The sequence below is a fragment of the Hermetia illucens genome, chromosome 1 (genome assembly GCF_905115235.1).
Source record: "Hermetia illucens chromosome 1, iHerIll2.2.curated.20191125, whole genome shotgun sequence".
NCBI lineage: Eukaryota > Metazoa > Arthropoda > Insecta > Diptera > Stratiomyidae > Hermetia > Hermetia illucens.
The window spans coordinates 2,460,609-2,532,697 of NC_051849.1; the positions used below are offsets into that span (position 1 = coordinate 2,460,609).

Here is a 72,089-nt window from a genome sequence, read left to right on the forward strand (position 1 = left end):
TATCTCCCCAACGAACAGTAAAAAGGAAAAAAGAGAAACAGAAACCGGCGCAACCTAGGAACGACGGAAGATTATCTGCGGATACGGAAAAGGCCACTAACAGCACCGAAGACACTTGGACTAAGGTAGGACCTAAGAAGAAGCTTCAAAAAAGAGCCAGGCCGGACGCGCTGATAATAACAAAAACCAGCGAGTTGACGTACGCGGAAATCTTACGCAAGGTTAAAGCAGATGCCTCCTTGACGGATCTGAGTGCAAATGTCACGCGGATAAGACGAACATAGAAAGGCGACCTGTTGTTCGAGCTTAAAACTGGTGACGACGGAGGCGAAAACCTACGGAAGAAAAATGAAGCATCATTAGGTGAGGCTGCGGCCGTCAAAATGAGCAAGGATTCGATGGTGATCGAATGCAAGGATTTGGATGAAGTCACCACAAAATCTGAGATCTGCGAGGCCTTGCAAACCCAATTGGGATTACAATCAGTAAGCGAGTCCAATGTGCTACGACTTAGAAAAGCGTACGGCGACAGGCAGATAGCGTCGATAAGTCTTCCTATTGAAGCAGCGAAAAAGGCGATTGTAATGGGCAAAGTAGGTATTGGATGGGTGGTCTGTCGGTTACGGGAACAGAGTCCAGGGCATAAATGCTATAAGTGCTGGCAGGTTGGTCATATAGTGAAAGCTTGCACTAGCTCGCAAGGCAGATCAAATCTGTGCCGCAAATGTGGAGAACAAGGCCATTTGGCAAAGGACTGCAACGGAAGGCCCAAGTGCGTATTCTGCGTGGAAGCAAAAAGTAGTGACATCGCCAACATTGCAGGAAGCAGTAAATGCCCAGTATTCGGAAAGGCGTTCATAAATAAGTACAAATGAAGTCTATGCAACTAAATCTGAACCACTGTCGAGCGGCCCAAGACCTGCTCTCCCAGAGTGTGTTTGAAAATAATGTCGACGTAGGTATTGTATGCGAACAATATGAAAATCTTCGTAGCGGAGTATGGGTGGCTGACAAAAACAACAAAGCCGCGATATGGAGTTGCGGAAGTCGTACTATAGAAGATGTAAAAAAACATCCAGAGAACGGATTTACACGTGCCAAAATAGGAGGTATATACATCTATAGTTGTTACGCAGCCCCGAGCCTCACGCTGGAGGAATTCACCTTGTTGCTTGAGAAACTATCCTTTGATGCCAGGCGCTATAATTCCAAAATAATTGCCGGTGATTTCAACTCATGGGCAGAAGAATGGGGAAGCAGAAAAACAAATGCAAGGGGGCAAATACTGCTAGAGACACTCTCGCGTCTAAATGTCGTACTTGCGAACTTTGGGGGAGGCAACACATACCGAAGGGGAGACTTACAATCGGTAGTAGACCTCAATTTGGTCAGTGACACCCTTATCAAAGGCTTGCAGTGGCATGTTAGCGAAGAGTACACACACAGCGATCATCAGGCTATTGTCTTCCAAACCTCGCGTAGGAATTATATGAAGCCACCAAAAAGAATAACGATGAGCTGGGTAACTAACAAATTTGATGAAGAAATGTTCAAGGAGGTACTTCTAGATGACACATTATTATCGGGAAGCGCACAAGAAAAAGCTTTACAGGTCGCGGAAAAATTGCAGCGGACATGCGATGCCTCTATGCCACGGCGTAGCGCTTTCCGAAAACGAAATCCCAATTTCTGGTGGAATTCAGAAACTGAGGAATGTCGGAAAAACTGCCTCAGAGCTAGGAGATGCTCCCAGCGCAGGAGAAATCAACCTGAATTCGTTGAGCTACACATGCAATACAAGAACGCGAGGAAAAAATTGCAAGTAGCTATCACGAAGAGCAAATCCGAACATTTCATGCGAATGTGTACCGAAGCTGATTCTGATCCATGGGGTGGCGCCTACAGGTCTGTAATGTCATCACTGAAAGGCAAGCGCTCCCCACCGATTACCTGTCCAAAATTACTACAAAACATATTGGACACTCTCTTCCCAGAGGATGTGAACTACACAAATCAGCCTAAAGTTCTTATAAACCCCGACGAAATTCCTGAAGTGGTAGAAGAGGAAATTTTTGATGCAGCAAGGAAGTTCGCTAAAAATAAGACCCCAGGGCCAGATGAAATCACGAGTATCGCCCTGAAAGTGGCAGCCGGGTCAGCACCAGGTATGTTCGTCAAAGTTTTTACGGCATGCTTTAGAGAAGGAGATTTTCCCGAGAAATGGAAGCTGCAAAAGTTTATACTTATTCCGAAGCCAGGTAAACCATTGGGAGACCCCTCCTCATATCGACCGATATGTTTGGTCAATACCATTGGTAAACTATTTGAACGAGTATTATACAACAGGCTTCTCGCTGTTGCGGAAAAGGAAGGAGGCCTATCCAATAAGCAATTCGGGTTTCGTAAGGGGAGATCGGGACCATCGATGCAATCAACATGGTGACTGGCCTGCCACGCGCTGCAATACAAGATGACAAATGCTGCGTAGTGGTGACACTCGATGTAAAAAATGCATTCAACACTGCAAAGTGGACGACAATCGTAGAGGCTCTAACCAAACTACAGGCTCCAAAGTACATTGTACGCATCGTTGTTGCATTTCTTCTTGGAAGAATATTATATTGCGACTCGGACGATAGAGAAAAATTATTTCCAATGACGTGCGGCGTACCACAGGGGTCTGTCTTAGGTCCCTTACTGTGGTTAATTATGTACAATGGGGTGCTGACGCTACGCCTTCCTAACGGCGTAACAACTACCCTTATTTCAAGGGTAGTTAGTTCCGTACTACTCTACGCAGCTCCAGTTTGGGCAACCGTTCTGGAAAACAAATCAAACTGCGGAAAACTAGGAATGGCGTATCGACTAAGTGCACTCCGGGTATGCAGTGCTTATCGAATGACATCAGGAGAAGCAGCATGTGTACTGGCAGGGACAATCCCCATAGACATCTTGGCGGATGAAGGTCGGCGTCTCTACGACAAAATGTACGCAATCGGGGAGTCTATTGTACTTCGACGGCAACTATTATAGTACGGCGGGAATCCATCGCAAAATGGCAAAAGAGATGGAACGAGGCACAAACTGGCCGTTGGACCTATCGTATCATTCCACACATTCGTCGTGGAAAGGAATCACGGGGAACTAAGCTACGAGCTAACACAGTTTTTAAGTGGACATGGAGGTTATCGGGCTTATCTTTATCGATTTGGACACGACGAGTCACCATGGTGCCCAAGATGTGGTAACGTGGCTGAGAATGCGGAGCATGTTGTATTTGAGTGTCCAAAGTTTACAGCACAACGAATTAGGCTGGAGGCGATCGCAGACAGGCGCTTAACACCTGGAAATATAGCGGAGTTTATGTTGGAATCCACGGAGGCTTGGAATCAAGTGGTAATTGAGCTGAAAATGATTCATCAACAGCTAAGGCATGAAGAACTGCGAAGAAAGCAAGAAAGGGAGCGAACAATAATGCGCCGCAGTTAAGAACTGATCCAGCCCCACGATGCAATGCTTATAGCAGTCCCGTGGGGAGTGTGGAAGAAGAAGGAGGTGGTTTTAGTGAGTAGAAGTCTCACATAACTGTATGGCAGGAGCCAGCAGTAGGTTTTGAACCTTTCCACCTTCCAACGATGAAAAAAAAAAAACAGACAGACGGACAGACAGACAGACATTGAACCGATTTTAATAAGGTTTTGTTTTGTTTTTCTGTGTGTGCGAATCCATGCAACTAATTAACCACCTATAAACAACCACTATATGCATACACAAATACAATAGGAAATTAATAAAATGTCATTTCAATATTATTCCGATCGCCGCCTTCTACGATTGGTTTTGGCATCAAGCTAAACAATTACCATATTAAACGTAGCCAGATGCACTAACACCATCAGACAAATGGGAACCAACCCCAATGATGATGCACAGAACGCAACCGCGATCCTGATTGAAAAGCCCCGCCCACCGGATGCTACATTTCGTGTACCGCGAAATATCAACGTTTGCCTAGGCAGTTTCACCTCCTGGGTATAGTCCTCTTGCTGCCTACAAATCTATATAAAGATATTTTGAAAGGCAGTGCAGATTGTAGAACTCTTAGAAGGTGCAGGATTCAGCGTCCCGACATGTCTTACTCTTCTACATATGATCCTCACATCCAGAATTTAGTATCACGGAATTTGTAAAATGGCAAGCCAACGATTACCAGTTACTGATGGCATGGTATTTCGGGCTGATAATATCCGTAAAATATCCACGAATAAATCTTTAACGAACAAATCATAAGTAAGCGCAAAGGAGCCTATCCGGATGCTGGCAGTGCGAAGTGAGGACTTCTGCCCAGGATTTTTAAACTGCTTAACATCGCTCTAAGTTAACTTCCGCATCGGTGATTGAACAAAACCAGTTATTGCAGCCATTTATTCAACGGAGTAGTCGTTCTCCCTCAATATTTGATATTCCTATCGCCACTTCGAATCATGTCAGGTAGATTGGCGTGAAAAATTTAGGGAGAAACGGATCCTTCTTATCCGCTCTCAGAATACAGACCACTCTTTCCCTCCTCACCCCTCGAGAAATCAGTTTGGAGAAGCAGATGCACCCTGCCCTCAGTAAATGTCCATGGTAGCGCTACTATACGTCGTCTGCGCTTTTTGGTATCTTTGCCTGTCCCTGGTTTATTCCACCCGGTTGAAGAGTTTTCCCTCATCAGTAGATGAGCCATGTTGTCACTTAGGTGCCTTCTGTAGGAGGCCCAGTCTATTTTCTTGAGATTCCTTATTATTTTATCTTCTTCCAAGTTGGCCTCAATGCCGAATCTGATTAGTCTGTAATCCTTGCTGTCAGTAATTATTCGTAGATTTTGTCGTCATAGCTGTTATCGGTTTTGATTTTCGACTCTAAATAGGAGAAGAAAACGATGGTTTCAAAGCTATAGTATACTGACTTAATTCTTTTCAATTAACCACTACTAATGGTTGTTGATGTTTTTAGCGCTCAAGTTGCCGCCATATATGTTACGCCTAATCAGCGTCAGTAATGAAGTCTTTCCATTAAAATTCTGAGGCTGACCCTATGTTCCCTAGTTAGCAGAGTCAGGCAAATATCAAATGATAGTCCCCTTCGAGGCCGATGTCAGCACTGCTTTTGGTATACACATTCTTAATGCGCTCGAACAGTATGTCGCCAATGATGCTGATATCGTAGAGATGAAAATTGCAGAAGTTCACATAACTCTCACTGTTGTTGTTACGTTCGCCAAGACCATGTTTCCCGTCAAATACTCCATCACATGACCGAGCAGAGTGTTCGTCAGGGTCTACCTTGACACTTTCTTCTAAATTGCGTGCATGTGCTTGTTGAAAACATCCTCCTCCACCTTATCGGAAGTCTCCGTTGGTGCATATCACTCTACAATTCCGATGCTCTTGAATATGGACTTGAATCTTGCAGTCAGAAGTCGGTCATAAACGGGCTCCCAGGTTAAGAGAGAGCGCGTCTTGTCACTCAAATTAGAGAAAGTGAGCCTTTTGGGGGCCTTCGATAACGTTGCTGAGGAGCGTAAGCACATTTAAAAAATCATTCATATTCTGTTTTCAATAGCCAAAGGTCATGTTGTTCTGCTTGTGGTAAAAAGCAGGATGGCTGGTGCTTGGACGATAATGGCGCTTGATGATGAAACCAAGGTAGGTAGGTGCCGGTGTTTTCGTATCATTCCTGAAAAAGATCACAGGAAACTAAACCATCACAGAAAACTAAACCAGCAATGTACAACGATATACTTAATTTTCCGCTTCCGGAGGAAGCCACGGTAGTGTGTTACACCGACGATATAGTGCTAGTTCTAGTCGCAAAGGACCTCGAAGATGCTGAGTTATACTCATGCGGGAGCTATCAGTGCTATTAAGGGTTGGCTAGATAGTTCTGGTCTGACACTTGCGGAAGAAAAAACGGAAGCAGTCCTCATCACCAAGCGCCATAAAAGAAATTATGCCCCTATTCAAATTGGAAATCATATCATCACTTCTAAGCATGCTATTAAATACTTGGGAGTGATGATAGACGGCAAGGTCAGCTATAAGCAGCACGTGCAGTATGCTTATGTCAAAGCATCCACCAGCTTGGCCTTGGCAAGGATGATGCCGAACGTGGGAGGACCATGGCATGCTTCCAGGTTTCTCATAGCTAGGGTGATGAGTTCGATCCTGCTCTATGCAGCTCCAGTTTGGACAAAGGCATTGCAGATCATATTTAACGCTATCAAACTGCATGCAGTCTACAGGAGAACAGCCTTAAGAGTGTGCTCGGCATTCGGGACTGTGTCAGATGATGCAGCATTCATCATCTCGGGAATGATGCCGATTGACATTTTGGCAGATGAGTTGACGAACACATACAAAGCAAAGTCTATCTCTACTTTTTAGGTTTAAACTAAATACCTCAGTCGAATGCCCAAACTGCATCGGAGTCCCAGAGGACCCAGAGCACGTATTCTCCCACTGTTCAAGATTTGTTGAAGAAAAGAAGGACCTAGAGAGGGCTCTAGAAGAGGTGCTCGTACCAGAAAATCTGGTGCGAAGAATGCTGGCATGTCAGGAAGACTGGAATGCGATCAACTCCACAATCGCATCTATCCAGAGCAAACTGCGAAAGGCATAAGAGGCTAGAAAAACCCGGTGACAAAGCTAAAGTAAGTTGACTTCGCCCCGTGATGTAATACCTTATGGTGGTTCCACGGGGCATGGGGGAATCGAAGGTGGTTTTAGTGGATAAAAATCCCACAAGCTGGCGTGTTCAGGCCAGTGTCTTTTGAAGATTTCCACCTCCTCAAAAAAAAAAGAGAGACAGACATCGACTCGATTCTATTAAAGTTTGGTTTCACATAAAACCTTAGAAGGCCGGAGATTAGTGTTCTCGAAATTTCGTGAAACACTCATACTGTTGCTAGGGGGGTCAACAGTTATATCCAGCCAGCGTTATATCCGAAACCGCGATTATTATTATTCTGTTAAGGGAAAGTCGCACCGCGTCCTTGAAGAACTATTATGCCCCTTTTACTGGTTATAGTGTACCTGTTGATCATAGTATCTCAAGCAGGCCTGTAACCGTTAGGAACTTTAGTATGTTCCCCACTTCCAGAAGTTTCAGCTTTGCATCTGGCATTAAGTGTTCTCCCAGATGTATCGACCTACTTTGCACAAGTGCCGGACACTGTCCCAGGATGTGCATAGAGGTTTCGTCCTCCTCCTCACAGAACCTGCAAGCAGTGTCCGTAGATATCCCTAGCTTCCCTAGGTGATAGTTCAGCCGACAATGACCAGTGAGAATTCCCACTATGATTCGGAGGTTCTTTTTGGTGAGGTTTAAGCAATTCTTTGTACGCATGGGTTCGTATCCCCCAATAAGCACCCTGGATTGCTCCATCCCTGGTAGGCCCACCCAATATATAATAGTTCCCTCAACCGTTTCTCTTCATTTCTTAGATTCATAGCCATGAAACCGTTTCCGATTCCACAGAAGGGTTCTGGCCCGTGTAAAGGCATCCCTGCTCCCTTCTTGGCTAATTCATCCGCTGCCTCATTGCCTTCCAACCCAGTATGGCCTGGAACCCAAAGTATCCAGACCTTGTTGGACGAGCCGAGTGTATTCAGTCTCTCAAGGCATTCCCATACCAGTTTAGAGTTCACCTGGTTGGACCTAAGTGCCTTGATCGCTGCTTGGCTATCGGTGAGAATAGCTATGTTCTGCCCCCTGTAGTTCCTTTGCAGATTAAAGGAGGCACATTTGTCTATGGCGTAAATTTCCGCCTGGAATATGCTAGTGTACCTGCCCATTGGCTCAAAGTACATTTTCCTTGGACCAATGACACCGGCACCCGCTCCCTCTGCTGTGAGGGATCCGTCAGTGTACCAAGTAATCAGTTGCTGGTTTAAGCCGTATGTCGCAGCCACGCTCTCCCAGTTTGCCTTGTTACTCCAACGTGTTTCAAACTTCTTATCGAAGTGAAACCTCGTTGTCATATTGTCCCTCGGTATCAGTAATTCGGGATACCGCCTAGAAAGGATATCAATCTTCCTTCGATTTAGGCAGCTCCCCGCCTCACTCATATTCCCGGCCATCCTGAATATTGATCTCCTTTCCTGCATCTGTATGTGCAGATGGCCGAAACCGCGATACATCGAGCCGCGTTATAACCGGAGACCACTGTATGTCTGAAATTATGCAAATTTTCAAATTCGGACGAGCCAATATCTAACGATTGATACAGAAGAAGTAAGTTCTCAAACAATAAAGTTGCTTCCTCGTTAAAAAGTATTATATACCATATTCATACCAAAACATTGTTGTTGTTATTTTTGCTTTGTTTTTCCCGAAATATTGACTCAGATTATAGAAAAATCTGTTAAAAATATAAACGACGGGTAAAACACATATTTTTTTCGAATTTCACTCGAGCTTGATTGATATCATGAGAAAAGTTACTTTCCAGGATCACTACATCAAAATATAAAAGTTTTTACATCCTTCCTTCATAGTAACCACCTTTTCCACCAAATCATTTAAATTTAAATTCGTTTACCCACATGGCAGCTGATACCACTCCCATAAGTACTTTTCAATCCACACCGGAATATACTGCGCTCGCGCGTACCCCAAGCAGGACGACAACTCGTTCCTACCGAATGTTTTGTGTCAAAGACATCCTTTGGATTCTTCCTAAAAGTCACTCAAATCGTTTTCCCGTTTCGCCGGGAAGGAAATGTAATTTAGTTTCGTCCTTCTGGATCTCGCCCAATTACTCATCATAGTCGTAGACGCAAGTAAAGGAAGTTGAAGTTTCTAGATAGTGTAATTGTCCTTTAGATCCTCCTTATATACTCGCGGCTCTCACTAGGGAGACTTGAATGTTTTGATTATGTATTTGGTATATTCATAAACATCCCTAACCATTCACGGGAATGGATGTGAAGAAAAACAGGAAAGCTCACTTCAGCAATAAGTAGACGACAGAAAGCAGGAAGAATGCGTTTAAGGCACGCCAAATTGATTATTCTACTAATAGTCATCGGTAACCTCGTGTTGTTCTACTACTCATGGCGCTCCTTCCTCTGGAAATCTGTGCTCGACATCAACGATCCCATCCATCCTGTCACGGAAAAGATGAAGATTGCGGTGAAGGATAAAGTGAAGACCGCTAACAAGCACATCCGTAAATCCATTACTATTGTGTTTCGTAACTTTTTCACTTTCGAAAATGACCTGAGAGCGTCCATTGATAATATCCTTGAAGTCGTTCCAAACATTCCTATTATAGTCGTACACGACAGTGTTCCCTATCCGCCAATGAGTTACTCAAGCAACACAACTAACGAGAATGCCATTAAAGTTTTCCATCTTGGATTCGATATTAGTAAGACGGCCAAGGAGGCGTCCCCGCTGAACGAAATCAAAACAAAATACGTCCTTTTCATGCCCGACAGTGTTCGGCTGAGTGGCAAGAGTCTTTTGCAGAAGATCCTGAAGGAAGTGAGCAGTGGTACGACGGGGGACGAACGTGTCAATAATTTGGATAAGAGTGGCAGGAAAATTGTGATAATTCCGTTTTCGGGGAACATTAAGTCGTTTAGTAGTTGTTGCCAAATAATATTGGATTTGCCCAACTGGACGATGGAGTACATTGCTATGAACGGGAGCAACACGTGTGATTTGGTAAAAGGTTCAATTAAGCGTTGTTTGTTGGTATTACTATCATCTCTTCCACAGTATCTTCAAAAACACGCAATAATGGTGGATGTCTCCGCGCTGAGAGATATGCCGGATGCGATGTCTTCACCTTTCCCAGAAATCTTCTATATTCAAGCTAAACTCGCAGGAATTAAGGTACGATTAATATTCCAAATATTTTTTTTAAATAATCGAAGCGGTTATTGCTTCCCAAATTAGTTTTCAACTCTCTACTTGTGTTGTACTTATCGCATCGGGTCATACTATACGGTGATTTGAAGACGACAATCTGGGCTACAGGTGTCTCTTTGACAGTTTTATGCTCGTACATTTCAGTCTCAAGTTATAGCGCGTCAAAGATGGAGTCCACCAAGCAAGAAATTTGTCATATTTTACATTTTTACTACCTGAGAGGTAAAAATGCAACGAAGGCGACCAAAAAAATTTGTGAAGTTTACGGGTCCGATACTGTAACGATTCGCACAGCACAGCGTTGGTTCGATCGATTTCGTTCTGGTGTAGTGGATGTCTAAGATACACCCCGTACTGGTAGGCCAATCTGCGTAGAAACCGATAAAATGTTCGAAATCATCCAAGTAGACCGGCATGTGAGCATTCGCTCGATTGGCCAGGAACTGGGTAAGGAGCATAAAACCGTTTGGAACCATTTGCAGAAGATTGGATTCCAAAAGAACCTGGGTGTTTGGGTGCCACACGAGTTGACGGAAAAAAATCTCTTGGACCGAATCAACACCTGCGATGTACTGCTGAAACGGAATGAATTCGACCCATTTTTTAAGCGGATGGTGACTAGTGATGAAAAGTGAATCACGTACGCAAATCTCAAGCGAAAAAGATCGTGATCGAAGCGCGGCCCAAACCATTGCCAAGCCCGGATTGACGGCCAGGAAGGTTTTGCTGTGTGTTTGGTGGGATTGGAAGGGAGACATCCACTATGAGCTGCTCAACTATGGCCAGACCATCAATTCGGTCCTTTACTGTGAGCAACTCGACCGTTTGAAGCAGGCGATTGACCAGAAGCGGCCAGGATTGGTCAATAGGAATGGTGTTCTGTTCCACCAGGACAACGCTCGGCCTCACACATCTTTGATGACCCGCCAGAAGCTACGGGAGCTCGGATTCGCCTCAAAAGAGGCTTGCGAAAACTGGCTGTCTGTGTTTTTTGCAGATAAGGAGGGGGGTTTTATAAGAGGGGAATATTGGAGTTGCCTTCTAAATGCCAACAAGTTTGCGAACAAAACGGCGCATATTTGACTTAAATCGGATAATTCTAAGTATGTTAAATAAAGCGTTAAAATCCGATCACAAATACGACATTACTTTTTCTCCAACCCAATATATACAAATATTGGATATTATTAGTGCATTCAGATACAAATAATGGTTTGCAACGGAACAATGAACATTGCAATTGATAGACTTGAGCTGATCTTGACCCTGAATGTCGATTCTGTGCCAATGTCGCAATGGATCTTCTCGGAATGAAGTAATTATTCAAGTGGCATCGATTATTTACTTTTATTTGAGTTGATTCTTTTGGTTCAGATTAAGACATCACATCATCTCCGAGAAAGATACGATTATTTCATTTGATATTCACGTTTGCAGTAACCACAACGCTTTGTAATATAGCTCGGAACTGACCTCAGGTTGTTACTGTTACATAATAAATAGTTTTGCACTAGAATTAATTCACCGCTTCATTGATAACTTTTAGAAACATTGTTTTAAGTTCAGAGATCAGATATTGTATTTCAGATGTATCTGTTTTCTGTGCGTGTAATGAAGTTTTATTCATTACTAGCTGAACCCGGCAGACGTTGTTCTGACTGAGTACATTTGCAAAAACCGTGGATGTTACACTTGCCTTTGAACTTCGTCCCCACGTACTCGAGGAATGCGATCATATCTGAGTCTGCAATGGTGCTCATCTATAGTGGCTCTAGCCACAAAAGTTATCTTTTTTTTTTATGGATGGAGGTGGAAATCTTATAAAGACGCTGCTGCACCAGATTGCAGCAGCGTGTGGGATTCGCACCCACTAGAACCACCCCCACTCTTCCGCCCCTTCCCGCGGGACCACCGTGAAGTATTACTTCGCGGAGGAGGCTCTGGTTCGCTATACCAGCTCGTCCATGTCACGTCTCCGTCGCGCCGCCTTCCGAGCTCCATCCAACTCCAGGAGTTTTGTCTGCATCACGGCTACTGCCTCATTTACCGCCATCCAGTTTTCCTCCGACTTCAGCATCTCTTCCACCAGGTTGGAAGGCTCGATGTCCGCCCCTAAGATGCTGTTCAACCTCCTTTTCTGCTGCAGAAATCTGGAACAATAGAACATAACGTGCTCCGGGTCCTCGGGTGTAGCACCGCATTCAGGACAGTTGGGAGACTCGTCCAACTCGAAGCGATGCAAGTACTTCCTATAGGCACCGTGTCCCGTAAGGAACTGTGTCAGGTGGTAATTCAATTCTCCGTGCTTTCGGTTGACCCATTTCTCGATACACGGGATCAATGTATGAGTCCACCTGCCCTTGTCGGAGTTATCCCATCGTTGTTGCCACTTGCCACACAACTCTCTCCTGATGGCTTTTCGGAAATCCCCATTCACCTCGGCTGGATTTGCCTTCCGTTTTTCGTAGAACCAGTGTGCCTCGCCCACTAGGAGATCTATAGGGATCATTCCTGCGATAACACACACTGCCTCCGTCGATGCCGTCCTAAATGCGCTGCACACCCTTAGCGCAATTGGCCGGTATGCCGAACATATCTTCCTCCGGTTGACAGCGTGGTTCAACGCTCCCGCCCAGACAGGGGCCGCGTATAGCAGGATCGACCTCACCACTCCCGCGATGAGTAGCCTGCGACTATACTTTGGCCCTCCCACGTTAGGCATCATCCTTGCAAGGGATGAGCTGGCATTTGCTGCCTTCTCTCGCGCATAATCCAAGTGGCCCTTGAAACTCACCTTGGCATCGATCGTCACCCCCAGGTATTTGACAACCGATTTTCAGACGACCTCACGATTACCAACCTGGATGGTAACCGTGTTGTTCTTCCTACGGTTGGTAATGAGGACCGCCTCCGTCTTTTCGTCCGCCAGGTCCAGCTTGGCCATTCGTAACCATGACTTGATGGTATGAATGGCTTCATTTGCATAAAGCTCGACGTCCTCGGGATGCTTTGCAATTGCAACTACCGCCAGGTCGTCCGCAAAACCAATCAGCGTTGTCTCCTCCGGCACGCGAAGGCCAAACACTCCGTCGTACATTATGTTCCACAGCAGCGGTCCCAATACAGAACCTTGCGGCACACCTGCTGTTACAATGTACTCCTTCGGTCCGTCGTCCGCCTCGTACCAGAGAAGTCTGTCCGAAAAGTAACTCTCGATGAGCCGAGCCAAGTAGCTAGGAACACCCAGTTTAGCCAAAGCGCCCTTAATCCAGCCCCAGTTGGCTGAGTTAAAAGCATTTTTGACGTCCAGCGTCACCAGAGCACAGCATTTGCCCATGGCCATTGCATTTCGAGCCAATTCCACGACCTTTGCTACTGCATCGACCGTAGAACGGGCTCGCCGAAACCCATATTGCCGCTGTGAAAGCTCGATGAACGGGAGCAGCCTGTTGTATACCACCCTCTCAAACATCTTCCGCATGGTGTCTAAGAGACAAATAGGGCGATATGAAGAGGGCACGCCGGGTGGTTTTCGGGGCTTCGGTAGCAAGACCAGCTTCTGCCTCTTCCACTGGGCGGAAAACTCTCCTTCCGCCATGCATGATTCGAATGTGCTTGCGAACCACCTTGGTCTGGCCTTGACCGCCACCTTCAGAGCCCTGTTCGGAATTCCGCCCAATCCCGGAGCCTTACTGTCCCCAATACGTCTGCAGATTTCCCAAAGTTCCTCTTCGGTAACATCAGGGATCGAGAAGATGTCCTGCTGAGCTGCCAGTTGGGGTTCTCTTTCGTCCTGCTCCTGCTGCGGGAAAAGAGTTGTAATTATTTGCAACAAGAGCCGTGGGCATGTCACCTGAGGTGATTTTCGCCCGCGGATCTTCTTCATTACAACTTGGTAGGCTGTACCCCACGGATTCGTATTAGCCTCCATGCAGAACTTCTGGTAGCATTCCCGCTTGCTTCTCCGAATGGCCTTCTTAAGGTTGCTTCACAAATCTTCTTCTTCCTCACGCTCCTGGTGCTCCGGCCTTCCCCTTGTCCTGTGGGAAAGTCTCCTCGCTCGGAGACAAGAGGATCTCAAGGCAGCGATCTCCGTGTTCCACCAGTAGTTTGGCCTCTTGCCATGGTGCAAACGTCGTCGTGGCATCGTAACGTCGCATGCTTCGGTTACACACTGAGACAGCTTTGTGACCCTTTCCACCACTGTTCCATCCGGACCATGGGCTCCCTCTAATGCGGCCAGGAATGTCTCCTCGTCGAAAGCTCCGATAGACCAGCCAACCGCCTTAGCCTTTCCACCTCCAGAGCATCGTTGACTGGTTCCCCGGTTCCCAATGCGGAGGAAGATGGCCTGGTGGTCACTGTGGGTGTAGTGCTCACTCACTTGCCAAGCCATCTCCCTCACCAGTGAAGTGCTAACAAATGTCAGGTCAACGATCGAACCCAACCCTCTTCCTCGAAAGGTGGGCACGCATCCAACGTTGGCCAGCACGATGTCCAGCTCCGCAAATGACTCCAACAGAATTTGACCTTTGCTGTTCGTCGATCGGCTTCCCCACTCCAGGGCCCACACGTTGAAATCGCCCGCAATGATTTTAGGGCTGCGGTCTCTAGCGTCCAACACCAGACTGTCTAACATCTCCTCATATTGTGCTAAGGTTGCACTAGGAGGAGCGTAGCAGCTGTAAATATGGACACCGTTGACCTTCGCCCTTATAAAACCGGCTGCCGGGGGGGCCATGACTTCCTGAATGGCCTGTCTTCCGCACGCCCAGATTGCGGTGTTGCCAGACGCATCCACCGCCCAAGTCGCACCGCCGAAGTTTCTGTACGGCTCGCAAATAACCGCGGCATTGACATTCGACTCTCGAATGGTTTGCGAGAGCAGGTCCTGAGCTGCCTCACAGTGATTGAGATTGATTTGTATCAATCTCATTTGCCTGTGCGGTTCAGCTCCCTCCTATATACCGGACATCTGCTGCTTCCCGCAACATGCCGACCGTCCACGCCCTCTTTACCACTACATAACATACACCGTGGATCTCCGGTGCAATCTTTGATGAGGTGGCCCTCTTCCCCACACTTCCTGCAACTCCTCGACCTATCATGCTGGCTAGTGCATGCCGCCGCAAAATGGCAGAAATCGAGGCATCTGAAGCATCTCCTTAGAGATATTTTCTCCCTGAGCCTGCACACGACCCAACCTACTCTTACCTTGCCCGCGGTAATTAACTTAATAGCTGACTCCGCCGGCAAACTAATAATAGCGGTCTGTGTGCCACCATATGCCTTCTTCATCCTTTTTATGGCACTCTGGTCTATATCGCTAAGGTTGAACTGTTGCTTTAGCGCAGCACAGATGTCCTCCCGTAAGGTGACTTCATCTAGGTCCTTGCATTCAACCACTATCTCCTGTTTCCGAGCTCTTACCTCAGCTTCCTCTCCAAGTACACTTTCCACCTTCCCGCGGAAGTAATCGGCCGACTTGCCGGCGGATCTACTTAACTCCAGCATCAGATCCCCTCTCTGTGTTCGCCTGATACGGCTCACACTATCCCCCAAATCCTTCAATTCCGGGTCTGACTTCACCTTTCGGAGGATGTCGGCATAGGACATATTTCCCTTCTTGGAAATAATTATTATTTCCGGGCCCGGAGGCCCGAACAATGGACTAAGGTGAGCAACAAGAGGAAAAAGGACAAAAAGAAGCTCCGCCACAAAGGTTATATGGTACCATCAGAACCGGGATGGCTGTCTGACGCATATGCTCCAGAAGAATTCTTGGGGGATATGCTCCCTGTCCGATTATTTGCGTTTCAAGGTGATTGTGGTTATGCCCATATCATACCCATGCCCCCGGCGTGGAATTAAATTGTTCAACTTGGGTCCCGCATCCTTCAATTGCGGCAGAAATATTAGATAGGCTCCTCATGCACTCAATATTTACCTTGACTTTCAAAATCTCGGCAGGTCTCTGATTGTAGTCTCCAAATCAATCCCTGACTGAAGAGGACCGTGAAATCATTCCTACACGACAGGCATTTACGTTAAACTCCTTAGACCTTTATATCTTTGTAACCCGAATGTGAGTGTGAAATTACCATATTTGGAAACTTCGCCGCTCCAAACGATGCCATTTGAAAGCATGCATTGTATTTTCGAATGTGCTGTAAATAGTATTTGGATTCCTGAGCAACTTCAACAATATGAGTTAGAAGTGTCAAGAGTCAATTGGTGGTAGCAACCTGACCTTGCCAATGGCACAATATGTGTCAGGCATTTCTTGTGTGTGTGTTTGAGTTGGGGCTGAGGCAAAGCCTATGAACACTCAGATCCTAGTGATCCATTGTACTCCATTCCCTCGTCTAACGGGGTATGCCAGCTTCGATAAGGTAGCTCAGAATGCTACCCGCTGCAATTGTAACACATCAGCACCAAAAATCTGTTGTCTGATGCGTCCATAGGCGGGACAGAAAAAGCTTGGTGTGTTTAGCAGTATTAAGGTTCAGCCACCTGTCATTGTGGGGACCTTATTTCCAGTTTTTCATAGCAGCATTAGCTATAACTACTGACACCTCGATTGCTGGTTTCGTTCCGGGTATGGGAGAAATTGAACCCTCTTTTGCTAAAGTATTCGAGATTTCATTTCCCTCTACAGAGAGAGTAGTTTCAACATATTGAATCTATAAACAGAATTCAATCGATTTCTACACTCCTGAACGATTTTTGAAGTGAACAAAGGACTGCTCAACGCCATCAATGCATCTTGACTATTGCTACAGATTACGATGCACATACCCTTCAACCGCTCGTCAATCATCCAGGTTGCCGTCCTTAGGATTGTATAAACTTCAGTCGGAAAGACTGTTGTATATTGTCCCAAAGGAAATTGCTTGAGCGTGTATTGGCAGATTTCGCAGTTCGCATAGTAATGAGTCGATCAATATACTCCACAGAAGTGGATATAGCACACCTCCTTGAGGGCACCCTTTTGTCGCTTCTGTTGTTAAGTAGCGATCAACACCCACTTCAAAACACAACAGTCTCTGCTTTAGCATAGTGTAAATCCATTTAATTAAAGTTTCAACAACACCATGCTCTCTGGCGGCATCGCAGAACTTTGGCGCACTGACAAACTCCCCTTCAATGTCCACGAACACCCTCATTGCGTACCCGCCTTTCAGGGTTACGTCCTCTATCTTTGAAACCAAAAAGTGAAAAACAGACCCACAGGATTTTCCACGTTGGTAAGCATGTTGATTTTCATTTAATGGATGCGACCTTAGTGCCTTCTCGAGAAAGTGACGCTCAACCAGTCTCTCCAGACATTTCAGTGAAAATGATGTTAAGCTGATTTACCTGAAGTTCTTTGAATTTGAAGTTCCCCACGTTTAGGTGTCGCTCTTAGTGCTCTATACCCTCCTTTAGCATCGCTGGATGGATGCCATCCATTCCAGGTGCTTTGAAGTATTGAAATGATTGTATAGCAGCTCTCACCTTTTCATTGATAACATCCGCTCTCGCAATGTCCCAATTCCCCTTGCAAACACCTTCGTGTTGAAAGGTTTGCCGAAACCGCCAATTCTCTTCCTCCCACTTCTGAGACCTGCTCTCCCGGGTGGTGTACTTCCACGAGAGTCTGTATAGACTCAACTCTGGAGCTCATGAAAGTACCATCCGGTTTTCTAAGAGAGTCCAGCCGACTCATCCTTATTAACGACTCTTCACAGCCTGGAAGTCTCCCTTTCGTCTTCTAATTCCTCAGAGTATGCTCTAAAAAATTCTCGTTTCGAACGTTTTACGAGCCTCTTATATTCACGGTGTGAATTTTGGAAGTTTAACCAATCTTCTTCCTTCTTCCTGATTTAGAAGTCGTCTGGTGGTCTTTGTATTATAGACTGTTCGCCTGAATTAGCCAGACTAAATTCTAACTAACGGTGATCTGAGAGTGTGACTTCATCTAGCACTCGCCAGTGTGTAATCAACAACTTTGAATTGATTGTTAGGTCAATTACTTCATTTCTTCTTGGGCCTACGAGCGTAAGGACGCACAACAGTAATTTTTGTCATGACGAGTGATTGAAAGTTATAAGTTGATCTCTTGTAGCGTCATCTGAAGGCAATTTACAAAAACGTGGACAGCACCAAAATATTTGTCATTAACAACCACATTTGTATCATCATCATGAATGGCGCAACAACCCGTATCCGGTCTAGGCCAATTCGGAATCTCTAAAAGCTGTCTGTCGTCCTGACCTACGTCAACGTTTCATCTCAGGCAGGGTCTGCCTTGTCTTCTTGTTCTACCATATATATTGCCCTTATAGACTTTCCGGGCTGGATCATCCTCGTCCATACGGATTAAGTGTCCCGCCCATCGTAACCTATTGAGCCGAATTTTATCCACAACTAGACGGTCGTGCTATCGCCCATAGATTTCGTTGTTATGTAGGCTACGGAATCGTCCATCCTCATGTAGCGAGCCAAAAAATTTTCGGAGAATTCTTCTCTCCAACGCGGCCAAGAGTTCGCAATTTTTTTGCTAAGAAGCCAGGTCTCCGAGTAATACATAAGGACTGGCAAAACCATTGTCTGGTACAGTAAAAATTTTGACACTATGGTGACACGTTTCGAGCGAAGCAGTTTTTGTAAACTGAAGTAGGCTCTGTTGGCAGCCATCAACCGTACGCGGATTTCATCGTCATAGCTGTTATCGATTGTGATTTTCAACCCTAGATAGGATAAATTTTCAACAGTCTCAAATTCGTAGTCTCCTATCTTTATTTTTCTCATTTGACCAGTACGATTTGATGTTGTTCCTTCTTTGGTTTTTGTCACTGACGTTATCACCATGTACTTCGTCTTGCCTTCATTAATGTGCAGCCCGAGATCTCGCGCCGCCTGTTCGATCTGGATGAAGATAGACTATACATCTTCGGTTGTTTTTCCCAAGTGGACTTGAAGAGGATTTTGCCTCTCGCATTAACATCTGCATCGCAAATAACTTTCTTCAGGGGCAGGTTGAAGAGGAGATCATGATAGGCCATCCCCTTGTCTTAGACCGTGGTTGATGTTGAAAGGTCGCGAGAGTTATCCTGCTGCTTTTATCTGGTCTCGCACATTGGTCTGGGTCAGTCTAGTCAGTCTTATCAATTTCATCAGGATACCGAATTCTCTCGTGGTCGTGTACAGTTTTTCCCTGGCTATGCTATCATAGGCGGCTTCAAAGTCGATGAAAACATGGTGAAACTGATGTCCATATTCCAAGAGTTTTTCCATCGCTTGCCGCACAGAGAAAATCTGGTCTTTTGATGATTCGGCTGGAGTGAAGCCTCTCTCATCTTGTAGCACCTTTTAAAGTAGAACCTCTAATTCGTTCTATTTCCAGTCGTGAGTCTCGATCTTGGTTTTGGTTTATAGCAAACAGTCGTGATGTGGGGTTGGAAAAGGAAAAAAGAAGATTCTGTGCTTGCTTCTCTTATGATTCTTGACATCTGTTAGGTTTTGAAGGGATGTACATTCTAAATGGAGGAGGAGGGAGAAAAATGTCTCTAAGCCCGACTAGTTGTTCGTCGACGCTTAGATAACTTCGGCGTTTGTAATGCTCTTTACAATTCTCAACCAATTGGCGCAAGCTTGCTATTCCGTTGTTCTCGGGTTTAATTATTGTCAAACCTTAGATAATTAATCAAGAAATTAAATCGCGCCACATGCAGACTTTGTAAAGATCACTACAGCATTTTTGCTGGAATAAGCGATCTGCAGTAAGGTGATTATCCTTTTGAGTGGCTGCTAAAATTAGTAATTCAAAATAGGCGTTGATTTCTACTCGTTTCGTTAAGACTGGAATTTTTCGGGTTTTTATATTTCAATTTCTGTCGTCTTATTTCTTGATTTGTGTGAAACATGACTAGCTCAAGGATTTCACGTGAAAAAAATAGTTGAAAACAATCCAAGACGCCAAACGAATAATTCGTGGAAGGGTTAGGCCCATAATGTGAATAATTTTAATTTCTTTTGTCTGTCCGATGCTAGGAAAGCTTTCCATTTACCACGATATCCCATCCTTTCCTAAGAGAACTGGTGAGTCTAGAGGGACTATTTCGGGACGTTCTTTTGAGCTGGCAGCGACCAATTTTGCGCGCTTTGAAAATGAAACGTTGCTTTCGCTGATTTTTCTCTTTTTTGCTGTGTGTTTTGCATCCATTTCTTCTATCTTCCTAATTTCGTCGAAAACGATAGGGTCCTCATCTTCCTCGTCAACAATTACTAGTGGCACAAAATCGGGAATCATATATCTGAATCATCAGAATCAAGATCATCCATTTCCAAGTTATCTGCAAAGTCTGAATCGTCACTATCATCTTCTGGTAAAATTCGTAAAATTTCCTCCTCCTTGTCTTCTATTGTTAAATATTGGTTTTTCTTTACCTAACTATAAATTTAGGTTAACAAATAATAAAAATGGAAATTAGCACGAAACGTGGATCATTTTGACACAAAAGCACAACCATGAGTCATTTCAACTAATTCTAATAACTCACATTTTGCCAATGATGAGTCAAAATGACTACCAAAATTTCAAACGAACTAATCCCAAAGAAAAACGAAGATTCCAATAACCCTACAACAATGGAGGCGCACTGATGACTGATTGAGGAAAGCATACCCAGTCAAAGATCGCTGTGAACTCAAAGAAAATGGAAATTCAGTAGTGGGGAATTTTTCAGGGGTCATGCGGACTCATAGTTGACAATCTAGGTTTAAAAAGAAAGGAATACAAATAGCATGGCCTTAATTCTTGGAGTGAACATATTCGGCAACAGCGATGGCAGTGCCACCTTGGTAGTTAAAAGCTAATGAAGCCGCTGCCACCTGTACTATTAATGGTGCACATTTGACCCAAATTATTCGCTCCTTGCCTCAAATGAATTGCATACACCAAAAAAATCAAAACAATAAAACTGTCGGTTTGTGTTCAAGCAAAGAACAATGACTTTTTGTTAAATAAAGAACAAAAAAAAATCAAACGCGTGTCTTACCGATTATGTCATTCACAATGCGAGTTCGATGAAAAAGAACTTTAATATGATCACTCAATAACAGCTGTCAATGTATATAGCTGTATGGGTTAAGGAACGCATCCACAGGGACCGACACGATAGCATCGAACAAATGTCTGTTTCACATAAAACTGTTTTCTGCATCAGACAAATATCGTGTATTTTCCGAGTGCATGACATCAGCACACAAGACGCTTATACGCGTTGTATTTGTTGTTGTTTTTCATCATCATCAACGGCGCAACAACCGGTATCCGGTCTACGCCTGCCTTAATAAGGAACTCCAGACATCCCGGTTTTGCGCCGAGGTCCACCAATTCGATATCCTTAAAAGCTGTCTGGCGTCCTGACCTATGCCATCGCTCCATCTTAGGCAGGGTCTGCCTCGTTTTCTTTATCTACCATAGATATTGCCCTTATAGACTTTCCGGGCTGGATCATCCTCATCCATACGGATTAAGTGACCCGCCCACCGTAAGCTACTGAGCCGGATTTTATCCACAACCGGACGATCATGGTATCGCTCGTAGATTTCATCGTTATGTAGGCTACGGAATCGTCCATCCTCATGTACGGGGCCAAAAATTCTTCGGAGGAGGAGGAGTTCGCAATTCTTCTTGCTAAAAACCCAAGTTTCCGAGGAATACATGAGGACTGGCAAGATCATTGCCTTGTACAGTAAGAGCTTTGACCCTATGGTGAGACGTTTCGAGCGGAACAGTCTTTGTAAGATGAAATAGGCTCTGTTGGCTGACAACAACCGTGCGCGGATTTCATCATCGTAGTTGTTATAGGTTATGATTTTCGACCCTGGATAGGAGAAATTGTCAACGGTCTCAAAGTTGTATTCTCCTATCCTTATTCTTCCTGTTTGACCAGTGCGGTTTGATGTTGTTGGTTGATTCGTCTTCGGTGCTGACGTTGCCACCATATATTTTGTCTTGCCTTCATTGATGTGCAGCCCAAGATCTCGCGCCAATCAACGCCTACTCGATCTGGATGAAGGCAGTTTGTACGTCTCGGGTGGTTTTTCCCATGATGTCGATATCGTCAGCATAGGCCAGTAGTTGGGTGGACTTGAAGAGGATCGTACCTCTTGCATTTACCTCAGCATCACGGATCACTTTCTCGAGGGCCAGGGTAAAGAGGACGCATGATAGCGCATCCCCTTGTCGTAGACCGTTGTTGATGTCGAATGGTCTTGAGAGTGATCCTGCTGCTTTTATCTGGCCTCGCACATTGGTCAGGGTCAGCCTAATCAGTCTTATTAATTTCATCGGGATACCGAATTCTCTCATGGCCGTGTACAGTTTTACCCTGGCTATGCTATCATAGGCGGCTTTAAAGTCGATGAATAGATGGGGCAACTGTTGTCCATATTCCAACAGTTTTTCCATCAGAGAAAATCTGATCTGTTGCTGATTTGCCTGGAGTGAAGCCTCTTTGGTATGGGCCAATGATTTTCTGGACGTATGGGGCTATCCGGCCTAGCAAGATAGTGGAGAATATCTTATAGATGGTACTCAGCAACGTGATACCTCTATAATTGCTGCACTGTGTGATATCTCCCTTTTTATGTATGAGACAGATAATGCCTCGTTGCCAATCGTCAGGTATTGATTCGCTGTCCCATACCTTGAGCACAAGTTGATGAACCACTTGGTGTAACTGGTCGCCTCCATATTTAACCAATTCGGCTGTAATTCCATCGGCTCCTGGCGGCTTATGATTTTTTAGCCGATGACTTGCACGGACTGTTTCTCCTAAACTTGGTGGTGGCAGTATTTGTCCGTCGTCTTCAGTTGGCGGGACCTCCAACTCGCCGATGTTCTGGTTGTTCAGTAGCTCATCAAAGTACTCAACCCATCGCTCTAATATGCCCATTCTGTCGGAAATCAGATTTCCCTCTTTGTCTCGGCAGGATGAGCATCGAGGCGTATAAGGCTTCATCCTGCTGACTTGTTGGTAAAACTTACGCGCCTGGTGCGGTTCCTCCCTGTACTTTTCTAGTTTACAGACTTGTTGGTTCTCCCAGGCTTCCTTTTTCCGTCTGTGAAGTCGCTTCTCCGTTCGACGGAGTTCGTGATAAGTCTCTGCGCGTGCCCGCGTTCTTTGAGAATGCAACATTACTCGGTATGCGGCATTCTTCCGTTCCGTTGCTAGCTTACATTCATCGTCAAACCAGCCGTTCCGACTCCTCCTCCAAGTATGCTTGTGGCCGTATCCATGATAACGTTCTTCAGGTGATTGTGAAGATCATTTGTTGATGCTTCATCTCCAGGTCCTCTGTTGACTGCGGTTATTGCGGCATCCATTTCCCTCTTATAGGTGTCGCGGAGAGCTGTGTTATGGATGGCTTCAGTGTTAACTCTCATCTGATTGTCAGAGGGGATTCTGGGTGGTGTTGCTATTCGAGCTCGGAGCACCATGCCAACGAGATAGTGATGCGAGTCTATATTGGCCCCTCTATATGTTCTGACATTCATCAAGGCAGAGAGGTGGCGGCGTTCGATCAACACGTGGTCAATTTGGTTGAAATTGGTCCCGTCTGGAGAAGCCCACGTATGTTTGTGGACCACTTTCCGCGCAAACCAGGTACTTCCAACAACCATTTCATGTGACCCTGCTAATTGAATAATCCGCAGTCCGTTATCATTTGTTTTTTCGTGTAAGCTATGGGAGCCAACGTATCGCCTGAATACGGGCTCGTTCCCTACTTGGCTGTTAAAATCCCCAAGTATGATTTTGGTATCATATCTGGGACAGGCTTCGAGAGTTCGTTCTACTGCCTCGTAGAAGGTCTCCTCTGTAGGGGCGTGAACGTTTATGAGGCTTATATTTCTAAACTTGCCACGTAAGCGCAGAGTGCATAGCCGTTCGCTTATGTTTTCAAAGCCGATAACAGCAGGTTTCATTTTTTGGCTTACTAAGAAACCTACTCCGAGCACATGGTTTACTGGATGATCGCTATAATATATGGTGTAGTGGCTCTTCTCCAGAAAACCGGTCCCTGTCCATTGCATCTCTTGTAATGCTGTTATATCAGCCCTATATTGGGACAGGGTATCGGCTAGCTGCTCGTCAGCTTCATCTCTGTACAGGGAGCGCACGTTCCATGAGAAAATGCGCAAATCGTTGATCCGTTGTCGTTGCCGGGTCCGTCGTTTTAAAGTCCGTCCTGCCCGAGGCTCCTGTTGTGGCTTCGTAACAAGTTGTTTTCCGTGTGGGGTTGTCAACCCTACCCAACCCCCAACCTGGAGGACCAGTTGGTACAATTTGTCCCGTTTTTAGGCGCGGGAGACTCGCTTTCCTCCTTCTCCGTCTGCAGCTTTTCGTTAAGAAATAGCTCCCAGCGGTCACCACGTGGAGGTGGAGATAGGGTTTGGTAGTAGAGCTTCTTGGTGTTGGGTCAGCAGGCATTTCCCAGGTTTTATGCTCCATCGTGGGTACCAATCCACGTTTCGCCCTGGGACCTATACTACCCTTTGACCACTTGTTGTTTTTGCTTCCCATATATTTTTTATAAGGGGAAATCCGATGTTGAAATAAAAAATCATAGCTCACGAACGCGTAGACCAATTTGGGGCAAACATAATCTATAAATCTAAACTATATAAACGTTAAGAGTATGTTTTGGTGACAATTGGCTCACTCGTCCTTGAATTATAAAGTTACAACGCACTTGCAACAACAATATGTATGAATTTATGTATTTTCTACATTTTAGAAAACCGTTTTTCCATACCTCCTACAAGATGGTAAACGCCTGTTCACCTCATACCACACTAAGCAACGTCGAATGGAGATCCGGCGAAGGCAGTTCCGAGACATGTACCGCAAGCTACAAATCAAGCGTATTATTCGCAAATCGCACAAGATCAATCCAAAGACCGACACGAAAGACGGATCAAATCCCCAGCATAACCTCGTCCTCGACACTCAGTTCTCCTCGTCGAATTTCTCGCTTCCACTTACCACTGAAATCGACTTGATCGGCTGCGAGAGGACCACAAAATCTTGCATAGGTCCTGTGTACAATATGAAACCATTCTACACCTACTTAAAGAAGCACACGCCTCCTTGTTGTTTGGACAAGATGAAATCAACCTTCCACCATGTTCTGGACGAGTTTGAAACCGTTGGGATCCGCTACTGGTTGGACAATGCCGCTCTCAAAACCGCCATTGAAACTGGATTGTTGTCTCCTGATGCCTACGAAATTGATATTAGCTTCAATTCAGACGACCTGGAGCGATCAGCATCACTGAAAAAGGCTCAAGTTCGGCCATTCAGCGACCCCGAGGGATTCTACTGGATCAAGGCGACTGATGGTCAGTACTTTCGTGTTCAGTTTTCGAAAATCAACCAGGTGGGCGTGAACCTGCTTCCTTTCGAAATAAAAGCGAATCGTGTTCGTCCCAATGGATTTTTCGGGTGGAAAGCTAAGGAATTCTCAGCAGAATTTCTGCATCCCATGTCGACGGTTGTGTTTCTCGGAAAAAATGTAATGTGTCCGAATAATGTACGCGAATACCTAGATTATAAGTTAATTAAATGAGTTCTTAACAGAGATTGAAATAAGAATGTACAAGGAGGGTACTGGCAATTTTGTGATACAATTTATGCCTCCGCGCTTCTGTTACGCGCTCCGATTACCTAGATGATTTCAATACAGGTTCATTTCAAGATATCCCTTTAAGGGAGCTATGAAATGAAATATTTTCCTTTAGAGAATCACATTGACCGCCATGTTTATGTTTTTTTTTATAAATATACCAGGACTTGTTACTTAAAGTACTGATAGGAAGGTTCTTCAGGCATTGCAGCTGTTAACTACTTGTATTTCAATTGAAACTTCTGTAAATTTATATACATAATCCTTTTTAATGTACCTACATATACTGTAAACAGAAAACTAAAAATATAAATTAAATAAAGCACAAAGTTTCATGTGGCTACATGAGTATTGATTTGTACAATAAAAGATTAGATTTTATTTCAAAACACTTAGTTCACCACCCATATAGGCGGGCTTTCGCGCGGGCCTAAGTTCAAGGAAAGTCCTTAAGAAAGGGGACAGATATAATGGGCTAACAGGCCGCAAATTATAAGGCCTACAAATAAGTTCTGTCGGTTTTCACAATAGATGGCGTAGCTTGTTTTTTATTCCATTGATCCACATTTCCAAACATTCATCGGAAAGCTACTGTCAATAGGCACAAACGTCAGTATAAATTATTTAATTGAAGTGTAAACAACAATACTTTTTTCATCAACGGAAATGGTCAATTTTGTACCAAATAATGTGTTTTTGCGGGGAGTTCTACTTCATTATTTCAATATGAAGAAAAAAGCAACCGAAAGTCATCGCATTTTGGTGGAAGTTTATGGTGACCATGCTCTATCTGAGCGAACGTATCAGAGGTGGTTTGGACGGTTTAAAAGTGGCAATTTTGACTTGGAAGACGAAGAGCGCGCCGGACGGCCAACAATTTTTGAAGATGAAGAATTAGAGGCATTGCTCGACCAAGATCCATCGCAAACGCAAGAAGAACTTGGAAAAACACTTGGAGTCACTCAGCAAGCCATTTCCCACCGTTTAAAAGCAATGGGAATGATCCGAAAGGTCGGAAATTGGGTTCCGTATGAACTGAAGCCAAGAGACGTCGAACGCCGTTTTTTCACGTGCGAACAACTGCTCCAACGACAAGAAAGGAAGGGTTTTCTGCATCGAGTAGTTACTGGCAATGAAAAGTGGAGCCATTACGATAATCCCAAGCGTCGGGCAACGTGAAGATACCCCGGCCATGCCTCATCATCGATGGCCAAAGCGAATATTCATGGTGAGAAGATCATGCTGTGTATATGGTGGGACCAGCTGAGTGTGGTATACTATGAGCTGCTAAAACCGAACGAAACGGTCACGGGCAAACTCTACCGACGTCAAATGATGCGTTTGAGCCGCAAACTCAAGAAAAAACGACCGCAATACCAGTAAAGGCATGATAAAGTTATTTTGCAACATGACAATGCTCGTCCACATGTTGCACAGCCCGTTAAAACATATCTAGAAACGTTGAAATGGGAAGTCTTACCCCACCCGCTGTACTCTCCAGACATTGCTCCTTCTGATTACCATTTGTTCCGGTCGATGCAACATGACTTGGCTGACCAGCACTTCTCCAATTATGAACTCAAAAAATGGCTCGATGAGTGGATAGCGGCCAAGCAGGCCAATTTTTGGCGCGATGGTATCTATGAATTGTCTGAAAGATGGAAGAAAGTTGTGGCTAGCGATGGGCACTATTTTGAACAATGAATGTATAACTTATTTGTAGGCCTTATAGCACGGAGGGAAGGTCCGTGAGGCCTTGGCGAAGAAATTTGACTTTATCGGGCTTCAAGAATCAGCTACAAAAAGCTAACGAAGGGACACAAACCGCCATTATAAGCGTATCATTGGAGGCAGCGCTCAAGCAGTTAGCAACGAGGAAAGTAAGGAGGATTCTAGTTGCGCACTATGGAGAGAAATGGAGGGTTTGGATCATCGGCAGGCAGCAGCATGCGCAGGGAGTACAGAAAACCCTCAACGCAAGTCACAGAGGAGGATGACACAAATCAACCTCATCCACTGCGAGGCAACACAGGACTTACTTTCGCAAACCATCTGCGGGAAAGGTATCGATTTGGCCATAACTAATGGCTCATATCAAATTCACGATCGTGGGGAGGACAGGCTTTTCAGGGAATAATAAAAGAGAGAGATCTAGGGTCAAAAATCACAACCGATAACAGCTACGATGAGGAAATTGTAATGATAAGAGTGGATATAGGAAGGTCAGGTCGCTCATCCTAAGTGGCCGACAACGACCTAGAGGGCAGAGCTATCCCAAAAATCTAAACAAATTGGCTTAGTTGACCGTGAAGGCTCGGTCGACACGTTCTTGCACGCCTCTGTGCTAGACAGGCTCGGAAATGTGGGGAGGAGGTCCTTTGAGCGCTTTGATCCCTCACGCTTCATTACTACAAAACAACGTGTCTATTCCGATACGTGGGCCCGCACCGGATTCCAAGATAGACATTAAAAGGGACTTCGCGACGACCTATCGAATGATAAACAGAACGCGAACTAAAATTGGAAAATAGAAAAGAAAAAAAAAAACGGCTCTACCGCGCGCGTGGAGCCGTAAGTCTTTCTTATTCTCCTTTCTCCCGCGGAATTTCTAAATAGGGACATCCTCAAAATGATAAACTGGCCTGAGGATGTCGAGGAGGGGTGGGAACCTCAGGGGCCGCGCCTCATACAAGATCTGAGGCGGAAGAGGCAATAATTGAGACGGTGATCTGTCGTGGATCTTCCCCTCCTTGATCGCGGCACTCGGGTCCGGAGACTTACAGCTCCACGCGTGCGGTCGAGCCGTTTAATAATATGGTACTAAGCGGTCGTGCCTGGCATCCATACGGCGAATCGTCCTCGTCAGAATCAATAAAGTCGTACATATAGTCGAATCCGGATCTGTCGTCATGTCGTTGAAAGTTCTCGGATCCGGACTTGTCAAGTCCGTAAAAACCAATGTCACGTCTATGGTCAGGGGTGTAAAAATTGTCTTTATTCTGTCCATTGTCACGTCTGTCCTCAAAATGTACTGCACGAGTTGAAGCGGGCTGATGTTGAGCTGCCTGATGCACTGAGTGCGTGTTCGGGTTCGAGCCTTGAAGCGTAACAAATTGCTCTCGAACCAATCCTTCAACTCGTGAAGCGTCCGTCGCCCTAGCATCCCGCGTGGAAAGATCAACCCAACCCACAAGATCTCTCCTCGCCGCCTCATGCCACCGTCAGTCGTCACGGCGTGTTGGCAGGTCAAGCTCAGCAGAGCTCCATTGACCTGGAGGTAGCGTGGAAGGGAGACGATAAAGGTCGCGAGACCCGTGATCTCGTCGATGTGACATATCGTTAATAAAATTAAAAAAATTAAAAAAAAAATAAAATTGGAAACGACCAAAAGGAAGTCCAAAAAAAAAACCAAACGAAATTCTAAGGCGAAAAGAAGCAATAAATTGGAAAAAGAAACGAAGTGTATATAAAAAAGGATAAAATGATCAAATCAAGCGAAAAGAAGAAATGAAGAAAAAAAAATAAGGCAAAGAAAAGGAAATTTAAAAAAATCAAATATAATAATTTAAATCGAACCAATTAATCACAACTCGCGATAAGAAAAGAAAATTAATTACGAGGACTCCTCTCTCTCTAAATTGTCAACTCCTGTAAATAACTCTCGCAAAACTCTCGGATGACCAAAAACCCATCCCAATCTCATAAATTTTTTCATCTGTGTGCACAAAACTTCCACACACAGTGATTTTTCATGAAGAGACAACAATCGAGTTGCTCCCCGTCGCAGAATATTAAAAAAAAGGAACAAGCAAAAAGGTATCGCGAGAATTCAATCTTCCTCGTCTGAAGTCAGAGAACAAAGTAAAGATGAATCATTGAGGACGGAACGGCACAACATATAGCCGACTACCTCCGTATTCCATCAAGGATTCATCTCACCCGTCACTTCATCTCTACGAAGAAGAAAGAATATTTAATTTTCTTCAAATTCTGAAACGAAGAGATAGCCGTTTCACATAAAGGTAGGGAAGGACACTCCTCAGAAGCTCGGACAGCAATACCTTTTAGCTTATAGCCGCAAAGGCCCGTAGATCCAGAGGCTTCTGGGAGGCAATCACCTACAAGACAAATGAGGCTTAGGAACACTTGCTTCCGGGGAAAAAGGCGTGAAACCTAAAACTAGAAATCTGAAGGCAAGTGTACGTGGAGCCTAGCCGGGAACAATATTGAGAATCTATTGATTCTCTATCCGACCCCACCAAACGAAGTTGTGAGTCGGAATAGGCTATCTTCCACTTGATTCAGAAAAACTGCAAATAAGAAATTAGGCCTGAATCCAGGAAATGTTGGGCCCACGTTGGGCGCCATTTGTAATGATAAGAGTGGATATAGGAGGATAAGAAAGACTTACGGCTCCACGCGCGCGGTCGAGCCGTTTTTTTTTTCTTTTCTATTTTCCAATTTTAGTTCGCGTTCTGTTTATCATTCGATAGGCCGTCGCGAAGTCCCTTTTAATGTCTATCTTGGAATCCGGTGCGGGCCCACGCATCGGAATAGACACGTTATTTTGTAGTAATGAAGCGTGAGGGATCAAAGCGCTCAAAGAACCCCCCCACATTCCCGAGCCTGGCTAGCACAGAGGCGTGCAAGAACGTGTCGACCGAGCACTTTGATGGAGCTTCAATCTTTGCGGGCGTACCTTCACGGTCTACTTAGCCAATTTGTTTACATTTTTGGGATAGCTCTGCCCTCTAGGTCGTTGTCGGCCACTTAAGATGATCGACCTGATCCTCCTATATCCACTCTTATCATTACAAAATCCGCGCACAGTTGTTGTCAGCCAACAGAGCCTATTTCAGCTTACAAAGACTGTTCCGCTCGAAACGTCTCATCATAGGATCAAAGCTCTTACTGTACAAGACTATGATCTTGCCAGTCCTCATGTATTCCTCGGAAACTTGGGTTCTTAGCAAGAAAAATTGCGAACTCTTGGCCGCGTTCGAGAGATGGACGATTCCGTAGCCTACACAATGATGAAATCTATGAGCGATACCATGACCGTCCGGTTGTGGATAAAATCCGGCTCAATAGGTTACGGTGGGCGGGTCACTTAATCCGTATGGATGAGGATGATCCCACCCGGAAAGTCTATAAGGGCAATATCTATGGTAGAAAAAGAAGACGAGGCAGACCCTTGCCTAAGATGGAGCGATGGCGTAGGTCAGGACGCCAGACAGCTTTTAGGGATATCGAATTGGTGGACCTCGGCGCAAAACCAGGATGTCTGGAGTTCCTTATTAAGGCAGGCCTAGACCGGATACCGGTTGTTGCGCCGTTGATGATGATGAATAAAAGAGTAATTAATCACAGCAAAGTGAAAGGAATACATATACATTTGATATGCTTCAGCCAGAGCTACATTTGCCGAGTATGAGAAGACACTCAACGCTCTGGTTTTAGGCGAGAGATGAAAATCATAACAAGAGATTTTAATGGTTGGACTTGTATCGGACAGACGATCCATTCGTGGAGCTAAACTTGATATTCGCAAATTTTGAAACCTCATACACTTTCAGAGGGACGGGCCTGAGGTCAAAAGAGTTATTTGGCCCGTTAGAGAGAATTATATTTACAGTGACCACCAGACAATCTGTATGGAGATCAAGGATGAAACGAGTTCTCAAAGAATGACGGGTGGGGCCCGGGTGGCCAGAGTCCAGGCAGTTCAGGTCTTCAGGGGCAACACGTAGTATTCACGAAGGAAAGCAGCTCTTCCACTCTGCAGCTAGAGATCTCTCTGGGCTCCTCAAAGAATTATTTACCTAGGGTCCGTAGAATGCTTCCAGTTAGAGCTCAGCAGTCACAATGGAAGTGCACTCTTAGCAGTCCCCAGCGGGACACAGACTTTGTCAAATGAAGAACTACCAAGAGCAGTTCCCCGCGTGGCTATTACATCAGCCTACCCAACCCAGAAGATGCCGCCCGGACTCTTCGGAACATTTTTGCACTGCCCCCAGCCTGGATGATGTCGTAGCTAAGTATAAGACCTTAAGGGGGAAACTATTCCGCTGAAGGTTGTAATTAGATTTCTCTAACTGACCCCTAGCCACACCTTTCCCAATGCTACTTCCTCATGGCTCATAAGGAAAGAAATATGCGTCACATCAATATCACTAAGTCGTCGGCATATGCAACCACCTTCACCCCGCTCCTCTCCAATATGCGTAGAATTCCATGCATCACCATCAACTACTGCACGGGGACGTACCTCTGCTCACAGCTCTGGCCCGGATGGATGTCGAATGCTTTTGATACGGGTTTTTCATACGTTTTTCTCGGCTCTTGATCCCAATATCATTCTGCTACTATACCCAGAAGACAACTGCTCCCCAGAAGGCAACGCACCTACTGGTGCAACAACTACAACAATGGAAATCGGAACTTTGCGAGCTGCATGATCATGTTGGCATTGAATGTCAGAAATAATTTCAACGCCGCTAACTGGAACCGAATTGAAGGCGCATTAGGTGACATAGATGTACTTAGATATTTGGTCGTATCGGCTTAAAACAGTAATTATTGGAGATAACATCCAACCTGCAAAAACTGAATTTTAAGAAACACAGAAAATCAAATGTAAGCCATAAAAAGTCCTTTATTTGAATCTATCACAAAGGAGTGTTCCCTTCCCTCTGCTGAATTGAAGCTCCCATCCCATGCTTCATTGACTCCAATAAATTTTGACGAAGTCTTGTGGGATCGCCTCTTATTCTTCTTTAAGGAATTCTTCCAACACCTGTACGCTCGCTGAAGTGGCCTTTCTATTCTTCTTTTTTTTTAAAATTCATCCTATGAAGGCTCGATTCGATTAAGCTATGGATTTCAAGCTGCCCATGGCATAACCGATACATTCACCTCCTCTAAATGCCAGCGTACAATAGCAGCGTTGTGCGGTGAAAACAGTCTTTACCGATAAATCCCAGAAAAGGCATGATGTGTGGCTGTAAAACTGCTTCGAGAAGGCCTGGACCGTGAAGGTTCGCCGCAAATTTCGAGCTCCATCAAAGTGCTTCGTCGACATGTGCTCGCACGCCTCTGTGCTAATCAGACTCGGCAATGTGCGGGGGGGGTATCCGTGGAGCACAATTCGCGTGTCCTTTCCAGTGCGTGGGTCCGCACCGATCCTCTGAAAAATAATCAAAGATGGGGATTCGCGTGCGCCTAACGAAATAAACACACGCAAGCTAAAACTAAAAATAAAAAAAAAACTGGCTCAAGCGCGCAAGCTGTAAAACTTCAGACCGGAGTGCCGCGATCGAAAAGGAGGACCCCGGACGGATCACATCCTCAATCCATGTTTCCTCTGCCTCAGATATCTTGTGAGGTGCGGTCTCTGAGGTTCCCGCCCTTCCTTGACATCCTCAGGCCATGATTTTGGAGGATGTCCCTACTTGTGTTGAAAGTTTTACGGGGTTAAAGAGGGAAAAGGAAGAAGTGAGTCCTCAAATTGAAGAGAGAGTTAGCTCAATAAAATTTTCAGTGACGGTCAGGTTAAAGGGGGGGGGGGGGGGATGGATGCGAAACAGTCTAACTAGCAACGCAGTTACATGGCGTTAGCGGGACTAACCTGCTGCTCGCAAGCGATTCCGTGCCGGTTTCTTCTGCGATCAATGCGCAGGTAGCTAGGTTGCATTACTTTTTCCTTTCCTGTCCTAGTCCTGGACGGAGCCGAGGGCGGATTGCCCTGGGCACGGAACTATAACCCATTGTTCCATCGTTCAATTCGGAGTTTCGGAGCGAACTAAAGGCGAGCTTGGAGGTGGACTCTTGCCAATTTTGGGCCGTTTGAAAACCTGAAGACTGTCAACCACCCTTCAGCTAGATTTCATCTTACTATCCACCGGCTGGTATTGACCCCCCACCCCCCGAATTTTTTATATAGCGTTGTGACAGTTGAGCTGCGTTTAGATGCTGATTTTTCAATGATGTGGTGACAACATAGTGATCATCCCGTTGAGATGCAGCGCATTTTCTTTCAGACTCAAGTCACCTTGTGTAGCCTCCAGTCTGTTGATATTTTTGGCACACACCGAACGGAATAACAACTTAAATGTAGAGCAATTTTACCAGGCTCAATTAGTGCAATAATTTGAGCAGCTTGACGGCGTGTTGTACCGATTTTACTCAGGATGTACAGGCTAGCTGCTATGCTAATAATAACCTTAACACCTAAGTAAGACCCGCAACGCCTGTTACCTCAATTAAGCGAATAAGGGGCGTGGCCTTCGTGGCCTATTCTGTACGCTTGAAAATACATACGATGTACGATTTTTTGTTCAGCACATTGTAATAAATGTCGGTATCGGGGATGAGCAGAATAACCTTTCGAGTTGACTATCAACCACGAACGCAAGCAAGGTGCGTGAAATGTTACAAGCTACCGAGTATGCATAAGCCCAAATGTCGAAAATGCCGCGTTCCAGAGCCCAGTCCCAGATATTTACACGGCGTCCTCTACAATACTGAGAAAATTACCGAATTGAGGTTGTTCAACTCTTCAACGATGGACCACGTCTTCGTTACATTACAGCAAACGGCGTCGGAAGTTTAACTTCGTCCGATACTCTTACTTTGTTTTAAAAAAGCATATAGTTTTCCGTAAAAACGAATTTTCGTCCGTGTTCGATTCAAACTTTGCAACATTTTCGGATCAGATTCATTCTGAATAGTTTTAACAGAGTTATCAAGCACATTACCCTCAGAATTAGAATTCGGCGTTTCATTAGACAATACATTATCACGTGGACGTTAGCCAAATTGGAAAGTACTTGCGGCAGGAGGCAGACATATCGGGCTAGCAGGCCGCAAATCAGCACGAAGAGGAGGTCCGTGAGGCCTTGGCGAAGGAATTTGACTTTATCGGGCTTGAAGAATCAGCAGTAAAAACACTACGAAAAGCTAACGAAGGGACACGAACCATCATTATAAGCCTGCCAGTGGAGGCAGCGCTCAAACTGTTGGCAACTGAGAAGGTAAAAATAGGCTCGATAATGTCTTAACTCAAGGAACAGGTAGCACTGAACTACCTTAGCTTCGGTCACATCGTAAATGCGTATGCTAGTGCAGGACAGGTCCAAGAAGCGGAGGGCCATGTCAACAAGTACTATTGAGATGACCCAAATTGCACACTGGAAAGGGAAAGAGGGTGTGAACCATCGCACATTGCAGAGCAGTACAAAAGAGCCTTCAACGCAAATCACAGATGACGATGATACAAATCAACCTCAACCACTGTGAGGCAGCAGAGGACTTACTTTCGCAAACCATCCACGAGAAAGGTGTCGATTTGGCCATAACTAATGACCCATGTCGTGACATTTGGGACAGAGATCAAATGACCCAAGCAACGGGTGGCTTGCGGAGAACAGGCCTTTCGGGAAATAATGGAGCTTGCAAGATTATCTGGACTGTGAACACAAGGAGAAAATAACAAAGAATAAAGTTTGATTATTAATTCATCATATTATCTACCACATTGTCCGGTCATCATGGAATCCAGCATAAGGTGCGAGTTGTCTTCAATGCATCAGCAAAAACTGCCTCTGGGAAATCCTTGAATGACTTATTAATGATAGCATCAGCCATACAAGATTCGATCTTCGCACTTCTTTTGCGATGGCGTATGTATCTCGTCGTGCTGACAGCAAGTGTGGCAAAAATGTACGGACAAGAACGAAGCGAGGGTGTAAACCTCCAATGGATCGTGTTGCGACCAAACAAAACAGATGTAATTCATCATTACCGATTGAAGATAGTTACATTCGGAACCGCAAACACCCCGTTCCAAGCCACTAGAACGCTGCAACACTTGGCCATGAATGAGCAAGACCTATTTCCGAAAGCAGCAACATACCTGCAAAGGGATTTTTATGTCGACGACCTAATGTCCGGAACAGACACTGTCGAGGAGGCGAAGAGCCTCTACACAGACTTATCCCATCTGCTTAGAATGGGTGGATTTGATCTGCGCAGGTGGAACTCAAACCTAGATAAAGTATTGGAAGTCATACCAGAGCTTCACTGAGGATCAACACACCCACTTAATTTCAAAAAGGAAGACCGAATAAAGGGACTCGAATTACAATGGCATCCTCAACGAGAGATGATTATGTTCAGCATTGACGCAAAGAGCTTGTCCAGAGGCGGGCTAACTAAAAGGACTGTGGCATCATCGATCGCATCTCTATTTGATCCACTCGGATGGTTGCAGCTCATTATGATCAAAGGAAAGTTCTTTATGCAAAAATTATGGAGAGAGGAGCCCAAGTCTAGATCACTGACGGCTAAAACGAAGGTAACACTGCTTGCCGTACAGTCCCTACCACGGCTTGAGCACAATAGCGCAGTATTGCTGGTCAAATTGATGAATGAAATTAAGACATTAGTTGCCAATTGGGCTGATACTGCCACCTACTACTGGACAGATTCAACGATTGTACTCTTTTAGTTAGCAGACCATCCAGCTCGATAGAAAGCTTATGTCGCGAATCGATTGAGTAAAATTCATGCAGCAACATATCGAAACAATTCACAATATCTGTTTATCTGTTTATTTTTGAAAATCGATATTGTCCCCTTCAAAGTAGTCCCCGTCAACTGCAACGCATTTATGCCAACGCTTGGTCCAGTCTTTGAAACACTTTTAAAACTCCATAATAGGAACTCTTGGCCGCGTTCGAGAGAAGAATCCTCCGAAGATGGACGGTTCCGTAGCCTACACAATGACGAAATCTATGAGTGATACCATGACCGTCCGGTTGTGGATAAAATCCGACTCAATAGGTTATGGTGGGCGGGTCACTTAATCCGTATGGATGAGGATGATCCCACCCGGAAAGTCTATAAGGGCAATATCTATGGTAGAAAAAGAAGACGAGGCAGACCCTGCCTAAGATGGAGCGATGGCGTAGGTCAGGACGCCAGACAGCTTTTAGGGATATCGAATTGGTGGACCTCGGCGCAAAACCGGGATGTCTGGAGTTCCTTATTAAGGCAGGCCTAGATCGGATACCGGTTGTTGCGCCGTTGATGATGATGATGATGATATTAGGTGTCCCCATTAGGGCCATCTTCGATTTTTCCATTATCTCCTCTCGGCTACTAGAACGCGCTCCTCTCAGTGATTTTTTCATTCGATTGAAGAGGAAGAAATCGCATGGGGCGAAATCAGGTGAATTCGGTGGTTGTTGGATGATATTCGTGTTGTTTTTAGCCAAAAACTTGCGGATAATGATGGCATTGTGCGACGGTGCATTATCGTGGTGCAAGATCCACGAGTTATTCGCCCACAAATGCTTGGGTTTTTGACGGATTGATTCACGCAAACGTCTCAAAACACCCAAATAGTATTCCTTGTTGACAGCCTGATCTTGTGGCAAGAATTAACTATGCACGACACCGTGGTAATCGAGGAAACCGTGAGCATCGCCTTCTTCTTTAACTGAAAACGCGGTTTCTTCGGTCTCGACTCATCCAATGCGCACCATTCACTCGCCTGATGTGTAGGCTGCGTGTCGTACTCATAAACCCACGTCTCCGGTAATGAGGCGTTTGATGAATGTTGGGTCAGAATTAGCTATGAAAATCATGTTTTTAGCGATGTGCACGCCGTCCTTCTTTTGTATGAAATTCTCGAAAATCGTGAACACGCTCTGCAGCAGTTTAAGCGACATGGCGCTCAGTGACCCGTGCAGCGTATATGGGGCACATAATCAACCGGAGCATATGCCCGGCCGGAAGTCCCCGGAACGCACAGTTCCTACAATGCACGTCGTTACTGCACGAGGAGGCCATATGGCCGCTCTGTGAGCAACGGGCGCACACATGATCCCTCGCCTTGCAGTCTGCGACCCTATGGTCGAACCCAAGGCAACGGAAACAAGGTGGAACCACGTCATGTGATCTAGCCCGAAAGCTAAACCACTTGACATAGACACGCTCAGCGGCGGTCAACCTATCTATTACTGCTGGAGTATCCTCCAGCACAACATTACTAACTGCCTCCGGACCCGCGCGAATCGGACGGCTCACTATTTTTACTTCTTTGCGGAACCGCTCCACAGACATCTCCTCCACGAGATAGTTCTCGTGGAGCTGCTGCATCAGCTCATCAGCACTGATACAGCAGTGAACGTCATATATAATGACCCTAGACCCAAGTTTCTGGGTCACAGCCACCTCCAGGCCGTGTTCTGAGAACTTGGGATTCTCCACCACCTTCTTCCGTTCCTTCTCGGAGGGCACCCTAAGGGCCAGATTTCAACGAGTTCACAGTGTGAACCCGCACTCCTAACGCAGGAACCACCTCTCTCATGACCACTTGGGCCACCTCTTTCGGAGAAGCCTTCTTATTCCGGCTCCTTACAACCACCGACTAGGTCTCCGCCGGCAGACTACTGGCTGTAGCCGCCACCCTAACACTAGCGGCAGCTGGTACCGTCACGGTCCGGACCACCTGACTGCCCTTCGCAGCCATGAGCCCCTCCACCTTCCCGCTCAACTTAGCGATCTTCTGCGCCGTTCGGCCCAGAAGCCCGCTATACTTCAATATAACCTCATTGGTGACTGCACCAATGACCTCCCGCGAGGCACCACTTTCCATCAGAATGCTGACTAGCTTGCCAGCAATCTGACTACACTCCGCCACCTCTTCAACCTCCTCCTTGTCATCGTCCACCTTGGGGCGGTTCGCCTTCCTATTCTTCTCTGCCTTCGCCTTCTCAACCTTGCCCCGTTGGGCTCCACGACTGCCACCACCCATCCCGCAGTCCGAGGCGACGGCACTCTCAGCTGAACTGGCCCTTCTTCTTCCGCTGCACATCCACCAGGATCTTCCTCACCGCACTCTCAAGATCCGGAACTTTTTGATCAAATAATCTCCTTGCAGAAGCGCTCATCTACCCTGCACCATGACTTCGTTACATTACAGCAAATGGCGTGGTAAGTTTAACTTCGTCCGATACTCTTACTTTGTTTTGAAAAAGCATTTAGTTTTCTGTAAAAACGATGTTTATTATCTAAAATAAAATTTTAATATGAATAAATAGGCAAGTCCTGCTCCTTGGGTAATATGCCTGAATTTCTAGAAAAATTCCCGGGGAGCAGGACACCGAGATTATTTTCAACACGTGAACTTTGACATATTGTTCACAACAATTTATTAGCATTCTAACTCTCACATCAAATGCAACTGGGTTTCCTTTTCCTACAATTCATTACGCCTACCAATGCTTGGCATTCTCAATACACACGCAATCTGTATGCCTTGTAATGATACGAGTGGAAATAGGAGATCAGGTCGATCATCCTGAGTGGCGGACAACGTATCAAATGAAAGGTCTCGATTAGTACTTTTCAATGGCGGCCTCAGTTCTGACATTTAATGCGAATGGGGGGAGAGGGCTAGAAAGTGTCTTCCATGAAGCCATTCTCAGAACCTACACAACTGAAAAATCTGAAAAGAAAGTCACAAAGCTGTCACAATACGGTGTCTATGCTTCGAAATACCCAAAGCATGATCCTAAAAAGTTTGATGGAAATCGCACTATTATTTACAAAGTTGTAGTAGAAAAATGTAAAAACCGATTTCATCTAAAGGTGGATCCCTAAGAACGGACGAAAGGAATGCTGAGGATTCCCGCGAATAGTGAAATAACTAGAAAATTCACATTTCGAAAGCTTTCTTTACTCAGGATTATTGGAACTTCTTGAATTTTTTCCTGAGGCTGATACATATGAAAGGGTTACACTTAGCTTCCTTTTGGCTGTCCTAAGTGGTGGATTTCCAAGCTGCCCACTATGTATAGACTACCAGGAAGCACCCTACAAATAGGAATCCTCTGAGCGGAGTAGTCGAGGGACTTGTGGCTATTTATGACTGGGTTGCAGTGGCTGAGACGGATAACTAACTATTTCTCTTGACCTATTCAGTTAAGTGTCCCAGAAGGATCCAACAATATAAATATCAAGTTTGCATTTAACAATGGAGGTCATTGAAGTAAAATATAATCAAACAATTTCCTTGATACCGAAAAAGAAACGAGCCCAACCTCCAAGGTGTATAATGTGTTATCTTGACTATGTACTATTCTCTTGTTACATGAGACAAAGTGTAAAAGGACTTACAAAAACAGGGGCTTACACTGGAGTGGAAAGGAACTCAGCCCCAAAAATAATGACAACAAGTTGCCCATCACAATAACCATTACATAAAAGCAAATTTTCTGTATTTTTGTATGCAACCAACAAGAAAACAATCTTCCATAAACCCAAAATACCAAGAAATTCGATCCTTTCAAAAATCGACAAAAAAAGCGATAATATCCCCCTAACACCAGGATATTGATATGTTATCAGACAGTGTCCATAATAAATTTGTATCTATTCCCTTTGCCTATAGCTCTTAAGACCATGTTTTCTCATTTTTCTCATTTCGCTTGCCATTTTCATTTTCACTGCAATTCCACCTCTTCATTCTGGGACAATCATGCGGGGCCGAGCATCACCCTTTTAACATTTGTTACGACAATCTCGTCTCCAAAAAGTTGTTTTTGTAATACTGCTTTATTTGACCTCATCATCATGAGCCAAGGAATTCATCTATATATTCTGGGCTGATGAGGAATAGGAAAGCGACGGTGGGAGGGTAAGCGCCCAGGACGAAGTGAGAGACGAAAAGATGGCTACATATATATTAGCGGCTGTAAACAACGAAAAAAGGGACTACGCTGTTAATCGTTGCTGCAGCTACGAGCACTATTTTCTGCTACCTAAAGGAAGGGCTTTAGTGTTTTCGAGGGTAGTCTCGGCGAGTTTTGTTCACTCTGAAGCACATACCATTCGTTGGGACTGTTTGAATGATACGGGCACCTCTTTAGCGGAGGAAACGGCAAGAAGTTTGATAAACTAGGGCAGTAAACGTTGTTCTTGGTGCAGGACCGAAAGAAGCTAGAACTCCAGGGGCTCTGTTGTTGTGGGATGGAACTCATTTCGTATTTTTTTTTTTCTGTTATTCACCCCCAGAAGCAAGGAAAGGAGATTTTTCCTTACCGTGCTAGGCTCAACGCTACTACTCCCTGCACGTGGACTTAAGCTCAATGGAAAGAACCCTATGTGATCCCTTAGACATCCCATCCATTTCGTTTTAGTCTTTCCCATTTTCTGTCGTCTTGGGTTTGATTCCGGTCTACTTCGTCTTCTTTTCCAGTTTTTTTTTTTGCGTGATTCACTTGCTCCTTATTTCGACTTGCCTATCTTTGCAAGGTATGGGGATAATGTCTGCACATAGCCAAAAGCATTAAGGCAAAATGGTATTCTCGAAAAGAAGTAGCAACGGAGGCATCAGCAGCAGTAGTGGCATTAGAAGCAGTCAGCCGAAAGTAGCGCAGAGTCAGCTGGAGCAAACAAAAATGAAGGAAAGAAAAAAAAATGTGAAAAAATGAAGAGGATGCTTGGCAGTAAAACTGACTGCAAGAAAAAGTTCGAAGGCGGTAAAGTCTCCAAGCAGGATCAGTTTTTTCTTGGGTCCGCAAAAAGGAAACATCGGCTCCCTCTCTGTTGTCAACTCCTTCGGGGGCTTTAGGAAGGCAGTCACTGGCTCCTGGCTCCTCTTGTACACATCCTTCATTCGAATTCTATGGTGGCTTTTTTTTCTCAGTCTTATCGGTTGAGTTTTGCTTTTACTCCCGGAACCTCATCCCCATTGCGATTTTCGTTTTATGAAGGCTCCTGCCCAGGAGATGAGGCCTGATGGAAGCTATGACTTACCCAATATATGAAACGTGAAGTAGAATTAGGGTTGGGAGAGTTTCTTGATGGAAGTTTGAAGGATAAATCCAATGCTAACGCCAACGCTTCACCTTCAACATTTCACTTCATCCCCCGATATCATTTCCATCATGCCTAAACGGATTCCCATGCTTCTAGTCTTAGTCGACATCATCCTCGAAATCTTCCAAGCATTTCAGGGTATCTTTCAGACTTCATAGTAGCAGAAGCGGCGGCAATAGCAGTTTTCCAGAACCACAAGACATCATGAAACCTAGAAAATTGACGTCGCCAAGGGGGTACTGAATGTGTCCTACCGCTTTGTGTGGGTGGAGTGGGATGTAAGCTGGCGGTTGCTTGGAGAGTGGGGAGTACTCTGGTAGCGCTCGAAGAATAGACGATTTTCTGGCACGAATATTTTTTTTTTCTTCACTAAGTTGCGTTTGTTTGTGCGTTTCTGGTTGTCCGTGGCTTCGTTGGATTTTAACGATGTGGAGATGGCAAAAGGGTGGGTGATATGTTGGCTGGAGTCGCCAAAAATTTTATTTGTACAGTAAATGCCAGGATTGGGCTTTAACAATTGAGTATTAGGAAGTATTGGTAGGGGCCGAAAACCTGAATGGATTCAAAATCAAACCTTCGTGTCACAAAAAGTGTTCAACTTAAATTTCGTCCTTTTCAATGGTGTCCAGCATCCCATTTCGATTTTTAAAGCTTCCCCCCTTTACCATCCTGGCAGGGATTTTTTTTCTGGTTTTAATTAAATTTACTATTCTACGTTCCTTGCACGACAGATTGTACTTTGCGATATCCGAGGCGCCTCTAATTTTTATTCCCATTCCAATCTTGCTACGACGGTATAGTGAGGCCATAGCACCGTGCAGACACCGTACACTTCCACCCTTACGATTTTTTCCTCCCATTCCCAAATCATCTCTTTCAAGGTTTGTTATTTTGTACGGGTGCTCAGAGAGTTTTATGCTTGGATTGCTTCCACTCTTTTGTAGCGTTCCTTGTGCCCACGTTCTCTGTTGCCGTTGTTGTTTTTACGTCGGACAACGACCTAGAGGGCAGAGCTATCCCAAAAATCTAAACAAATTGGCTAAGTTGATCGTGAAGGTCCGTCCACAAAGATTGAAGCTCCATCAAAGTGCTCGGTCGACACGTTCTTGCACGCCTCTGTGCTAGCCAAGGTCGGGAATGTGGGGGGGGGGGGGGAGTCCTTTGAGCGCTCAGATCTTGTATGAGGCGCGGCCCCTGAGGTTCCCACCCTTCCTCGACATCCTCAGGCCAGTTTATCATTTTGAGGATGTCCCTGAATAGAAGTTCCGCGGGAGAAAGGAGGAACCTCAGGGGCCACGCCTCATACAAGATCTGAGGCGGAAGACGCAATAATTGAGACGGTGATCTGTCGTGGATCTTCCCCTCCTTGATCGCGGCACTCGGGTCCGGAGACTTACGGCTCCACGCGCGCGGTCGAGCCGTTTTTTTTTTTCTTTTCTATTTTCCAATTTTAGTTCGCGTTCTGTTTATCATTCGATAGGCTATCGCGGAATCCATATTAATGTCTATTTTAGAATCCGGTGCGGACCCACGCATTGGAATAGACACGTTGTTTTGTAGGAGTGAAGCGTGAGGGATCAAAGCGCTCAAAGGACCCCCCCCCCCCCCCCCCCCCCCAACATTCCCGAACGTGTCAACCGAGCACTTTGATGGAGCTTCAATCTTTGCGGGCGGACCTTCACGGTCAACTTAGCCAATTTTTTTAGGTTTCTGGGATAGCTCTGCCCTCGAGGTCGTTGTCGGCCACTCAGAATGATGGACCTGATCCTCCTATTTCCACTTATATCATTACAGCGTCTTCTATTTAATACTAACAATTTATAGAAATAAATGAATCTAAAAATATAGAAGTGTATATTCGTTTTGCAGTGATAATAACGTTAATTATGGTAATCTAACGGAATTACGTAAAAAAAAAATATATAATCACAAAATTAAATGGAAAATGGATCTAAATGCTTACGAATCAAATCAAGCAGACGTTAAGCTCTCAATGGATAAATAAGAACAGAAAATATGCTAATTCTTGAACAGATCCGCAAGGGGGTCATCGAAGTCCTTGTTCGTTGCTCCTGCCTGTGACCGTTGGCTTACCGACTTTTTTGTGCCGATTTTCCTTGAAGTTGATTGGGATACATCTGAAGAGAGATATGTTTGCAAGTTTAAGAAGAAAACAACTTTCGAAGAAAAAAAACAAACTTACTTTTCGATTTGCTGCTGGTCCCGCTGAACAAATCATCGTCATCATCGTCGTTATCATCGAACAGGCTATTTGATGATGTTTCGTGTTTGCTCGCACTGCTTTTCACAGGTATCTTTGGCTTAGCAGTCAACCCGCCTCCAAACAAATCATTGTCATCGTCTTCGTCACTTCCAAAGATTGACTTGGACACAACCGATCGTTCCTTTGTCCTTTCCGTTGGTTTTGTAACTGCCGTCTTCGCCGGTAGAGTTTTCTTACCGGTTTGTTTGTCCGAATTTTTTAAACTCTCTTCGAACAAATCATCATCCTCACTCTCGTCATCGAAAATTGATAAAGTTGTCTTCGGTTTGTCGGTGCCACCTTTGTTTATTGCTTGTTGAGGTGGCGCAGCAGATTTTGGATTCAATGGAGATTGCGTTGCCGCTTTGACTACTGGGATCGGTTTTACTAAAAACTCATCATCGACTTCATTCTCTTCGAAAAACAGTTTTGGTGGCTGCTTTTCGACTGCACGTTCAAGACTTGGCTTGAATATATCATCGGGAGGCTCATCTTCAAGGAAAATAGCAGAAGTTTTCGGAACTGTAGGAGTCTTATTCGCAAGTGTTTCCACTGAACCTGATTTGGGAGGAATTTCATCTCTAAAAGTTAGGATTTCAGCTTTCACAATGTCAGTATTCGGAAGCGGAAGAGAAGGCGGCTCTTGGCTTGCGAAATCTTGACTACTCACCACCGGATTTTCGTCAGTTTCAATTAAAGATCGGCGATAGTTCTCCTGCCGACCCCTCCTTGTGGATGGTCTTCGTTTCACCTGAATTTTCGCCCGTGTTCGATTCAAACTTTGCAACATTTTCGGATCAGATTCATTCTGAATAGTTTTAACCGAGTTATCAAGCACATCAACCTCAGAATGAGAATTCAGCGTTTCATTAGACAATACATTATCGCGTGGACGTTCCGGTTCAGCAGTTCTTAATTGCGGTCGTTTAGCACCAGGTAAAAGGGCAGCAACATTTATTTTCAAATTTGAATTTAATTTCTTCGGCGAAGGATTCGATTTTGAGACAAAATCATCGGCAACTTCTGTGACTTCTTTCTGCATTTGATTTATGATGGAACTGATCTTTGATTCCGATTCAGGTGGTGCTGGTTTGAATGGCTCCTTCTCAAGTCTCTTGTCATTACTTGTAATTGCGGCCGGGGAGGTTGGCTCAAACTCGTCTGGTGGCGGCTCATCGAAAATTCTCGAACCAATTACTGTTCCCTGCTTGCCAAATGAAGATGACGATGACGATAACGTGCTTTTAGGCATTTCTGACTCAACCGTGGTCGGCATAATTTCTTCCTCCTTTCCCCCCTCACTTCCGTCTTCTGCCAGCCATGGCACTTCTGAAAAGGTTCCATCTGGTGGTGGCTCGTCGAAAATATAACTGGACAATGATTTTGGTTTTGCATCCATCTGCGATGGAACTATAGTTTCTGAGAAATCATCATAGAATATGCTATGCAACTTTTTCCCATCTTGTGGGGTTGCTTCAAAGTCATCGTCAGGCGGGGTGTCATGGAATAAGCTGATGTTGTTGTAATTGAAAGCACTTGCTTGCGATTCGGGAGTATCTTGGGAAATCTGATTTGCGAATGATGATCCAGTGTTGGTATCAGAAATATTTTGCGAAATTTCGCCTTCGTGCGATTTCAGATCGCTCTCATCGTCTTCAAGAAAGGTCACGTCAATCGGTTTCTCCCGGTTTCCAATATCATCGTCGGGAGGAACATCACTAAATATGTTTGAGGACAACAGATTACGTGGTGTCGCTTTCGGCTTGGAAAAGACTAAATCGTTGTCCGTTTTCTCCAGGATATCATGCGTATCATCTTTACCCTGAGTAATCTGTTCGTCTGGCTCTAAACTTCCTTTTGTTCTATCATTGGTACTTAATGTGGGAACGTGTGAATTTTCTTCTTCCCTTTCATTTTCTATAGCGTTATATTTGTTCGATTTTGGCTCGACCTCTGGACTTACCTCGTCTTCAAAGATGTAATCATCTGAGAAAATATTTTTTAAAGCGTCCTTGCGGCTTTCACTAGACAACTTCAAATTTCCTGCAATAAACTCTTGCTCATTACTATCCATTAAGGGTTTCTCGTCAGAACGCAGTGGTATATCTGGCAAAGCCTTCTTTTCAAAGTCATGCTCATCTCGACTTTCCTCTGGTTGTGTTGATGTCCCACTATTGTTACCTTCCGGAATGTTTTCCAATTTCTCTTCGACACGAGTATGTAATGGTTTCGATACTATATCGTGAAATAAATCGGCGGAATCGTCATCAGACTCATCATCGAAAAGCTTCAGAGGTTTCTGTTTAGACTCGAAACTAGGTTGGGTGACAACTTTATCAGGTTCAAATATATCTTTCTCTACTGGAGGCTGCTGCTCAACCTGAATACTTTTTTTACCTAATTCCTCCGTCAAATGGTCTTGATCTTTTGTGACAATGCCCAACGAATCATCAGAATCTGAATCATCGAAGAGTTTCTTTTTTACAATTGTGCTCGGATTTTTTTTGGGGGTCTCCTCCTTAGTACTTTGTGCTACACTTCCCCTAGGTTTGAAGAGGCTGTCAAAATCATCATCTGGTGGCTCATCATCAAATAAATTCGTAATTAGTGTCCTCTTAGTAGTATTTGGTTGGCGGAAAATATCAGTGAAATCCTCTTTCACAGCAGAATCATCATCGAACAAGCCTCTGTCCCTCTTAACACTCGAACTATCGACTTTGTTCTCCTTTATTTCTTCTCCTCCAATCCTATGAGATTTTTCCGCAAATAAATTATCTGAGAGCCTCTTTTCTAACTTGGGCTGTGTGTCGGGTGTCCTAACAATGTTCTCTGAAATTTTTTCAGCCATTTTGGTTGAAGGCTTGTCTCCAGCTCCACTAGCCTCTGGTCTGCCAAGTCTGCTATTTTTATCCTTCGTTTCAACAGTTTCCTTAGCTTCTGTATCCTCATCCTCACTACTTTCTTCGAAAAGATTTCTTGTAGGCTTCTTCGCGACTCCGACCTTCTGCTGTGCCTTCGAATTCAATTCTTGCATGAATGAATCAAAATCGTCATCATCGAACAAGTTAACCGTCTTTTTTCGTATGTTGCTTGCAACAGCTTCTTCTTTCTTACTAGTCGTATTCTCCGGTTTTTGTGGTTCTGGCGCAACTACCTCATCATCACTTTCGCAGAATAAATCAACTGCTGGTTTCTCATGTTTATCTACAACATCTAGATCAGGCGGGGGTACATCACTGATAATATTGGAAATTAGATTGTCTCTACGCATGGTCGGAACAGGTATTGGAACTGTTCGTTCAGATTTTCCCTTCACGTTGTACAGTTCACTGTCCGTACTCTCGTCACTGCTTTCGTCAAACAAACCCCGGTCTTTTTGTTTTGGTTTATGCACATAGTATTGGTTCGCGGATTCAAATTGATTTGACGTTAAATCCTGATTTTGAGGCATTGAATAAACACCGTTGTTCGGGAGAGATCGGTTGTTTTTAGACGATTGTTTCATTGCAGTGGACAAATCTTCTTCAGAAGATCCATACGAACCGTCTTGTCTTTTACCGTAGGTGTCAGCAATATTTCGTTGCAGCCCCCACGCCGAGAATTCTGATTCAGAAATTGTTGGAGCGTTGCTTGCTGGTGATGCTGATATCGAAACACTATCAGAAGATTCCGAGAATTCTTCCTCCTTCTCGTCTTCTGAATAGTCCTCGTCGGAGTCGCATAAACCGACGTGCCATTTTTCGATCCACTCCTTCGAGCCAATGATATAAGGCAAGGGTCGAGCGTCACAGGGATCTTTTGGTCGGTAAATCACACTGTTAACGAGCATTTTTATTAGTCAAAGATAAACTATTAACGCAGTGTTAGATCAATTTACCTTTTTGCAGAATCATCCTCTTCATCAGAGTCTTCAATGTCAATTGAGACTTTCTCGTAATGACGCTCAAGAACGGACATGCTTTTATGGAGAAGTTTCGTAAGTGTTTCGATGGGGTCATTCTTTGTTTTCGCCTGAGAAAAAACAATCAGTATCTGATGGATTTTAAATGTGATTCAAAAACTAGTCTAAAGAAGTCGGAATACCGAAAGCTGGGTTTTTTGTTCATCCTACGCGAGAAACCGCTGGTAACCAGGGACACATATGCCTGCCCACAAGCTACCTCTACCTGTGTGGAGTTGCCGAATCTCCCATTAGGCGAGTACTTCGTGCGGATAAGGGAACGCTCGGTGGATGCATTACAGGCTTGCACATGCATTCATCAAGAGATGTGCATGCATGGGCAAGCTTATGCGCAGGCCGGGTAGGTGGAAAGAAAACGCCCATCCGGGGATAAAAGCTGACTATGGGAGAAAGATAGTTTTTGTTCGGTGCAGGGGCTTCGGAAACCCAGTACCGATAGTTTTTGGAAGTGGGCAAGCGGGCTCCCAGCCGTCGATATCCATCGACCGCAATGCCTCAATTGTGGGAAATTTGGCTAATTTGATATTAAATGCTACAAGAGATCTTAGTGGAGTGGAAATGAGATTTACACCGGATCCTTTTCGCAAAAACTCAAAATTTTCCAGGTCACCACTGCAGGCAACATTACCACTAGGTAGTTGAAATTTGTCGCGGGACTCGGAAAGGAATTTGTATATTCTCCGGATTGACAGAATTACCGATGCTATAAAAGTCGAGCGTGGAAGGCAGCAAACTGCAACAACGTTTGTTTCACTGGGGGACGCATAAATGATACGTGGCATTAAGTTCTCCTATATTAGTGCGCTCCCAAGCGTCATGTAGTAAAGTCACGCGGGAGACCCAAATGACGCTTCCTCAACATAAGGTAGGTGAGAACGCGGGTAAATGGAATAGGGACGGAATTATTGAACCCTTTGTTGCCCAGCAAGCGGCCAAAGAAAAAAAGACTTCTTCGCTGAAAAAAACGGCGAAAGTTCCGGCTAGTTCTTCGACTCCAACTTTAACAAAAAGGAAAGAGTCTACAGCTCGTAAACCTGAACCTAATGGGCAAAGGTGGGCGACAAAAAGCGGCATAAGGAAAAAAGAAAATTCGTCCGGAAGTAATCATTATTTCCAAGAAATGAGATATGAATCAAATAAAAATAATAATCGTTGACGCAACAACTTATATTGGATCAGGGCCTTGAAATGTGTTAAAACACTTCATTGAAGACTCAGGTACTCCATTCACAGCTGAGTCGTCTGATATCCGACGTCAAATCACAATACAAATCTCACTGCCATCAGTGAGATTCAAACCGCGACCTTTCGGATGACAGCCTTGTGTTCTAACCACGTAGCTATCCGGACACGTAAAATCAAAGACAATCCGGAATTGATAGACCTGGGCACTATGAGTCGTATCACATGCACGCAGAAGGAAGATCTGAAGCTGGAGTTATACAAATTCAACGAGAAGAAAGCGGATAAATTTCACGGTCAGGTGGAGAAGGTGCTAGATGAGCAAGCTGACGTATAAGCTCGTAAGCAACAGATAGTAATCGAGTGCAAAGACAGTCGTGCGCTGCGCTAAGGGAACAATTCAACCTTAGCGGAATAGAAGAAAGCGCTATAAAGGGAACGAAGAAGGCATATGGAGGTACCCAGACCGCTATCATTAGCTTGCCGGTTGAATTAGAGATAAAGAAAATCCTAATTATTACTGACTCCTTTCAGGCAATTAAATCCCTCATTAACAAAACCCCAGTCAATTATCTGGCTGCCTGGGCCCTAGATTAAATAAGAAAATCTCGTGTCGAAGAAGTGCTCTCACTTTACTCACGTCTGGCAATTAACACATAGCAACATTTGTTTTGAATGGAACGATGCTCGCAAAATCACTTCCTTAAAGGTAAATTTTTCGCTCGTATCTTCCCTAACATCCCCGTCAAGCCTTATTTCCAGGACATGCCCTTCAACACGTGTGATGTCAAGACCTTAAACAGAATAGTCTCTACTTTTTCGTTTCACAAAGCCCTCCTGGCGAAGATCGGCGCGGCTACCTCGCCGGTCTGTGATAGTTGCGGTATGGACGAGACGAATGATCACATTATCTTTCAATGCAATAAGTTCTCTAGGCATAGAACAAACCTTGTTTGGATGATATATCCCTCTGGATAGATCTGGCCAGTTTTATAAAAGACGCTGCAATCAGATTCTAGCTTCGCTCTTCATGGTTTTCCTCCCCCCTTCATCTTCCATGTCTAACCTAACCGGTGCTCTGAGGTGGCGGTGAGGAAGATGGGGCGGCAACCCTATCGGCCAAACCAAAACCAAGTGGTCGAGGAGAACCTCCATAGTGGTGGCACCGGGAGACGCTGTACTCACTTTGGTTTGCCGGCCGTGATGCAGTAGGCGAATGCTCCAAAGGCCTAATCAGGGCGATCAGACCCGAGTCTGCACGGGGACTCATCTGAAGTGGCAAATTGATCACGAAACCTTACCAGGGGTATACTGGTACCATGGGAACCGGGAGAGCCCCTGGACTCACATACTCCGGGTGAACTCCTGTTGTATGTGAGAACAGCTCGATTATTTGCGATTGGCCCCCCTAGTGAGAGTTTCATGGTGGTTGTGGTTATGCTCAAGCGAGAAGAGACCTTCGGGCCTCGACGTGGTGTTGCGTATCAACACGGGTGCCGTACTCCATAGTTCGGTAGAGATTTAGGTAATTCTTGCATCCACCAGTATGAATGCTAAGCCATGCACTTGGTATAGACTGGTACCGTTGTTGCTTGTCTCAGCGGGGCTCTGATTGTGGTCACAAAATCAATCCGTGTCTGAAGAGGACCGTAGGATAAGTCTCACGACAGGTGCCTACATAAAACACCATGGGCTTCACTGTCTAACCTAACCCCCCGTTTTTCAGTTTCGCCTTTCTTTTGCACTAGCTTTTGCGTGCTATCTCAGTTTTTACTCCTATAATCACACACCAGAGTTGCACATCTCGCTATTGTTTCTTTTTCTTTATGGCCGTAAAATAAGGATATCCCATCAATCTCCGTTTTTTCCTGTCCTGTATCTTTCAAGATCAACATTTCCACGAATTGTATCATAAACTTATCGAAAACGTTCTCCCTCGACGACTACCTACCTTATCGTGGTGAAGGGGCTCAGTAAGGAGGATCGTTCGGGAAACCAGAGGTGACACCTGAAGCTACCCCAAGCCAAGGTGTAACTGCCGTGACGAGGGCTGAATGGTCACAGGGGTTAAAATGTGGCCGTGAACGATGAACTGTGGGTACCAGGCGACCCCCAGTTTCAACTAGCCTTGTCTTGGCAAAAAGGAGCTCTGGCAACTAAAAACTCAAACAACAAAGGAATTCAACAACACTTTGATCATGACGATCCAATCCTGAGCGAAGGGGCAACCCTGAGCTCTTCGATGGAAAACCTGAGTCTAGACTCAGATTCGCTACTTATTCAAATTGGAACCAATCCTATTGGGACCCAGTCCTTAACGGACGAGCCGAAGCAATCCCCTTCTGCCAGCATTCCTGATTCCGGGCTAAAATCGAAGCCACCGGCTGAGGCTTAAGTCCTACCTAGAGGCAAACTGGGTTGTGCCAAGGTTGAAGGGAAAGGATCGTCCGGGGCATCTGGGGCTAAAGGCAAACAAAAGCGGCAGCGGTCTTTTGACGATCCAACAGCAACGGCTAAGGCCTTATTAGCAGCCAAGGCTATCGAACCCGATGGATGGGTCTTGTATGACGACATCAATCCTTCTGGTTACAATACAGAGCAGTGGGAGCAGCTTATGAGGAAACTCCTCCTAGCTATAAGGACTGCATCCTTGCAAGGGGTTACACTACGATTTGAGCCGGTAGGTGTATACCGGAAAATGTTACAGATAAACTTTGCCGACGAAAGCACGAACGGTCGGCTTAGACAATACAGCGCCCTCCTTCAACGATGTGTGGGAGGGTGCGCGACTGACCCTTAAGAGGGTTTCCGAGCTACCCTCGCTTTCTGCATTCTATGGTTTCCAGAGGAGGAGCGTAATGGTGCTGAGATCCTGGAACAACTTGGGCTCCAGAATAACGTCAATTCCTCCACCTGATCAGCATTCCTGACCCGGATATTAAGAAGGTTCGGGAACAAACGGGCTACCGGCTCTATTACGGGACCGCCACATTACAAGTGTCGGCTCCTAAAGCCATCGAGGGGGACGTGCAGCCCACAGCATCTTCATCTGAACTGCAGATGAGGTGCCATATCTCTCAGATAAATTTGCAGCATTGTAAAGCGGCGACTGCATCTATCAGTCGTCGGATCAATAGCTGTTTGCAGACATATATGCCTCATACAAGAACCATGGGTTGCTGGTGGGGACATTAGAGGCTTCCGATATGCTGACTTGCTGTATGCGAATGGAAATGATAGACTCCGCTCCTGCTTGGTGGAGAGTAGAGACCGGCGAAACAGAAGAGAACGACAAGAATGCTCCTCAACCGAGTTCTAAAGTCTGATCTAGCCACTTGCTGGATTCGGGACAAAGAGGCTCAAAAAGCTCTCAACAAGAGCATAAGGTCGACCGAACGATCATCATGGAGACACTTTTGCGAAGAAACCAACTCTCTTGAGGCAACCTCAAAGCTAAAACAGATCCTTGTCAAAGAACATAGCCAGAAATTGGGTTACGTTTATAGAGCGGGAGGTACTTAGAAAGCGATGAGGAAACGGCAAACCATTTGCTTGAAGTGCACTTCCCACCAGCATCCAAAATCTCATCTCCGGGCCGACAGATACATACAACTCTCAACCGAAAGATTGGACTCTGGCATGCAAAGTAGTTTCACGGGAGCGAGTGAAATGGGCATTTAACTCGTTCCATAGATACACGTCTGCAAGTCCGAATGGCATTATTTCTGCTCCATTAATAGAGGGAATGGATGCCTGGGGCCTACACATTCGGAGTATATACCGCATTTGTCAAGCAAACGCTTATATTCCAACCAGCTGGCGTGATGTGAAGGTAACATTTATTCCCAAGCCAAGGAAACCCACCTACACAGACGCAAAAAGCTTCCGAGCGATCAGTTTAACTTCCTTTCTGCTGAAAGGACTGGAACGACTAGTAGATCGGTTCATAAGAGATACATCTATCCCTAATAGGCAACATGCCTATCAAAAATTAAAAAGGCAATGTCCGATCAAGAATACGCCTTAGGTACATTTATGGACATCAAAGACGCCCTCAATTATGCCTCATTCGGGGCGATTTGTGACGCGACAAGCCAGCATGTTAATCAGCTGGATCCTTCCCATACTAGAGTGGAGAAAGATCCACATATTTGTTGGCCAGAAGTCTATTGAGCCAGAGAATCTTAAGGCTTGTCCACATGAAGGGGTTCTCTCTCCTCTGTTATGGCTCCTGGTAATGGATACCTTGCTAAGGCTCCTGGAAGACACAAAGGTTTTCGCACAAGCATTTGCAGACGATCTAGCCGTAATAATTATTGGCAAGTTTTCAGGCACAGTATGAATGAATGCAACACTGCATTTCACAATTGATGCTTCCATAACGAACTCAAGGTGAACGCTAGGAAGATTGGACCAGTTATGTTCACTAGGAACGTTAGATGGGGCAGCTACACTCTACCCACCTTAGCAAGAGCGGAAATTCAGCCGGTACAAACAGTGAAATATTTAGGACTACATCTCGACTCCGAGTTAATGTGGAAGCACCATGTCCAGAAACAATGCCAAAAATCCGGCAGATTGCTCCCGTGCTGTAAAACTGCGATAGGGAAGACTTGGGGACTTTCATCAAAACGGATTCATTCGATGTATACATCCATAATAAAACCCACTTTGATGTGTGCCTACATCGTCTGGTGAGACTGAACTTTACTAACAGCAGGAAGGGGCTGCGCGATTACTCATGGAGAAACACCGTGAGAAGCATCGCCCTCTTTACATTGCTTTTCTGGATCTAGAGAAAGAAGAACTCGTGTGCTGGGCTCAATTGCTCTACCACGATCCGAAAAGTAAAGTTCGAAGTTTTTGACGACCGATCTTCATGAAACAGGCACAATCACTGTCAGCGGCAGTGATCTGCCCAGAACTGAGCGATTTAAATACCTCGGGTCAACGCTATCAGCCAATGGAGAACTGCGTTATGAAATTGCTTCACGCATTAACGTTCTTTGTGATCGACGTATCAACGAACGTCTCAAATCTAAAATTTACCGCAATGTCGTCCGTCCAGTCGCTCTCTATGGTTCTGAGTGTTGGCCGACTATAAAAGACAATGAACGGCGTCTTGCGGTAATGGAGACGAAGATGTTACGTTGGACTAGTGGCGTCACACGTTTAGATCACATTCGAAATGAGGATATCCGCGATCGTTGTGGGGTTGCACCGATCGTGGAAAAGTTACGAGAGAGGCGTCTTCGATGGTATGGTCATGCAATTCGTGCTAACGAGAATTCACTTGCCAAGATTGGTCTGAACATCGAAGTGGATGGTAAACGATCAAAAGGCAGACCTAAACAACGGTGGCTTGATTCGCTGGATGGGGATTTGAAAGCCTAGAGATTGCACCCAGATCAGGCATTCGATAGAGCCAAATGGCGAAACCGATCACGACGAGCCGACCGCGCTTGTGAACGGGACAAACGCTGAAGAAAAAGAAGAAGGAAGGGGCTGACGCAACTAACAGCAGGAAGGGGCTGACCTAAGTATTACTGGAGCAATGAGTAGTACGCCGACCGCGGCACTCGAAGCTATACTAAAAAGCAGCTAACGACGCATATAGGCTTGAAACTATTGATGCGTGGAAAGGCGGCATACCGTCATGCGTCCATCTGCAAATTTCTCGGCAAACATCAGTTGGCTCTGATGCCTGCCGATCATATGGTCTCCAGTCTTGTAAATACCCGAAGAGAAGAATGGTCGGTAAATGGCCACGAGTCTTTTGGAATTACAGACTTAATAATATTCACCGACGGGTCAGTCATGCAAAACGGATCGGACGCAGGGGCGTTCTCGAGAAATCCGATTATGGAACTGACTCACCTCTTGGAAAAATGACGACCATATGCCCGGCGAAAATATAAGCCATTTTCTTGGCAGCAGAAGAATGTTTGCGGCAAAAATGGAGGGGTCGCACCATTGGAATCTGTTCCGACAGTTGGGCAGCATTATCAGCACTAAACAACAACGACATATCAAGCAAGTTGGTGTGGAGTCGTCATCAGACTATGCTGAAACTTAGCAGTCTGAATGAAACATTCCGGATATGGGTGCCAGGGCACTCAAATATCGCTGGTAATGAGGAAGTTGACAGACTGGTTCGCCAAGGTTCTGAATCCGTAATGGTGGGGCCAGAACCAGTTATTGGTATCCGGCCATCAGCTGTCAAGTCTACTCTGAAGGAGGGAAATAGCAAGGATTCACGCAGCCGAATGGAGAAATTTGAATATCTGCCGGCATGCGAACATTTTGGATGAAGCCGAGGCCGCTAGAGTGGCATTTTTGTTGTCCCTTCAGAAGTGAGACATGAAAACCTCAGTCTAGCTTTTAACGGGACGCTGCCCCTTAAACTGATACATGGAGAAAATCAGAGTAGTGGTCTCGGCCATATGCAGCCAATGCGAGGAGGAAGAACAGACGGTCCTGCCCGGCCTCCTTAGACCTCAGATGAAGATACCTTGGTAAGATTTTCTTCAGAGAAGAGTCTGAATATTTTCTGTCTCTGGAGAATGTTCCTAGTTTCACGAAAGCCGTAGGCGAGAGGCCGAATAATAGGCGATCTTCGGGGATAGTAAAATGGGCCTAGCAAAGGTCTGAGGGCTTGAAGTTGCGTCTTCCCCCACTAAATTAGGTAGGCAACAGTCAGCCATTCTGTTTTTATCCGGAGCCATCGTAAAGCGGATCGGGGCAACACAGCATTGCATCATTACCTCGCCAGGACCTGGCGCGGACCGCTCAGCTACTGACACTATCCCAAATTTATTCTGGAAGAACTACTGCAAAATGATCCAGCACTAGATGCAATGGCACGGAGAGGCCATCCAATGCAATCAGAACAGCAAATCGAGTAATTACCCTCATTTACACGCCCAACTCACCTCACTTTCATCACTGACTGGAACCTCCGATTCGTTGGCAATGGTTTCGTCATCCTCGTAGACTCGATTTTCAACAAACTGTGAGTGCTGCAGTGCTGCGAGTTGATTCGTCACATTGCCCAGCGCGACATTAGTCCAATCCACGTCTAACCCTAAGCGATGAATACTATTTGTGGTTTTGGTTGCACGTCGTTCTAGCTCCTGTAAATTTCATGTATATGTCGATTGGTCATATATACCAATGAATATAAGAAAAAGGAATGAAATACTCGCCGCTGATATGTTTTGCATGAACTCAAGCAGTTTTGCGTCTCCTTCCAGCGACCAAGACGAGGCTTTCTGCCGGAATTCGTCTGGTGTCCATGGTGCAGTCGAAGATGAGGCCTTAGAAATACCAGAAATAAAAATTGAATGGTTCGTAAATTGGACTGGTTTCGACTCGCTTACCATTTGTGCCCATCCGTAGGACAAAGTTATGTACAAAGGAACTGAGAGAATAAACAAAGTCAGGTCTTGAACCCCGGAAGATTCTTATCAGCGTTTTCTTATAAGCAAATATGCACTGTCCAGTCAGCTGCGAGGCATGACATCTAGTTCTCCACTTGACAGACACCTTATAGCGAACAACTACGGAAGGAAAAACTATGTTTGTTACGTTTTTAGGACTAACAACATTGTTTTAACAATATCATCTAGCAAAGTCAATTAAGCTGTCACTAATAATCTGTAATTGCAAGTGGATAACATTTACCAAGTTGTCGGGGATTGTTATTGTCATACTTATGACATTAGGATTTCCCGCCGTGCGTCTCTACTTGCAACAGCGGTGCCATAACTGATTATATTTCCCCATATTTGATATACTTGGGCGAACCACTTTGAATTCTCAATACAATATTATTTGCACAAGTCAGCATCTTCGTATCTAAAAATTGGTTAAACTGCATTTGTAAAATAATAGTTAAAATATTGTAAATGTTGCTTTTACTTAAGGAAAAATCATAGTTGAGTTTCCCCATTTTTCAAACTCTCAAGGGCACACCAAAATTGTTTTATACCTTCGCAGGATCAACGACTAATCTATGAAGCGTGGCCAGTGAGTAAAAATTCCAGAGTGGAGGTGAAGTAGCAGGAAGCAGCCATCATTCCAACTCGCAATAAACCTAAAAATATAAAATGCATAATCTAAGCAAGCTGACGTTCATGAAAACTACTCAATTCTGCTTGCGATCCATAGTTAAAGTTCCGGTTCCCATGGTACCAGTATACCCCTGGTAAGGTTTCGTGACCAATTTGCCACTTCAGATGAGTCCCCGTGCAGACTCGGGTCTGATCGCCCTAATTATGTCTTTGGAGCATTCGCCTACTGAATCACGGCCGGCAAACCAAAGTAATTACAGCGTCTTCCGGTGCCACCACTATGGAGGTTCTTCTCGACCACTTGGTTTTGATTTGGCCGATAGGGTTGAAGCCCCATCTTCCTCGCCGCCACCTCTGAGCACCAATTGTTTAGGACAGGTCAGACTGACCCAAAGGGATTAAAAGACGAAATCGATTATAATCATCAATCATAGGAAAGAAAACAATGTCAAAAAACTCTAGCCAACTTACAAAGCCCGAAAAAAACGTAGATCTGGTGTTACGATTAGAGCACGATGCTACATCACCTTGGCACTTACATGGTCACCAAGGCTGTCAACTAACCAATCTCCCCTAACACCGACTGCACGAGATAATATGAGGAACTGGACGGCACCTACTGCAGCCATTTTGAATGTTAGTTGTTCGACAAGATGAGCACCGAGGTTTTTGGTCCTCAAATATTACGTCCATGTCAGGATACAGAGATTTTATAGGTGCCTTGACTCAATAGTCAAAAGATCCAAACACACCCGGGGTGAATTACTCTAATAGAAGCGTGAAGTCTTGGGACCGGTTGATACCACTGGAAATTTCAATCCCAAAGGAGCTGAACGTCCAAACGGCCTAATAAGAGAAGGAACACAATCACAAAAAAAAAATTCTCCTTTGAAGAAGAAAGTCGATAGCCACCCGCCGACCAAATAGAATTATCAACTCAAGGCTTTTAGGAAAACAAAAGGATAATAATAATAATCGTGGGCGCAACAATCCAGTTGGATCAGGCCCTTGAAGTGGCACTTCATTCAAGACCGTAACGATACACTACAGGATTTCAGTACCCTGTAGTAGAGAATGTGGTCAGCATTGCGCTCGTCCCAAATTAATATCCTGATTTGACTCAGATACTCATTTGCAGCTGAGTCGACTGGTATCCGACGTTAAATTATGACACAAATTCCACTACCACCAACAACAAGAGCATAAGGTTGGTAAACTCTACGTTTTGTGAGGAACCTGATCGGAATCGGAATCCGGGTGAAACTCAAAGCCACGATTCAAACCAGACACCCACAAGGTCCACAGAAAAGCGTCGATTAGATTTAATTTTTGATATATGTTGAGTCAATAATTTGAGTTAACTCATTGACAAACATTTAAAAGGTGTAGCAGTGAATGGACAAGGTTTATTCCACTTCTTCCTACATCTTTTACTCAGGTAACTTGGCAATAATTTCAGCCGGCTATGCAGAGGAATCTCGGGCGAGTGCAATGATGACTACATTGCATCCTACAGCGTACTGCAGTGTACCTTTACGGTCTTGAATGAAGAGCTCTAACATACTTCAAGACCGTGATCCAGTTGTATTGTTGCGCCAACAATTATTGTGATTAGGAATCTGTCGAAGAGCCCTGTTTTGAGCGTTAAGCTAGAACTTACAAGAGGATGTTTACCTGGTGAACAAAATTCTTCTAAGTTCCTTTAGGTATCAGAGTGTTCGCAAGCGAAGGGAGCTATGATCCTAATACTAACAGACCCGGTGGGGGTGAATCCCATAAGATAGCGAGAATGCCACCTTTCGGAGCCCACATTGGGTGCCAACTCTGCTACAGCGATTACGATACCTCCGCCAGTGTAGCTGAAGCCAGGCGTTCTCTGGCATAGTAAAAGACAGACTAGCCTCCCACAAGGTTATAGTTCAAAATCTGGGATGATATATAGTCATCATCATCATCATCAACGGCGCAACAACCGGTATCCGGTCTAGGCCTGCCTTAATAAGGAACTCCAGACACACCCCGTTTTGCGCCGAGGTCCACCAATTCGATATCCCTAAAAGCTGTCTGGCGTCCTGGCCTACGCCTTCGTTCCATCTCAGGCAAGGCCTGCCTCGTCTTCTTTTTCTACCATAGATATTGCCCTTATAGACTTTCCGGGTGGGATCATCCTCATCAATACGGATTAAGTGACCCGTCCAGAGCAACCTGTTCAGCCGGATTTTATTCACAACCAGACGGTCATGGTATCGTTCACAGATTTCGTCGTTATGTAAGCTACGGAATATATAGAAGAGTCTTAGGTTATAAATGACTCATTTATGTTAGTCGACAAGTACATGGAGTGGCAACGAAATCTCTTATTGATACGTTTAATGAAAGCCCCTACAGCGTGGTAGGCCAATCGAACCATTTAAAAGACTGACTTTGTTGTCATGTTATCGCTTCTAGCAGAATGCTCCGGGATCATTATCGTGTTGGAAATATAATGCCTGGAACACTTTCTTCCCAGTTCCAAAGACTCAAACTGTTGTTTAAGACAGCAATATAGCACTGCGCAGACATTCTCCCCCCACACATGTTGATCCCCTTTTGAAGTCATTCAACCCCATATCATCACATTACCTCCACCGAACTTTAGCGTTTGCTTTACAATTTATGGTGTCAATTTTTCTTCCGCAATGTGTTATGTCCAATCACGTCCGTTCGATCTCAACCTATTTATTTTTATTTCGCCTGAAAATATAACACCCTCCCAGGTCTCTATAGTAAAATGTCTGAACGCGAAATGGCAAAATGGCGAATGGCTTCCCGCCTACGGTGTTCGCAGGCTTTAGCGAATCTGAGAACATTCTCCAGAGGCAGAGAGTGTGCAGATTCTTCATTGAAGAAAACCTTGCCAAGGTGTCTTCGTCTGAGATCTGAGAATGCCGGGCAGCTGCATAAAAAGTGCAGGGCCGTCTCCTCCTCCTGCTCACATTGGCTGCACACAGCCGAAACCACTACCCCAATCTTTTCCATATGGTAGTTTAAGAGGCAGTTTCCCGTCAAAAGCCCTATTAGGGTTTTCATGTCCCACTTCTTAAGAGACAACAAAATGCCGCTCTAGTGGCCCTAGGCTCCTTCACAAGGATGCGCCTAAGGCGTATTCTTTATCGGACATCGCCTTTTCAATTTTTGCCATAAGTTCATGGAGTGCTGTCTCCGTGGATTTGCCTTTCTGGTAGGCGCGTTGCCTATGGTGAAGTGGCCACTTAGGAATGTGTGTACCCCTTATGAACCGATCTACTAATCTTTCTAGTCCTTTTAGCAGAAAGGACGTTAGGCTGATCGGTCGAAAGTTTTTTGCGTCTGTGTAGGTGGGTTATATATTCCGAATGTGTAGACCCAGGGCATCCATTCCCTCTATTACTAGCGCAGGGATGATGCCATCCGAACCTGCAGACTTGTATCTATGGAACGAGTTAAATGCCCATTCCACTCGCTCCAGTGATACTACTTTGCATGCCAGATTCCAGTCTCTCGGTTGAGGGCTATATGCACCTGTTGGCCCCGAGATTAGATTTTGGATGCTGCCTGGGAAGTGTACTTCAAGCAAATGATTTGCCGTTTCTTCATCGCTTTCTGTGTACTTCCCATTCTGTAAACGTAAATAACCCAGTTTCTGGCTACGTTTTTTGACCAGAATCCGCTTCAGCTTTGAGGTTGCCTCAAGATAGTTAGTCTCTTCGCAAAAGCGTCTCCAAGATGATCGTTTAGCCGATCTTATGCTCTTCTTTAGAGCCTTCTGTGCCTCTTTATAGCGATTCCAGCTAGTGCTTGATTCACCCTTCAAAGCACGATTAAGGAGCATCCTTGTCGTTCTCCTCTGTTTTGCCAAATCCGAGTTCCACCATGGTATTTTACCCTTCTTTGGCATCTTGAGTGGACAGCTTTCTTCGAAAGCTTCTCTCATGCTAGTTGTGATCATCTGGGTTGTCTTCTCAATTCCAGCAATGGATTTGATGCGCTTCCCAGGAATCGTGACTCGGGGGCTCAATTCTGTTTGATACATTACCCAATCTGTCTTCCTCGGATTTCGAAATGGAGTGGGTGGAGGTGGATCCATGCCCATAATGAAATCAATGCGTCTGTGATCCGAAAGTGTGATATCGTTTGATACTCTTCACTCTCCAATCAGAGCCGCGATGTCAGGAGATGCTACCGTGATGTCGATGACCTCTCGCCTGATCACGTTGAAAAAAGTGGGTTCATTACCCACATTTGGGATCTGCAAATCGGTTCCTACTAGATACTCCAGTAGTCTCGATCCTCTTGCATTGATGTTCGAACTTTCCCAGCATATGTGGTGAGCGTTGACATCACATCCTGCTATTACCCCCATGCCTCTACTTTTGGCATATTGGATAGCTCTGATGAATGTTCCACTGGGAACGTCTTCTGCGTCGTAGGGAAAATATGCAGAGCACCATAGTATCCCTTTATCTCCCTGTTGACTTTTTATGGTTAGCTTAGCCGATGTGGTGTCGCCATCACATAGATCGTTAACCAGGTTAGCCTGGAAGTCTTTGGAGACTACCATGCAGGTGCGGGGTCGATCGCTTCCATTGGCATACAATAAGTCAGCATGTTGGAAGTTTAGGCCCCTGACTACCCCATCAACAACCCAGGATTCTTGTATGAGGTATATAAATGTCTTGCAGCTATTGATCCGACGACTGATAAGTACAGTCGCCGTTTTACAATGCTGCAAATTTATTTGGGAAATGTGGCACCTCATCTACGTTTCAGATGAAGACGCCGAGGGCTGCATGTCCCCTTCAATGGTTTTAGGAGCCGACACTTGTAACGTGACGGGCCCTAGCCCATAGTAGAGCCATAGTGCCTAGCAGCAACCAGGTGGAAGTGTTAAGGTTGTTCTGTACACCAAGTTGTTCCAGAACCCCAACACCATTTCGCTCTTCTTCTGGAAGCCAGAGAAAGCACTTTTCGATCGATGGAAGCTCAGAGACCTTTTTCAAGGTTAGTCGCGCACCTTCCTACACATCGTTAAGGGAGGAGCAGTACTGCCTGAGCCATTCGTTCGTGTCTTCGTCGGCAAAGTTCAGCCGTAACAATTTACGGTATACACCTACCGACTCAAAGCAAAGCTTAATGCCTTGCACGGATGCAGACCTTACAGCTAGGAAGAGTTTCCTCCTAAGCTGTTCGCACTGCTCAGTATCGCAGCCGGATGGATTAGAGTCGTCATACAGAACCCATCCATCGGCTTCGATAGCCTTGACTGCAAATGAAGGCCTAGCCGTTGCCGGCCGAGCCCTTCGAGGACCGCTGTCGCTTCGGTTTCCCCTTAGCTGCAGGTGCCCCGAACGCTCCTTTCCCCTTACCTTGGCACAGCTCTTTAGTTGTGCGTTGCCCGGAGCCGGTTTACCCGAAAGTGGTTTGCCCGGAGGCGGTTTGCTCGAAGGTGGTTCGCCCGAAGGCGGTTTGCCCGAAGGCGGTTTGCCCGGGGGCTGTTTGCCCGAAGGCGGTTTGCCCGAAGGTAGTTTGCTGTCCGTGGACAGGTGTTTACCCATGGGCAAGACTTTAGCCTCAGCAGGTGGCACCGATTGGAGCCTGGGGTCAGGAGTACTGACAGAAGGGGCCTGCTTCGGCGCGTCCGTTAAGGACTGGGTCCCAATTGAATTGGTTCCCACTTGAATAAGTGGGGAATCTGAGTCTAGACTCAGATTCTCCATCGATGAGCTCAAGGCTAGTTGAAACTAGGGGTCGCCTGGTACCCAGAGTTCACCGTTTACGGCCACATCTTAACCCCTGTGACCATTCAACCCTCGGCACGCTAGTCACACCTTGGCTTGGGGTTTTGATTACCGTTTGGCTTCAGGTGTCACCTCCCGTTTCCTGGAGGATCTTCCTTACTGAGCTGCCTCACCACGAGAAGGTAGGTAATCGTCGAGGGGGAAAGCTACGCCTTAGTATACGATGGTGTTTGACCAACGTCGGGTTTTTAACCTTTGCGGGGTTCTGTCAACCGCTCTTAACACAAACCCAACGAACTGCCTCTACACTAATATTAATATAATCGTTCTTTTGTAGACTCTTGGACATTAAAATTGTATTATTTTCTTCTTCAGTTATAATCGGTTGCATTATTTTGTCCGGATAGCACTGTGGTTAGAGCACTAGGCTGTCGTACGGAAGGTCACGGTTCAAATCTCACTGGTGACAGTGGAATTCGCATCATGATTTGACGTCGGATACAAATTGACTCAGTTGTGAATGAGTACCTGAGTCAAATCAGGGTAATAATCTCGGGCGAGCGCAATGCTGACCACATTGTCTCCTGCAGGGTACTGTAATCTTGTAGTGTACCGTTACGGTCTTGAATAAAGTGCTCTAACACACTTCAAGGCCCTGATCCAATGTGGATTGTTGCGCCAACGATTATTATCATTTCCGAGTTATCACAATCTCGGCAGATGCCGGATTTTACCTAATACTGGCACTAAGTGCCAAGCATTTAGGCTCGGACGATCCTACCTACTTAAAAACTAAAGGGACGCTGGTGGTGGTGGTCGGTGGTAGGTCAGTGGGGGAATCCGTCGAGTACTCCCCGCAACATCGAGCACGTATGCAGAATGGTGTACTTCTGCATGGTTTGAACCAGACTGTGCGAAAGTCCCAGGACATCAAGGGAAGCCGTGAGGGATTTAGGTACAATACCTGTAGCTGACAATATTATGGGAACTACAACCACCCGCTCGAGACGCCAAATTTCTTTGATTTCCCGAGCCAATGGCTCATAGTTCACCTTCTTCTCCACGTATTTCCGTTCAATGTTGCTATTATGGGGGATAGCAACATCAATAATATACGCGGAGCGACCCGTCTTGTCAACTAACAGTACGTCAGGCTTGTTGTGTAGAGTGTGGCGATCAGTCAGGACTTGCCGGTCCCAATACATGCTGTAAGCAGAACTATCAAGTACTGCTTGCGGCTCATATCGGTAAACCGGACAAGTCCCCGTGATCAGCCTATGCTTGTATGCAAGGTTTTGATGGATAACCTTACATACAGCATTATGCCTGGTGATGTATTGCACCGGTGCCATAACAGTACAGCCAGAAATGAGATGGTCCAACGTCTCTAACGCCGAACCACACATTCTGCACTGGTCATTCTCCACCCATTCTTTCATGATGAGCTTTTTATAAGCTCATGGCACACATGAAACCCTCCGTCTCAGCAAAGAGCTCCCCAGCACACAGCCATCTGTTCGACAAATGCAAATAGACAAATGGTTGCCAAAGACAATTCACTTGTTTACCATGCATTGCCTTCGACTTCCATTCATCGATCCGCTCCTGGTCCGACTTCACCCCACTCAGAGGATTGAAAGATCGATCCTTCAAGTTAAGTGGAGTCAGTCCACAGTCTGCCTTACAGACAGCCGCATGCAAGAGACTCGTCTGCTCTTTGCTGTAAAAATAAGCGCGCAGCGAGTCGACTTGGCGATGATGTTGTGCTGCCACGTCAACCACGCCTCTACCTCCGATATCACGAGGCAGGTTCATCCGCTCCACGGCAGACTTTGGATGATGTATTCGGAATTTGGACATAGTTGTCCGTATCCGCCGCTGGACGTTTTCCAGATCGGTCTTCGTCCACGGCAATATTCCGAATGCATAAACCAGTGAAGAGATAGCGAATACATTCAACGCGCTTATTTTATTCTTCCCCGAGAGATGCGATTTCAGCACCAGCTTTACACGTCGTAGGAATTCGGACAGCAGAGCTTCCTTCAGATCACCAACTCGAGCATGGGTTCCTTGCAGAATTCCTAGGTACTTGTAGAAGTCTGTCTCGGTCATAGCTTCGATGTGGAGGTCACCAATGCTATGTCCGGCATGCGGCTCGTGATGACCTTTGCGGATGGCTTGGATTCGACACTTGTCCAATCCAAACTCCACCCGAATATCACGGCTGAACATGTCTATTATTCGCAACAGACTTCTAAGATGGTTGTCAGTACCAGCATACAACTTGAAGTCATCTAAGTACATCAAGTGTGTCAGTTCGCACTTAGCACGTAGGCCACACTTTATTGCAAAACCATGCCCTCTAGCATCATTCAGTAGCCATGAAAGGGGGTTCAGTGCCATACAAAACCAAAGGGGACTCAACGAATCCCCCTGGAAGATGCCCCTCCGTATACGGATGGGCTCTGAGGTATTAGCACCCTCAGATGTACGCACTGATAAGATGGTATGCCACCCTTCCATGACTGTCGCCAAAAACTTTATTAGTTTCGGATCAATGGGATACAGATGTATGATGTCGATTGGCCAGGTGTGCGGAACGCTATCAAAAGCCTTGGCATAATCGATATAGCAACTGAAGAGGTTTCTTTGGCCTCTAGTTGCTTGTCCTACAACTACCGAGTCGATAATGAGTTGCTCTTTGCAACCCCTTGACCCAACTCGGCAGCCCTTCTGCTCCTCGGACAGAATGTTGTTGGTCTCGAGGTGTGCATTGATCCTTCCACTAATAGTGGACGTGATGAATTTGTAGAGGGTTGGTAAGCAAGTGATCGGTCTACGGGGTCCTGCATCGTGTCCTTCTTAGGGATAAAGTAGGTAATCCCCGCAGTGAGGAAAGGTGAAAATTCCTCCGGCCGACTCATGGCCTCATTTATACTGCGTGCCAACCGACTGTGTACGCTGGTAAATTTCTTATACCAGAAATTCTGCACCCGATCCAGACCTGGGCCCCTCCAGTTCTTTGAGCTGTTTATGGCTCGTCGAACTTCCTATTTTGTGCTGCGTCACGTCAGATAATTTGAGTGGCTGTTCATTTCGTATTTGCGGCATTGCATCCAAGTGTTCTTTTATTATAGTTGCCCGATTTTTACTACTTTTGCTAATTGACATAGGTGACTGAGCAGAAGTTTGAAAGTTTTGAGCCAAAAAACAATGAGAGCTTGCAAAATATATTCAAAATTTTGACCAATATATATTACACATTTGAAAGCCACACAACTAATCGTAACACATCGTTCAATAAGTCCCCGGACTAGCGTAGAAATGGCGCTAATAATGCCATTTATATACCAAGGTTCAAAAGTACCAACCTTCAGATAAGATGTGTTAAAATTTGATGTAATTCGAAACATAACCAAGAAAGCTATAGTGGTTAAACTGACGCTACCTTTGCAATCGTGAAAAAATGGACCAAAACGAGTTTCGTGTGTTGATAAAACATTGTTTTCTAATGGGAAAAAACACTGTTCAAGCTCAGCAATGGCTTGAAAAACGTTATCCGGACTCTACTCCGTCGAAAACAACCATTTGTCGGTGGTATGCTGACTTGAAACGCGGTCGTGCTGATACAAATGATGCGGAACGTTCGGGTCGGCCAAATGAGGCAGTAACTCCCGAAAACACCAAGCAAGTATTGAAAATCGTGATGGGTGACCGCAAAATGAAAGTGCGCGAGATAGCTAAGATGGTGAACATATCAACTGGTAGTGCATTTACTATTTTGCACCAAAAATTGGCTATGAAAAAGGTTTTTTCCAAATGGGTGCCGCGTTTGCTCACAATGGAACAAAAGCAACAACGTATCAATGATTCGGAGAGCTGTTTGGCACTGTTTACTCGCAATAAACAGGATTTTTTGCGTCGATATGTGACAGTGGACGAAACATGGATTCACCATTTCACTCCGGAGTCAAGTCGGCAGTCAGCTGAATGGCGTACGACTGGTGAAAGCCGCCCGAAGCGTCAAAAAACACAACAGTCGGCCGGCAAAGTGATGGCGTCCGTATTCTGGGATGCGAATGGTATAATTTTCATTGACTACCTCGAAAAAGGGAAAACCATCAATAGCGACTACTACATGGTGTTATTGGATCGTTTGAAGGCCGAAATAGCGATAAAACGCCCACACATGAAGAAGAAGAAGGTCATCGTTCATCAAGACAACGCACCGTGCCACAAGTCAATCAAAACGATGACCAAATTCAACGAATTAGGCTTCCAACTGCTTCCTCATCCTCCGTACTCGCCGGATCTGACCCCCAGCGACTACTGGCTCTTTACGGATCTCAAAAAGATGCTCCAGGGAAAAAGATTTGGCTCAAATGAGGAGGTGATCGCTGCTACTGAGGCTGATTTTGAGTCAAAAGACAAATCGCTCTACAAACATGGCATTGAAAAGTTAGAGAAGCTTTGGAATGATTGTATAACCCTTGAAGGAGATTATGTTGATGAATAATAAAGAATTTTGCGGATAAAATGTTGTTTTCATAGTTAGTCCCGGGACTTATTGAACGATGTGTTATATACGGTTTTTAGTTTGACCAGAATTTGTCAGGCAGCCTTTTTCAAATCCCACATAAGTGGTAATAGTCTAAGCTGAACATATGACGTTGTTAAACCAATAATGGTTAAAAAGCTTAGATATGTTCCGAAGGAAATCGTTCGATCGGACTTGTGAGTCAGAGTATGCTACCATAAATGAAATTTATTAGAACAAAGGAAATCTACTTGTTCAAGTTTAACCTATCGACCTGTTTAGGAGTCCTAAAAAACTATGGTACAGGTCATCCCAAGTCCAGCCTAGTGTTCTGCTAGGCGCGCTTATTCATTTGGAGTTGGTCGTTCTCCTGTCCCTCGCTGCTAAGTCTTCTTCTGTGGAGAAAAATCTTTAATTCTAGCACCGGGGAGTGCTTCGTTTTCAAAGTAGCAAACAAAACTCTTTTTCACATTTAACAATTCTTTATTAATTTCTTCTACCTATGTATAATTACCTTAGTCTATTCTTCTATTACTCACTCACAAGATAAGAATATTCCTTTTTACACCGCCTTACACTGGACACTCCAAAACTCACTGTACTCAGCTTAACTAAAGGAAACTCCGCTACTGCTCCACTACTCTGGTCACGAAACCTCTCTCTAAAGAGTTTCTCTCCACCGTACCCAGTCGAACAGAAATAGACTCCAATAATTTCCGTCTCGCTGCAACTTAAGTAGTCTCGGTCGTGAGGACCACTTGCAGCAATCCGGAACTTAAACAATTGTCCAGGTCAAGGTTTGTTGCTTCTTAATAATGCAACAGTCAGCCGACGGGCGATGTCGTCAGAATATGCACATGTGTGTCCACCACCGGTACTATGGTGCTGGTGAAGACATAGCTTGAAAAGCAAAGCCGGAACATGGAATCCCTTGCAAATTAGCACATGGACAATGTTGCTAATGTTTGTTTTGAAATTGACCTTGCAGCAATTATGGTCGGTGATTGCTGACGTTGTTGACACGGACTTAGCCGGTCGATGGCTTGCGGGAAATCGCTCAAACAGACCTTGCTTTATACTATCGCTAATAAAACAAAATAAATTTTTTTTATCCGGGGACAGCTCCATTTCTGGAATAAAAATATAAATAACCTCCGTTACCAACATTTTAGGTTGTCATAGTTTTTAATTACGCTCAAAATTATTAAAAAAAAAAGCTGAAGATTGGACAAAACAGCAGCGTAATGATATTTCCAAAAATCACGCGAATTCTATTTCAATGAAAATCCGTTTTTCTCTCCTCACGTTCGTCATCTAAAAAGTAAACACGACAAGATATCATCACAAACTGAAAGGGAAATTATTTCTCCTACTCCCGCCGCTATTCTGGTAACACCGAATGCAGCTGCAATTTTTATCAGTTTGTCAAAGTATACATATATATGTATGCACATCTAGCAATAGTGTGCGTACAAGTTCTCGCGGAAAAGTCAAAAGAACGCAGCCTGAAACAAAAATATTGAGAAAAGACATTTTCCCTCCTTATTTCCTTCTTGATCGCGTCCTGTCCGTTGTCGTTTCTGTCGAAATAAAGACCCGACTTGCAACCAGCATCAATTCAAATCGGACTGAGTCCAAATTAATATGTAGATGCGAGTCGGCGAGGCTTCAGAAAAGTGTTATGATTTGTGCGCGTTAATGAGAACCGAGCGTGAAACCTTGACTCGTTCCCGACAACGTGAAAATTTTGCGTGCGGAAAAAAGCAGCACTCCAGTCGCCACAACGCTCGGAACGCTCCGCGAAAAACAAGTAAACAAGATGTTTGTGTTGACGCTGCTCATGGCCTTACAGGGGGTCTTCATAGGCGGTCACATGGTCAAGAGTAATGTGCATCACGAGATAGAGACGGCCGAGCAACTGATTGCGAAAAATGCGAAGATTGTGGCGGAAGAGGCGATCGCAACGCAGGCGAATCAGGACTTCCTGCGAAGCATTGCCTTCCATCCGTCCAGTGTGGACTTCGGCACCTGGTCGATCGGCACGGCGCGTTCCTACCTCGTCACACTTATCAACAAAAACTCAAACAAAAGCGTGCACCTGAGCTCAATAAGCGGAAGCACGCAGGAGTTCTACAGCTCATTTTTCGAGGACAAGGTCGTGCCGCCGCAAGGCAACACCACCTTCAATGTGGTCTTCTTGCCGCGCGGCTACGGCCCCGTCGAGACTGATCTATTTATCCATACGTCCTTCGGCCAGGCACGCTTGTCCGTCAAAGGGGAAGGCAGAGAGTGCCCGTATCGCATAAAATCTCTAATCGGCATCAAAGCGCCGTTCAACGCCACAATATCCCCTGAAATTCTCATGTACAACCCGCATCCCAGGCCAATACAAATCCTTGAGGTAAGTGACCAATACAATTACTGCGACCAATTTCTAATGCACATTCTTGCAGATTTACAGCAGCGGTGGCCAGTTCCAGCTGGAGCTGCCGAGTGGTGGGCAGGAAGGGCCTCAGGCCCTCTGGGAAATTCCCCCACACACAACAAAGCCCATAATTCGGATTCGGTTCCATGCGATCCAGCCCGGAAATCACACGGCCTTCATCCGAATCAAGATTTCAGAAGCACAAGAGCAAGACGAACAAAGAGAAGAAAACATTCTAGTCATACCCGTGGAGATTGAGATTGGCGAAGATAGCGGTCTTTACTCCCCCAATCCCGTGATGGACTTTGGCAGACTGACGACTGCAGACAATGAGAAGAGCCTCACAGTGAACCTAGTCAACTCCGGCAAACATACGTACCAAGACCTCGAATATCACGTGAACGACGTGGAGGGTCTTATTGAGTTAGATGAATCTGATCTCACGCTACGCATTCACCCTGAACTGGCTGAGCACGATGTGAACATAAACGGGATTCTGCTTGTACGAATGTGGCGGTATGCCCAATCCAATGGCGACAATAAGAGTTTGCGGAAATACGTAGAACTTTCCATAGGGTTGAAGGCGGAAATTTACAGGGGATCGTTGGAGTTCCAAAGCAACCGAACGGTTTTCATAACAGGCACCAAGAACTACGCAAGGGGCGCCCGCGAGTTTCCCGTCCACAACAAATTTAGCATTCCGGTCGCAGTGCTAAATATCACGCTTGAAGATAAGCACACGAGGGTCGTTCGCATTAGCGAATTCGAGCCGACGATAGTTCCACCAAATGAAATTGTAAACATTTTCAAAATTTCGGTGCTCGACGAAACGGCCAACTTCAAAACAAATCTGCGTATTGCCACGAATCTGAGCAGCTTCGAATTGCCGGTGGTGGTGTGCTCTGGACTCCTGAAGCGCTACACTTCCCTGGACTCCATAAACTTGACTCCCCTTCCCGAGGACAATGTTCTGAACTTTGGCGCTATACAACATCAAGACTTATCGCATTACGGCTACATTCTACTGCACAATCCGAATCCTGTGCCGATTCCTTTGCTAAAGTGGAATTTCACAAGTCAGAAAGGAGTATATTATCAAGCCATGTTCCTAGGGTGTACGTCGTCCTTAAACAGTCCCACATTGGATGACTCGGATGATATCAATGTTCCCGTTCACAAGAGGTTCTCATTTTGTATGAACGTAACATCGCAGGGCGTAGCGGCTTTCGAATTAGCTGTTCAGTCGTATGCCGTTAAGTCGTTCACGGCCGTTTTTCAAATATGGACGGAGTTCGAGGAGATTGCAACGACTATAAATTTCGTGGTCGTCAGGGGACGATTGGAAGTGGATCAGAGTCGATTGCATTTTGCAGAATGTTTTCCGGTAAGTAATGTTTTTAAAATATTCAAGAATATTTCACTATTCGGTGGGGACTTACTTTGGCAAACATATGAGGTTAGAAACTGCTTCAGAAACAAGCGTTAAAAACATGGATATTGTCTGATCTTGTACGGATCTTCGAGAAAGGAGCGAGATTTTTGGTATATTTATTTTAAATAGACGAAAATCGTGAATTTCAAGCAAAACTAGAAAGTGAAGCCCATAGTGTTTTACGTAGGCACCTGTCGTGAGACTTAATCCTACGGTCCTCTTAAGACAGGGATTGATTTTGTGACCACAATCAGAGCCTCGCTGAGACAAGCAACAACGGTACCAGCCTATACCAAGTGCAGGGCTTAGCACCCGTGTTGATACGCAACACCACATCGAGGCCCAAAGGTCTCTTCTCGCTTGAGCACAACCACAACCACCATGAAACTCCCACTAGGGGGGCCAACCGCAAATAACCGAGCTGTCCTCACATACAACAGGAGTTCACCCGAAGTATGTGAGTCCAGGGGCTTTCCCGGTTCCCATGGTACCAGTATACCCCTGGTAAGGTTTCGTGACCAATTTGCCACTTCAGTCCCCTGCAGACTCGGGTCTTTTCCTTTTTCTTCAGCCTTTGTCCCGTTCAAAAACGGGGTCGGCTCGTCGTGATCGGCTTCGCCATTTGGCTCTATCGAATGCCTGATCTGGGTGCAATCTCGAGGCTTTCAAATCCCCATCCAGCGTATCAAGCCACCGTTACTTAAGTCTGCCTTTTGGTCGTTTACCATCGACTTCGATGTTCAGACCAATCTTGGCAAGTGAATTCTCGTTTGCACGAATTGCGTGAACATACCATCGAAGACGCCTCTCTCGCAACTTTTCCACGATCGGTGCAACCCCATAACGATCGCGGATATCCTTATTTCGGATGTGATCTAAACGTGTGACGCCACTAGTCCAACGTAGCATCTTCGTCTCCATTACCGCAAGACGCCGTTCATTGTCTTTTACGGTCGGCCAACACTCAGAACCAT

The 72,089-nt window shown here is 45.2% G+C and overlaps 3 protein-coding genes across 5 annotated transcripts in view; 2 read left to right on the plus strand and 1 right to left on the minus strand.

Annotated features, from left to right (window-relative positions):
• Positions 1-8,515: 8,515 nt before the first annotated feature.
• Positions 8,516-25,942, plus strand: LOC119646986 (fukutin-related protein). Its single transcript, XM_038047698.1, has 3 exons — positions 8,516-9,714; positions 9,769-9,885; positions 24,712-25,942. The coding sequence occupies exons 1-3, from the start codon at positions 9,028-9,030 to the stop codon at positions 25,540-25,542; spliced, it is 1,635 nt and encodes a 544-aa protein (XP_037903626.1). The 5' UTR covers positions 8,516-9,027; the 3' UTR covers positions 25,543-25,942.
• Positions 25,943-43,324: 17,382 nt separating this feature from the next.
• Positions 43,325-56,631, minus strand: LOC119659660 (WASH complex subunit 2). Of its 3 annotated transcripts, XM_038067892.1 has the most exons (8): positions 56,577-56,631; positions 56,273-56,452; positions 56,099-56,209; positions 55,826-56,026; positions 47,628-47,761; positions 44,387-47,565; positions 43,691-44,263; positions 43,325-43,625 (listed from the first exon to the last, which is right to left on the minus strand). In XM_038067892.1, the coding sequence occupies exons 2-8, from the start codon at positions 56,273-56,275 to the stop codon at positions 43,507-43,509; spliced, it is 4,320 nt and encodes a 1,439-aa protein (XP_037923820.1). In that variant the 5' UTR covers positions 56,276-56,452; positions 56,577-56,631; the 3' UTR covers positions 43,325-43,506. The 3 variants fall into 3 exon arrangements, with proteins under 3 accessions (XP_037923820.1, XP_037923801.1, XP_037923811.1); XM_038067873.1 differs by having other exon boundaries at positions 43,691-47,565; XM_038067883.1 differs by lacking the exon at positions 56,577-56,631 and having other exon boundaries at positions 43,691-47,565; positions 56,273-56,553.
• A 12,099-nt stretch (positions 56,632-68,730) lies between these two features.
• LOC119652379 (transmembrane protein 131 homolog) overlaps positions 68,731-72,089 on the plus strand; it is a 19,877-nt gene continuing 16,518 nt past the window's right edge. The window contains exons 1-2 of the mRNA XM_038056481.1: positions 68,731-69,659; positions 69,712-71,067. Coding sequence (XP_037912409.1) covers positions 69,078-69,659; positions 69,712-71,067 — 1,938 coding nt within the window. The 5' untranslated portion in view covers positions 68,731-69,077. The remainder of the gene's footprint in view (positions 69,660-69,711; positions 71,068-72,089) is intronic.

Excerpts from the sequence above, each read along its gene's own strand:
- LOC119646986 (XM_038047698.1), top strand. The coding sequence starts at position 9,028 with ATGCGTTTAAGGCACGCCAAATTGATTATTCTACTAATAGTCATCGGT. Across the intron at positions 9,715-9,768 it reads GGAGCAACACGTGTGATTTG|TATCTTCAAAAACACGCAAT; the intron begins GTAAAAGGTTCA and ends TCTCTTCCACAG. Across the intron at positions 9,886-24,711 it reads CTAAACTCGCAGGAATTAAG|AAAACCGTTTTTCCATACCT; the intron begins GTACGATTAATA and ends TCTACATTTTAG.
- LOC119659660 (XM_038067873.1), bottom strand. Across the intron at positions 47,762-55,825 it reads CAGTCAGTGATGAAAGTGAG|GCGAAAACAAAGAATGACCC; the intron begins GTGAGTTGGGCG and ends GTTTTTTCTCAG. Across the intron at positions 43,626-43,690 it reads GACCAGCAGCAAATCGAAAA|ATGTATCCCAATCAACTTCA; the intron begins GTAAGTTTGTTT and ends ATCTCTCTTCAG.